The 72,089-nt window shown below is 44.0% G+C and overlaps 1 protein-coding gene across 2 annotated transcripts; it reads right to left on the bottom strand.

The window, feature by feature from the left end:
* Positions 1 to 30,432: 30,432 nt before the first annotated feature.
* Positions 30,433 to 55,879, bottom strand: ZNF865 (zinc finger protein 865). Of its 2 annotated transcripts, XM_073602656.1 has the most exons (3): positions 55,613 to 55,879; positions 52,773 to 52,820; positions 30,433 to 33,590 (listed from the first exon to the last, which is right to left on the bottom strand). In XM_073602656.1, the coding sequence occupies exon 3, from the start codon at positions 33,569 to 33,571 to the stop codon at positions 30,734 to 30,736; it is 2,838 nt and encodes a 945-aa protein (XP_073458757.1). In that variant the 5' UTR covers positions 33,572 to 33,590; positions 52,773 to 52,820; positions 55,613 to 55,879; the 3' UTR covers positions 30,433 to 30,733. The 2 variants fall into 2 exon arrangements, with proteins under 2 accessions (XP_073458757.1, XP_073458756.1); XM_073602655.1 differs by lacking the exon at positions 52,773 to 52,820 and having other exon boundaries at positions 55,613 to 55,878.
* Positions 55,880 to 72,089: the final 16,210 nt, after the last annotated feature.

Genomic DNA, 72,089 nt, shown 5'->3' with positions numbered 1-72,089 from the left:
GCACTTTGTGCGTCGGAACAGGCCACACACGGTCGGAATTGACGCGATCGGATTTTGTTGTCGGAAAATTTTATCTCCTGCTGTCCAACTTTGTGTGTCGGAAAATCCGATGGAAAATGTCCGATGTCGCCCACACACGGTCGGAATTTCCGACAACACGTTCCGATCGGACATTTTCCATCGGAAAATCCGACTGTGTGTACGGGGCATTAGTGTGCCTGCTGAATAGATGTAGCTTTATCAAACCCAGTAGCAGCCACACATGGGGCACACTTCATTAGTGGTACATTATTTTAGGCCTCATGCACACTGGACATTATAAAAATGCCAGTAGTGTTAGCTGTAGAAAGCTGTAGCTGTAGAATGAGTTTTGCATAATTTTTGCAGTAGCGTTTTTCAGTGTTTGTATTTTTTAGCAAAACTATACTCCCAGAAAAGCGTATGGCTGAAAAACACTGATAAACGTAGAATAGCCGTACTCTTAAAACCCACTAGTTCTGGGGTTTTTTTCCAGCCAGAAAAGGCTCCTGCCAAAAAAATGCTGATAACAGCCTATGTGTACAGGATAGCAAGCTGGGGAGTTTACTGGCTGCAGAAAAAATGCCTAAAGCCAAAAACAGCAGCTGTAAGGGCTCATGCACACTGCATCTCAGAGAAGCTGCTCCTATAGGCTTTTGAGCTTTTTTGAGCTCTAATTTTTTTCTGCCTGGAAACTCCCCTCTATGTTAGTGTGTATGAGCCCTAAAAACATCAGTGTACATGAGGCCTTATGGTGCAAATGGAAGAAGCTTATGTTTATTCCCCTTGGTCCTTTTAGAATAATTTCTGCAACAAAGCAACCAATTATCCCACAGTTTTAAGATGGGCATGCGAACATTAATATTCATTACCTGCTTTTGAACAGGTTGCTAACCCAATACATTGTAACTATCTAACAAGGAGTTTAACCTTGACTAACTTCACACAGTTTGTGAGCTGCCCAACTAGAGAGAATAGGATCCTGGATCTGCTGTATGCCAATGTGGAGAATGCATACAGCTCTTCTCTTCTTCCACCTTTGGGCAGATCAGGTCATTGATTTGTTCTACCTCAATCCTAGTTATGTGCTTATGGTTAAGAGACAACCTGTGACCACCAGATCAGTGAAGAGATGGTCTGAGGAGTCCTTTAAGTTATTGCGGGGCTGTTTTAAGAATTGTTCGTTATGATTCAAATAAAAAAACGTGGGTAACTAGGGATATGAAGGATATTCTTAACTCCAAGTAGATGGCTTTTAGAGTGGGTAATAGGGAGGAGTTAAAAATGATTCAGAGGGTCCTGAGGATAAAGATTAGAGAGGCTTAGAAGGTGAAATATAAGAGAAAGCTGGAGTGGAAACTCCAGCAAAACAAAGTGAGAGAGGTCTGGAGTGGCATGAGAATCATTAAAGGTCTTAAGCAGGTTGGTGGAGGGACTAGGGGTGATGTGGAGGGAGCAAATTAACTGAACCATTTTTTAAATAGGTTTGATTTGGAGGCCCTGGCTTTACCTCCCTCAGATTCAACACAAAGCTGTAGGAGAGTAGGGTTGCAGAAAGTACCCTCCTCTCATACTAGATGTCCTTCCTCCTTTAATGTGTTCTGATTCACCCCTATTGGATACTTTTACTGGTTGTTCTTTTTATAAGAACAACTCTACTTCTCCTTTATGGGAAAGTGCATCGATGTCTTTTTACAGTTGATCAGGTGAGCAGACAGATGAGGAGACTTAAGGCAGTAAAATCAGCAGGCCCTGATGGAGTTAGATAAATAAAAAACAAAGGCGCCTCTAAGTGCAGAAGAAAAGCAAATTTTAATGCCCCAACTGGGTTCAAAAACACTTACAGGATGGAAGATATGATCAGGCACATCATTAATATGGCTGCTTTGGAAGGGGTCACAGTGGAAGAGAGCCTTCAGGGAGATGAATGTGATAGTCACTGACAGCAGCGAGGTGAAGCACTGGAAGCCGCTGTGAAGCCGGCGTCGTCAGCGGGGAGTGACGGCGTACCCGGAAGTGATGTCATCCACTGAGCGGCTCCGTAACCAACCTGGACCGCAAACACACAGCCAGAAGGGGGATGTGATGTCATAAAAAAGGGACGCGTTTCGGAACCGTCAATTGTTCCTTTATCAACCTGTGGCTATAATGATGACTAAAACTGATATATATACTGACAGTGGGCTGGCCGGGGGCGGGGGCAGCAATACAGAGTTTAATTAGTGACAATAGAAACATTTAAATACACGTGTAACAGCATTCTTAAAAGACTAAAAAAGGCAGTGTTAGCCTGAGTGATGAAAATAATCAATTTAAGAAAAATGGAAAAAATGAAAAAAATAGAAGTAAAAAGAAATAGTAAGATTAGAACGATTAAAAGTTGAAAAAAAAAAAAAAAAAAAAAACTTTGGGCACAAGCAGGGTGTCTAACAATCAGAAACCCAAAAACATGCATGCACGAATACATAATATGAATAATTAGAACGTGCAGGCATATGTGTATAACAGTTTAAATGTGGTATTAGAATTGACATTAAAATTAGGGCAGAAGGGGCATATATATCAAAGATTTCCTTAGTAAGGACTGTATTTGGCACTAAAACAAACATGAGTAAACACTGGCAGTTATATAAAAAAAAAAAAAAAAGGCATAGGTAAATGTCTATAAAAAGGTAGACGGGGAATATAATATCAGAGTATGGCACTAACTTCAAAATCCTCGTTTAACCCTCCAGGGGCTAAAACGTTTAATAAGAAAATCCAGTACATTTCTCTGTGGCATAATCTTCTATAGCGTTCAGCTGGGGGAAGGTCTCTTGGCATTGCCTCAATAACCCATACTCTAAGGCCATCAGTGGACTTATCATGGACTTGGAGATAGTGTTTAGGAACACTATGGTTATCTAATCCACCTGTAATAAACCGGCGATGTTCGCCGAAACGTTTACGTAATGGCTGAATGGTGCGTCCTACGTAAAATAGACCGCAGGGACATGTAAGGCAATATACAACATGGTCAGACAAACATGTATGAAAACCTTTTATCGGGTATGTTTTACCTTGGCCATGGAAGTCTTTCTGGCCATGCACCACAAAGCTACAGGTTTTGCAGAGGGGCTCGCGGCACTGGTACATCCCAGAAATGGCTAGAAAAGTGGGTATGTGATGACCCGGAGGCGAGGGTATAGCCTTAAGTTTACTGGGCGCTACCTTACTTTTGATATTGGGCATTTCTGGGATGTACCAGTGCCGCAAGCCCCTCTGCAAAACCTGTAGCTTTGTGGTGCATGGCCAGAAAGACTTCCATGTCAAAAGTAAAACATACCCGATAAAAGGCTTTCATACATGTTCATCTGACCATGTTGTATATTGCCTTACATGTCCCTGCGGTCTATTTTACGTAGGACGCACCATTCGGCCATTACGTAAACGTTTCGGCGAACATCACTGGTTTATTACAGGTGGATTAGATAACCATAGTGTTCCTAAACACTATCTCCAAGTCCATGATAAGTCCACTGATGGCCTTAGAGTATGGGTTATTGAGGCAATGCCAAGAGACCTTCCCCCAGCTGAACGCTATAGAAGATTATGCCACAGAGAAATGTACTGGATTTTCTTATTAAACGTTTTAGCCCCTGGAGGGTTAAACGAGGATTTTGAAGTTAGTGCCATACTCTGATATTATATTCCCCGTCTACCTTTTTATAGACATTTACCTATGCCTTTTTTTTTTTTATATAACTGCCAGTGTTTACTCATGTTTGTTTTAGTGCCAAATACAGTCCTTACTAAGGAAATCTTTGATATATATGCCCCTTCTGCCCTAATTTTAATGTCAATTCTAATACCACATTTAAACTGTTATACACATATGCCTGCACGTTCTAATTATTCATATTATGTATTCGTGCATGCATGTTTTTGGGTTTCTGATTGTTAGACACCCTGCTTGTGCCCAAAGTTTTTTTTTTTTTTTTTCTCAACTTTTAATCGTTCTAATCTTACTATTTCTTTTTACTTCTATTTTTTTCATTTTTTCAATTTTTCTTAAATTGATTATTTTCATCACTCAGGCTAACACTGCCTTTTTTAGTCTTTTAAGAATGCTGTTACACGTGTATTTAAATGTTTCTATTGTCACTAATTAAACTATGTATTGCTGCCCCCGCCCCCGGCCAGCCCACTGTCAGTATATATATCAGTTTTAGTCATCATTATAGCCACAGGTTGATAAAGGAACGATTGACGGTTCCGAAACGCGTCCCTTTTTTATGACATCACATCCCCTTCTGGCTGTGTGTTTGCGGTCCAGGCTGGTTACGGAGCCGCTCAGTGGATGACATCACTTCCGGGTACGCCGTCACTCCCCGCTGATGACGCCGGCTTCACAGCGGCTTCCAGTGCTTCACCTCACTGCTGTCAGTGACTATCACATTCATCTCCCTGAAGGCTCTCTTCCACCGTGACCCCTTCCAAAGCAGCCATATTAATGATGTGCCTGATCATATCTTCCATCCTGTAAGTGTTTTTGAACCCAGTTGGGGCATTAAAATTTGCTTTTCTTCTGCACTTAGAGGCGCCTTTGTTTTTTATTTATGTTCCTATAGATCCTGCTTCAGTCTTTAAAGCTACAGCCCTTTGTGCTGAAGATATTACTTCATTACCACATCATCATCATTACCAGCACCTTTTTGGACTACCCCCTCATATAGAGACATTGTTTAGACTACGCTAGTCTTGTGCGCCCTATATATATTTTTTATTTTAATTGTCCTGATGGAGTTAGCCCCAGGGTGTTTAGCATGTGCAGACCAGCTGGGGAGTGTTCTTCAACGGGTCTTTAACTTGAGCCTAAGTCTATGAAAGGTTCCTGTGTTGTGGGAGATATCCTGTCTTGTCCCTGTGCCAAAGACACCAAGTCCTTGTGGCTCCAAGGATTATAGACCAGTGACTTTGACCTCCCACATCATGAAGACCTTGGAGAGACTTGTTTTATATCAATTACGACCCATGGGTAGTAAATGTTTAGACCCTTTGCATACCAGCCAAGACTGGGGGTTGAGGATGATATCATTTTCATGGTAAATCGCATGTATGCACACCTGGATAAGTCAGCAAGCACTTCCGTCACACAAAATTTGAGATCTGGATCTCAAATTTTCCGACAACAAAATCCTTTGTCCTAAATTCCGATCGTGTGTACACAATTCCGACGCATGCATGGAATCAAGCAGAAGAGCCACACTGGCTATTGAACTTCATTTTTCTCGGCTTGTCGTACGTGTTGTACGTCACCACGTTCTTGACGTTCGGAATTTCCGTCAAGATTTATGTGACTGTGTGTATGCAAGACAAGTTTGAGCCAACATCCGTCAGAAAAAATCCATGGATTTTGTTGTTGGAATGTCCGATCGTGTGTGCGGGCGGGGCATTCCAAGTTTCTGGTGGTGCACACAGAGAATAAGCTGGACTGGAGCAAGAACACTGAGGTGTATAGGAAGGGCCAGAGCTGCCTCTACTTTTTGAAAAGACTGAGGTCCTTTAACATCTGCTGGACGATGCTGAAGATGTTTTATGAGTCTGTGGTGGCCAACGCTCTTCTGTATGCAGTGGCCAACAGACTCAACAAACTGATTCGCAAGGCCAGTGATGTTGTTGAATTTAAATTGGAGTCTTTTACAACAGTGTTGGAGAGGAGAATGTTGTTCAAGATACGTTCAATCTTGGACAACTCCTCCCACCCACCCACGCACCCGCTTCACATTACGCTAGTCAGTCTGCGGAGTACCATCAGAGACAGATTGTTACCCCCACGTTGCACCACAGAGCATCACAGGAAATCATTTTTGCCTGTGGAGATCAAGATATATAATTATTTTCTGTGAGGGCTGGAGGTGAAGATTTAATTCTGGTTTATGATCAGGATTTTGTGTTGTTTTTATAGTATGTTGGTATTATGTTGGTTATTATTTGGGGTGGTGTTAGAGAAAGTGGTGTATTATTGTATTTGGATTGTCTGTTTTGCATCTTGTTCAGTTTACTGTTCTTGTGTTGTCTTTGTTAAGTGTGCCTGTGTCGTAACAATTTTCCAATTTCCCTTTGGGATTAATAAAATATTCTGTATTAACACATTTATTTATTTTTTTAATACACTTTAATGCATCTCCCTATATTTTTTTTCCAGCCTCCTTTAGGGCTCAGTTACACTTGCTTCGAAACATGGCTTTGGACACGCTTTTTTAAAGCTCTCTGAAAGCCAGTCAAAGCTTCTGTCACTAAATAAAATTGTTAGCTTACAGTATTGTTCACATGTGTTTGCTTTGCTTCAAAAATGATATCCCATGTCGCTTTACTGGTGCTTCAAAGCGTCTTCAAAGCCTCCATAGAAGTCTGACAAAGCTTGCTTGAAGCACCGACAGCTGTTGAGAGGCTTTAACCAGTTCCTGACCATGCTATAGCCAAATGACAGCTACAGCACCGTGATAGCGCTTCCTGCGTGCTCTGTGATCACCATGTTCTTAGGACACAGCTGATCATAGAATGGGGTAAAGAGCCAATCACGCCAATCTTTACCACATGATCACCTGTGTTCAATCACAGCTGATCACAATGTAAGCACAAGCCGGTTATTGGCATTCCTTTGCCAGCGGGAGGAGAGGAGAGCTGATAACCGGCTTGTGTTAAAGGGACATGTACACTGATAATCAGGCCAGTCCCAACAGTGCTGCCTCATCAGGGCAGCCTAGCAGTGCCCACCAGTGCCGCCTCATTAGTGCACATCAGATCATTAACCGCTTGCCGACCAGCGCATGCCGATGTACGTCGGCAGAATGGCGCTGGTAGGCAAAAGGGCATACAGGTACATCCCCTTTAAGAAACGGTGTCGCGGGCACGTCTCCGTGACCACGGGTCCCATGGACTCGATGTCCACCGGGTGCCTGCGATCGTGTCACAGAGAGGAAGAATGGGGAGATGCTTTTGTAAACAAAGCATTTCCCCGTTCTGCCTAGTGACAGGACAGAGATTACAGCTCTCTGTCATTGAGAGCAGTGATCACTGTCCTGTGTGTTAAAACCCAGCCCCCTAACAGTTAGAATCACTCCCTAGGACACACTTAACCTCTTCACTGCCCCCTAGTGGTTAACCTCTTCATTGCCAGTGTCATTTACACAGTAATCAATGCATTTTTATAGCATTGATCGCTGTATAAATGACATTGGTCCCAAAATAGTGTCAAAAATGACGAATGTGTCCGTCGTAATGTCGCAGTCCCGATAAAAATCGCAGATCGCCGTCATTACTAATAAAAAAGAAAAATGCCATAAAACTATCCCCTATTTTGTAGACGCTATAAATTTTGCGCAAACCAATCAATATACGCTTATTGCGATTTTTTTACCAAAAATATGTAGAAGAATACATACCAGCCTAAACCGAGGAAAAAAATGTTTTATTTTTATATATATTTTGGGGGATATTTATTATAGCAAAAAGTTAAAAATATTGCGTTTTTTTCAAAATTGTCCCTCTTTTTTTGTTTATAGCACAAAAAATATAAACCGTAGAGGCGATCAAATAGCACCAAAAGAAAGCTCTATTTGTGGGGAAAAAAAGGACGTCAATTTTATTTGGGTACAACGTTGCACGACCGCGCAATTGTAAGTCAAAGCTGCGCAGTGCCGAATCGCAAAAAGTGCTCAGGTCAGGAAGGGGGTAAAATCCTCCGGGGGTGAAGTGGTTAAAGGAGAAAGATTACCTGTTTGCAAAAATGTTTAACAAAATATGAAAAATGTTTTTTTTTTGGTTTATTTAACAAAAAATAAAAAACCCAGTGCTGATTAATAGGGATGAGCTGAACACCCCCCGGTTCGGTTTGCAGCAGAACATGCAAAAAATTTGTTCGAACACGCGAACACCGTTAAAGTCTATGTGACACAAACGTGAAAAATCAAAAGTGCTAATTTTAAAGGCTTATATGCAAGTTATTGCCATAAAAAGTGTTTGGGGACCCAGGTCCTGCCCCAGGGAACATGTATCAATGCAAAAAAAAGTTTTAAAAACTGCTGTTTTTTCGGGAGCAGTGATTTTAATATTGCTTAACCGCTTCCCGACCGCCTCACGCCAATATACATTGGCAGAAGGGCACATACAGGCAGAATCATGTATCTGCATGTTGCCCTTTAAGAGGCGGCTTGTGGACGTGCCTGCCGGGAGCATCGTGAGTGCGATTGCGGGTCCCACGGACCCGATGTCCGCGGGGATACCCGCGATTGTCTCACGGAGAGGAAGAGCGAGGAAATGCTGATTGATGTAAACAAGCATTTCCCCATTCTGCCTAGTGACACTATCACTGGTCACAGCTCCCTGTAATCGGGAGATGTGATCAATGTTGTGTCACACACAGCCCCTCCCCCCCACAGATAGAACCACTCCCTAGGACACACTTAACCCCTTCAGCGCCACCTAGTGGTTAACCCCTTCACTGCCAGTCACATTTACACAGTAATCAGTGCATTTTTAATTGCACTGATCGCTGTATAAATGTGAATGGTCCCAAAATCGCGCCAAAAGTGTCCGATCTGTCCACCATAATGTCGCAGTCACGATAAAAATCGCTGATCATCGGCATTACTAATAAAAAAAAAAAATTATTAATAAAAATGCCATAAAACTATCCCCTATTTTGTAATATCCCCTATTTTGTAAATGCTATAACTTTTGTGCAAACCAATCAGCCAATCGCTTATTGCGATTTTTTTCAAAAATATGTAGAAGAACACGTATCGGCCTAAACTGAGGAAAAAAATGTTTTTGTTTATATATTTTTGGGGGATATTTATTATAGCAAAAAGTAAAAAATAATGCGTTTTCTTCAAAATTGACGCTTTTTTTTGTTTATAGCGCAAAAATAAAAACCGCCGAGGTGATCAAATACCACCAAAAGAAAGCTCTATTTGTGGGAAAAAAGAGGATGTCAATTTTGTTTGAGAGCCACGTCACACGACCGCGCAATTGTCAGTTAAAGCAACAGTGCCGAATCGCAAAAAGTGCTCTGCAGGCCAAATGGTCCGGGGTTTAAGTGGTTAAAGTGAAACAAAAAAAATGAAATATTCCTTTAAATATCGTGCCTGGGGGGTGTCTATAGTATGCCTGTAAAGTGGCGCAGTTTTCCCGTGTTTAGAACAATACCACAGCAAAATGACATTTCTGAAGGAAAAAAAGTAATTTAACACCGCGGCTGTAATGTATTGTTGGGTCCTGGCAATATAGATGAAAATCATTGAAAAAAACGGCATGGGTCCCCCCCAGTCCATTACCAGGTCCTTTGGGTCTGGTATAGATATTAAGGGGAACCCCGCACCCAAATTAAAAAACAAAAATGGCGTGGGGGTCCACCAGGCACTATATACTCTGAACAGCAGAATATATATTATAGGGCCTGCCCTATATACTCTGCATGAAATTGAGCCTTAGGTGTTGGTGGTAACAGAACACTGTAAGCCCTCACAGTTACTCTTGGTGAGCGCAGGAACGGGCCCTGCTGTGAACTACTATATCAAAAATTGTAATTACATGCCAGGGGTAGAAAAATTGGGCCTTTGGTGGTGGTGGTACCAGAACACTGTAAGCCCTCACGGTTAATCTTGTTGGGTGCAGGAACGGGTCCTGCTGTGAAATATTATTTCAAGATTTGGAATTACATGCCCCTGTTAAACAGGAGCAGAAAAATTTGGCCTTTGGTGGTGGTGTTGGTGGTACCAGAACACTGTAAGCCCTCACAGTTACTCTTGGTGAGCGCAGGAACGGGCCCTGCTGTGAAATACTATATCAAAAATTGTAATTACATGCCCCTGTTAAACAGGGGCAGAAAAATTGGGCCTTTGGTGGTGGTGGTACCAGAACACTGTAAGCCCTCACAGTTAATCTTGTTGGGCGCAGGAACGGGCCCTGCTGTAAAATATTATATCAAGATTTGGAATTACATGCCCCTGTTAAACAGGCAGAAAAATTGGGCCTTTGGTGGTGTTACCAGAACACTGTAAGCCCTCACAGTTAATCTTGTTGAGCGCAGAAAGGGGCCCTGCTGTGAAATATTATATCAAGATTTGTAATTACATGCCTCAGTTAAACAGGGGCAAAAAAATGTGGCCTTTGGGGGTGGTAGTGGTGGTACCAGAACACTGTAAGCCCTCATAGTTAATCTTGTTGGGCTCAGTAACGGGCCTTGCTGTGAAATATTATATCAAGATTTGAAATTACATGCCCCTGTTAAACAGAGGCAGAAAAATTGGGCCTTTGGTGGTGTTACCAGAACACTGTAAGCCCTCACAGTTAATCTTGTTGAGCGCAGAAAGGGGCCCTGCTGTGAAATATTATATCAAGATTTGTAATTACATGCCTCAGTTAAACAGGGGCAAAAAAATGTGGCCTTTGGGGGTGGTAGTGGTGGTACCAGAACACTGTAAGCCCTCATAGTTAATCTTGTTGGGCTCAGTAACGGGCCTTGCTGTGAAATATTATATCAAGATTTGAAATTACATGCCCCTGTTAAACAGAGGCAGAAAAATTGGGCCTTTGGTGGTGTTACCAGAACACTGTAAGCCCTCACAGTTAATCTTGTTGAGCGCAGAAAGGGGCCCTGCTGTGAAATATTATATCAAGATTTGTAATTACATGCCTCAGTTAAACAGGGGCAAAAAAATGTGGCCTTTGGGGGTGGTAGTGGTGGTACCAGAACACTGTAAGCCCTCATAGTTAATCTTGTTGGGCTCAGTAACGGGCCTTGCTGTGAAATATTATATCAAGATTTGAAATTACATGCCCCTGTTAAACAGAGGCAGAAAAATTGGGCCTTTGGTGGTGGTGGTGCCACAACACTGTAAGCCCTCACAGTTACGCTTGTTGGGCACAGGAACGTGCCCTGCTATGAAATATTATATCAAGAATTGTATGTTAAACAGGGGCAGAAAAATTGAGCCTTGGGTGGTGGTGCCACAAAACTGTAACCCCTCACAGATACTCTTGTTGGGCACAGGAATGTGCCCTGCATTGAAATATATACAAAATTGTAATTACATGCCCTGTTAAACAGGGGCAGAAAAATTGGGCCTCTGGTGGGGATGGTGGTGCTACAAATCTGTAACCCCTCGCAGATACTCTTGTTGGGAGCAGGAACGGACCGAAAATATTGTTGGAAGCTAGCATCATCAAGATTGAGGAGGAATAGGATAGTCAGCATAGGCAGTCTTCAAGGGATCCCATATCCATAGAAAATTCAATCAGTTACAGCAGCATCAGGTGCTTGATAGCTGCTGATCCAAGACTGATTCATTTTTATGAATGTGAGCCTATCAATGGAGTCTGTGGACAGGCACAAACCCTCCAGCAGCACTGAATGTGCATTCAGAAAGAACGCTGGATGCAGGACAGGCCAGTAGCTCAATTGCATATTGAGCAAGTTCTGGCCAGTGGTCCATCCTCAAGACCTAGTAACCCAGTGGATGCTCTGTTGGAAAGGTCTCAAAGTTTGCTCTTGCCCCTAGATATTCCTGCACCATGTAATGCAGACGCTGGCGATGGTTGCTTGAACCGATCAGACCTTGGAGCTGAGGACTGAAAAATTGTTTAAAGGCATCGGTCAGCTGGCCACCTTCTCCAGCACTCTTCCTCTGACTGAACAAAACCTCAGCAACATGTTGTCCAGCACCAGGAAATTGTAACCTCCCAGGGTCTGGAAATGCATTGCAGAAACCTTTCTTCAAGGCCTCCCGAAGATGTTTCATCCTTTGCTCCCTCAGCGAAGGCAGGATGAGTTCTGCAACCTTACCCTAGTAGGGTTGATCAAGAAGGGTTGCCAGCCAGTAATGATCCTTCACCTTGATACCACGAATCCTAGGGTCCTTTCACAGGCTTCGCAGAATCAGGGAGGCCATGCAGCGTAAGTTTGCAGAGGCATTTGATTCTGAGCCCTCTGGGTCACTAAGGATCACATGATCCGTAACAACCTCCTCCCAGCCAAGTACAACTCCTTGGGTTCTGGGGACTGAAAACCATCCCTTGAAGACTGCTGCTGAGTGTTATCCTCCACGTCCATGCTGACACAGTCCTCCTCTTCTTCCTGTTTGTTTGATGGGCCCGCAGGAATGCTATCTGGATAAAGGGGGCCTTGAGAGGTAAGGAAGTCCTCCTCTTCCACCCGTTGTTCTGCCTCAAGTGCCCTGTCCATTATTCTGCGAAGCGTGTGCTCCAGCAGGAAGACTAGAGGGACAGTGTCACTGATGCATGCATTGTCGCTGCTCACCATCCTTGTGGCCTCCTCAAATGGTGACAGGACAGTGCATGCATCCTTGATCAGTAGCCACTGGTGTAGCGAAAAGAAGCCAAGCTCCCCTGACCTTGTTCTGGGGCCATACTCGCACAGGTACTCAATGATGGCCCTCTGTTGCATGTGCAGCCACTGCAGCATTGCCAACGCTGAGTTCCACCTGGTGGGCATGTCACAAATGAGGCGGTTGGTGGGCAGGTTGCATTCCCTTTGAATGTCAGCCAGCCGAGCACTGGCATTGTATGACTGGCGGAAATGACCACAGACTTTTCTGGCCTGCCTCATGAGATCCTGTAAGCCTGGGTACCTGCTCAAGAACCGCTGCACCACCAAATTCAAGACGTGTGCCAAACATGGAACATGGGTCAAGTGTCCCTGTCTGAGGGCGGAGAGAAGATTGGTGCCATTGTCGCATACAACCATTCCTGGCTGAAGCTGGCGTGGCATCAACCACCTCTGAGACTGCCCCTGCAGAGCTGACAGATTCTCTGCCCCAGTGTGGCTCCTGTCCCCTAAGCAGACCAACTCAAGCACCGCATGGCATCTTTTTGCCTGACTGCTTGTGTAGCCCCTTGAACGCTTATGGAGCACCACTGGTTCAGAGGACAAATCTGCAGAAGAGGCCATAGAGGAAGAAGAAAAGGAGGGGTGGAGAGAGCTGTGGCAGAATCCCCACTAGCATTTTTGGAGGTGTGGTGGCAGAACAAGCTCCAACAATACTTAACCCTGTCCTGCATCCTTCCCAGCTGCCAGCAGAGTTACCCAGTGGGTCGTGAAGGAAAGGTAATGTCCCTGCCCATGCCTGCTGGACAGCGGTAATATGCACCTTACTGCTGACCACCCTGTCCGAGGCCAAAACATTGCCTTCCACATGCCGGTAGAGGCCAGAATGGCCTTCCATGAAAAGAAATTGCATTTTGGAACCTGCCACTGAGGTACAGCACATTCCACAAATTCACAAAAGGGGGCAGAGTCTACCAGCTGAAAAGGCAGCAGTTGCAGTGCTAGCAATTTGGCCAAGCTAGCAATCAGATGCTGAGCATGTGGATGGCTGGGACCAAATTTCTTTTTACGGTTCAGCAACTGGGGTAGGGAAATTTGCCTGCTAAAATCAGATGGTGGTGTACTGCTAGCAGATTGGCTGCAACTACTTGGGACACCTATTGCTATACCTTCATTCCTCTCAGTGCAGGTTTTTGAGAGGACTAGATATATTGGGGTTGGATATCCCAGATGAGGAGCAAGGAGAAGTCCGCCTTTTTCTTTGATGTGGGTCTTTCAAGTGCTGTTGCCAACGGACTGCATGGCAGGTCTTCATATGTCCGGTCAAGCATGTGGTGCCCAAACAGCTGTTATTCTGGCCACGCTTGATCCACTTCAGACATAGGTTGCAAACAGCAACGTTGCGATCTGCTGAACACGTGTCAAAAAAGGCCCACACCAAGGAACTTTTAAAAGTCAGTGGGGAGTCAGCAGCACCCTGCACCTGCGGTGTGATGCAATAGGGTGGCTGACCTTAAGCTGCCCCCTAGAGGACATCCTGCCTTGTTGGAGTTGTGCCTCCTCCCTTCTCTCAGGCACCCAAGTAGAGTAAGTGACCTCATCATCCCCTCCCTCTTCATCACTGGAGCAAACTTGGCAGTATGCTGCAGCTGGGGGAACATGACTGCCAGTTTCTTGTCCTTCTTGGGCACCCCCTCTCTCCAGGCTCACGTTATTCCCTTCCTCAACCTGGGAACCAACATCTGAGCCTTCAAATCGCTGCGCATCCTCCAGAAGCATGTACTCAACACTGTGGTCGAATAGTTCTGGGGACTCCTCCGTGCATGATGGTGGGGCTACGGAAGGAGTGACTGTGGACAAGGAGCCAGTGGAATAGGCCACTTTGGCAGCTGCATTGGAAGGCAAACTACTCTGAGCCTGGGTGACAGAGGATGAGGAGGATGAGGACGGCTTTGTTATCCACTCCACAAACTCTTCTGCATGTTCTGGCTCAATAACATGGCCAGCAGCAGATAAAAAGGACAAGCGTGCCCCACGGCCACACGCTTGCCCTCTTTTAGTGGACTGTGAGCGTCTGCCTCTCATTGGTGGCCTTCAGGACATGATGTATATTTTGTTTTGCAACACCACACTGTATTAGATACTGTGTACACCACCAGAAATGTAGTAGAAACTCTACACACTGTATTAGATACTGTGTACACCGCCTACACTGTATTAGCAACTGTACTATGGCTGCACTGTATTTTATACTGTGTACACCACCAGAAGTGCAATAGAAACTATACGCACTGTATTAGATACTGTGTACACCAACAGAAAAGTAGTAGAAACTGTACTACGGCTGCACTGTATTGCGTACTGTGTACACCACCAGAAGTGTAGTAGAAACTGTACACACTGTATTAGATACGGTGTACACTACCAGAAAAGTAGTAGAAACTGTACTATGGCTGCACTGTATTGTGTACTGTGTACACCACCAGATGTGTAGTAGAAACTGTACACACTGTATTAGATACTGTATACACCACCAGAAAAGTAGTAGAAACTGTACTACGGCTGCACTGTATACACCACCAGAAGTGTAGTAGACACTGTACACACTGTATTAGATACTGTGTATACCACCAGAAAAGTAGTAGAAACTGTACTACGGCTGCAATGTATCGTGTACTGTGTACACCACCAGAAGTGTAGTAGAAACTGTACACACTGTATTAGATACTGTGTACACCGCCTGCACTGTATTAGCAACTGTACTACAGATGCACTGTATTTTATACTGTGTGCACCACCAGAAGTGTAGTAGACACTGTATTAGATACTGTGTACACCGCCTGAACTGTATTAACAACTGTACTATGGTTGCACTGTATTGTGTACTGTGTACACCACCAGAAGTGTAGTAGAAAATGTACACACTGTATTAGATACTGTGTACATCACCAGAAAAGTAGTAGAAACTGTACTACGGCTGCAATGTATTGTGTACTGTGTACACCACCAGAAGTGTAGTAGAAACTGTACACACTGTATTAGATACGGTGTACACTACCAGAAAAGTAGTAGAAACTGTACTATGGCTGCACTGTATTGTGTACTGTGTACACCACCAGATGTGTAGTAGAAACTGTACACACTGTATTAGATACTGTATACACCACCAGAAAAGTAGTAGAAACTGTACTACGGCTGCACTGTATACACCACCAGAAGTGTAGTAGACACTGTACACACTGTATTAGATACTGTGTATACCACCAGAAAAGTAGTAGAATCTGTACTACGGCTGCAATGTATCGGACAAATGCGAAACATGTCGGGCTAGTATGCAATAATTACCATCTGTGAACCTGTAGTGTATATCCTTTCTTGTCATCCTTTATTTTTGACCACTTTGTTTTTAATCTCAAAAGGAATTTGCCTGTTATTCCACATAATATATGTGTTTTTTAAATGTAAACAATAAACTGTCTTTTTTTAAAATAAAAAAAGAGAAAAGATATACAGCTTTTCCGTATACTTTAATCTACTTGCACCGTGAAAATCCCTTTCGTTTGTATGTCCATTTAAACTTAATTTTTGCTCAGGGATGTGGTGCCTACCTATGAGGGTGTTTTTCCCATATTCGGAACCAAAACTCCAAACAACCTAAATTTAGTGTTTTAATACACAGCTTATATAGGTTTCTGATATGGGTAACACAACAACTAATTAATATGTGAGATACCCTTGTTGTATCATTTCTCAATTATTTCTTGTCAAATATTATCTACGTTTGTATTTGAGGGATTTTTCCTTTTCCCCCTTTTTTTCCCTTTTTTTCCCCGTTTCTTCCCCTCCCCCTTCCTTCCTTTCCATGGCAGCCTTCAGTGGTGAGGCCTGGCTAGGCCTTATGGATAAGATTCAACAATCCCATAGTTCGGGAGAAATGAGTGACAAAGACTTAGAACACGTCTTCTTAAGACTTCAACGTCTTTTGGAACGTAAAGCCAGAATATTCTGGCATAAAAAATACTTTAACAAATATATTGACAATAAAATTGTTCCTTGGGGACTGAGAATTCAAATCTTCCCCAATGTACGCAAGGCTGACGATTTATTGAAAACTAAATGGGAAGACAACTTGAAAACTTGTTCCTTCGGGATGATGAATCTACTGTGCAATCAATATGAACAAGAACTCATTACTTTAGATGAATCTATCCTACAATGGTATAATGACCATAAACTTATATCAAACAATGCAAAATTTAAGAAAAAAGAAAATGAATTGAAAGTTTATTTGGAGAGATACACTCTAGACATCATCCGAACAAAGGAAAACAAGTTTGCACGTGACACTAATGCCCATTCAAATGGGTCAGCCTACAAATGGGCACAAAATACAAACACGAGATCATATAGACCCACTAGTCAACGCAACACTAGAAATGGTAATGATATGACTAACTTATCACCTTCTTCCTCCCTATCATCTAGCCAATCGACGGTATATCGAGACCTGTCCGGAGACAGATTGCCAAAGAGACGAAAAAGTAACTCAGACACGGCCTCCTTGGAGTCCCTTAAAAACCAAACAGGCACCCCTGCACCTCGTCGGTCACAACCTAATCACCTTAAAGCGGCACCACCTCGCACTTCCAGCATACCTCACTCCTCGTCACAAACGTCACGCGGCCCCCAGACGTTGGCCACCCACACCATCATGTCCACAGCTCCTTCCACGGCGGTCACTGCCCCTCCTCTTCACCTTAACACGGTCACCAAGGTAAGCAATGCTAATACTGTTATTTCCCCCTTAGGCACACCTGTAACAGCTGACATGAAGTTAGCACCAATTTTTTTAAGGAAGGATCAAGAGCTAGCACAAGCCCAGAGTTTGATTTAACCCCATGTACCCCTGATCCAACATCTAACTCATCAGAATTATCCATTATCAATCTTTCTTCGTACACCCTAAATGAACATGAAGAACAGGTCCTCAAACTGGGTCTCACCTTTTGTCCTGATTCCCAGTTTGATAAATTCCATCTTATCAAGGACCTTCACCTTTTTGCCCGCAGACTCCTATATAAAGTTATCTTTGACAAACCGAAACCCGACACATGCCCAAATGACAAAACATCCAACCTCCGGACCAATATGGAGGAACAACAAGCCTACGAGGACCTGGTGGCACTTTGGGAGGAGGGACACACGGACGACGACGTCTCTGGTTGTTTGCACCTGCCGGAGTTGTCAGTCGCCGGTGTGTCTTTCCCCCCTCCACAGTCCTATAAACCGAGGTCAAGGAATTTTCCTCTCTTAAGCACGAACCCCAACATCTGGGCATTTGTCACACAAACTTCTCAAGCAACTGAAGAGTTTAATTTTCGTCCTTTTGTATCTTCTAACCTAAATGCAAATCAAAAAGCTGCCATTAAATCTCTTGAATCTAACCAAAAGATAATAATTAAACCTGCCGACAAAGGCGGGAATCTAGTTATCATGGAAACATCCCAATATATCAATATGTGCAATAAGATTTTATCCAATCGAGACTGGTACCGCCCTATTTCCAGAACTTTAATACAAAACTTTAATACTGAATATTACAACATCATTTTTAAGGCATACCACAAAGGTATCATAGACAAAAATACATGGGATTACCTTAACGTAAGGGACCCACGAATCCCTACTTTTTATGCCTTACCAAAGGTACACAAATCCATCCTGGAACCTCCAGGACGTCCCATAATATCGGGTTGCTCATGTCTGACGGAAAACGCCAGCAGTCTGGTAGACAACTATTTACACCCCCACGTTACCTCTCTCTTTTCCTACATCAAAGATACCATAGACCTACTAAAAACCATCGAAGGTATCTCACTTCCACCAGGCACCTATTTAGTTGCACTGGACATTGAAAGTCTATACAACACTATTCCCCACAGTAAGGGCATCGAAATTGTGAGTAACCATCTTTACGAGAGAGGTCCTCCATTTGAGAAATACAATGGATTTGTCCTGGAACTTCTCAACTATATACTGAGACATAACGTCTTCATGTTTAACTCTTCCCACTACCTCCAGGTGCAGGGGGTTGCGATGGGGACCAAATGTGCCCCATCGTATGCCAACCTGTACCTGGGGGGGTGGGAAAAAGATCTTTTTTCCAGGGACGACCTGACCCATTTACTGGAAAAGGACGTTTCCTGGTATCATTACATAGACGACGTGTTGTTATTTTGGTCTGGGTCAGAGACAGAACTGAAAGAATTCTTTAGATTGATCTCTATTAACAACTTTAATCTTTGTTTCACCATGGAACATAGCACGACTGCAATTAATTTCCTTGATCTCACTATTTCAATTGACACCAACGGAAAATTAGACTCGTCACTTTTTAGAAAACCTTCAGCTGGGAATACTATTTTCCACGCGGATAGTTCACACCCAGGACCCTTGCTGAAGAGCATTCCCTACAGCCAGTACTTGCGCTTGAGACGCAACTGTAGCAAGGATGCAGATTTCCAGACAGCAGCCAAAGATCTGTATAAAAGATTACTATCCCGTGGATATAGTCACTCATGCCTCAAAAGGGCATATAATAGGGTTAGAATACAAAATAGAGACTCGCTACTATTTTCAATCAAACCCCCCACCAAATCCGATACGGTTAGACTGATTACCCGCTACTCTAGTCAACATAGAGAAATCAGGAATATTATAATCAAATTCTGGCCTCTTCTATCTGCTGACTCAGCAGTCAGCAAACATATTAATCCATTTCCCGAAATAACCTATAGACGGGTTCCCTCATTGAAGGACCGTCTAGTCCACGGTCACTTCCAAGACACCTTTAAAAATAAAAAACCTCTTCACACAGATATTTCTCCATGTGGCAAATGTGATATCTGCCGCTATGTAGAAAACACATCACAGTTTCTACTCCCTAATGGACAGTGGTACTCAATCAAATTCAATGCTACCTGCCAGACTCCGGGTATAATCTATCTAGCGCAATGTATCTGTGGTGGCTTTTATGTTGGCAAAACGAAACGACCTCTCTACAAACGAATTAGAGACCACATAAAACCCATCCTGAAAAAACAAATGGATACAGCTATTGCCAGGCATGTGGGTCTGTACCATAACTTTAACCCCAGAACCATCAAGTTCTATGCTCTGGAGCATGTCCCGCTGGACGAAAGAGGGGGCAGCGTCGATCGGACGCTGCTCCAGCTTGAAGCCCGCTGGATTTATACCCTCCAAGCCACCCATTTCCCAGGCTTGAACGAAAGCCTTAGCTACAGGCCCTTCCTCTGAATGTTAGCTGCCCATGCAACATCCCGTGGTGTCACTGTCCACCTGACATCCTACAATCCTGCCTACTTAGTTTTCCCTTCCCCCCCTCCTCCATCCTTTCCCCGTGTCATTTACATTAAATGAAGTGTTTCTATCGCAATTGTATTTATTTTATATAATATACTTTGTAACATATTATGCACGGCTTGATTTAACATGTATTGATGTGTAACCAGGTTTGAGTATGTAACTCTGCTTTAATGCAATTACACCTTGACCTATATGTAAACGTGTTGTCCCTTTGAAGCGCCGATCGAGATCGGAAGGCCTGTGGTCCCTTCCTACCCGATCGGCTACTCTTTTGGCCCATCTTGTCGAACCGCTTTCAGCCCAGTCTTTGCTGTAACAGCGGGTAGGGGGCTGTCGCATCCACACGGACGCCCGGGGCACATCCTTGAGATGTGCCCACATCGCGCCGTGCATCCCCGTCGCACCGGTTCCATCATAGGGCTCTTTCGGAGCCCTTCCCCCGCCCCCTTCGCCCCGTGACGCGGCTCCTGCACGGGAGGAGCAGCCGTGCGCGGCACTGCGCATGTCGGCTCCCTCCGCCGACGCGGTGCCCTGTGGGACTTGAAGTCTGGACGGGGTTCCTGGTCCCTCGGGCATGCGCATTGGCGCCATCACGTCCGCATCGAGCCGGCGACGTCACACGCCGGCTCGATGGGGAGCGGTATTTAAACCGGCAGATCTGACAGCAATGTCTGCCAGCGCCGGAGGATGTAAGCCAAGATCTTGGCAAGGTAAGTGACTGGTGGTGAACACCATACCCTGCCCTATACTTATGCCTATATATTTTATGGTTCCTATTTACCTATTGAACTCTTGTTGAGTCACAACTAAATCTCTGTACCTTGAGCTTACTTTTATCATTATGCCACATGTTATACTTCCACTACCTGTCTATAAACATTTTCTTAACTTAAATTATCTAGCCCATCTTTTCTGTCTAGTGAAAATATCCCTTGTTTTTATTCTTATTCTTATTTTCTAGCTTTAACATATTTACTACTCAAATATTCCTGGCAATCATCATTTCACTTTTTTCGCTGGCTACCTGTATTATTGGTCGCAGTTCTAACTAACCCTCGGCGTAAGTGTCATTTGATTGATTTTGATAATTTTTTTTTTTTTTTTCCTCCTGACACTGAATATCTATTATCTATACAACAGCTTCTCCTTACTGCTCCCTGTGGTTGCAAATAAGCCCCCTTGCCATCATGCTTGGCTGTGTCTGTATATGCCGGTTCTGACGAGATTGTATAGGGTCAACTTCGGGGGTAAGCCTTTATGGACACTTCAGAGTGACAACACGTATTTTTTCTGGATATTTAATGTTGCATTAATGCCGAAAATTATTCATGTGTATATACAAAAACTTCTCTTTTTTCTTTATTTCCGTAGAATCATTAAAAGTATTGGATGACTCACTATACAGTTTCATATCCCTTGAAAAAGCGACAAATGCGAAACATGTCGGGGTAGTATGCAATAATTACCATCTGTGAACCTGTAGTGTATATCCTTTCTTGTCATCCTTTATTTTTGACCACTTTGTTTTTAATCTCAAAAGGAATTTGCCTGTTATTCCACATAATATATGTGTTTTTTAAATGTAAACAATAAACTGTCTTTTTTTAAAATAAAAAAAGAGAAAAGATATACAGCTTTTCCGTATACTTTAATCTACTTGCACCGTGAAAATCCCTTTCGTTTGTATGTCCATTTAATATAGATGCACTGTATTTTATACTGTGTGCACCACCAGAAGTGTAGTAGACACTGTATTAGATACTGTGTACACCGCCTGAACTGTATTAACAACTGTACTATGGTTGCACTGTATTGTGTACTGTGTACACCACCAGAAGTGTAGTAGAAAATGTACACACTGTATTAGATACTGTGTACATCACCAGAAAAGTAGTAGAAACTGTACTACGGCTGCAATGTATTGTGTACTGTGTACACCACCAGAAGTGTAGTAGAACCTGTACACACTGTATTAGATACTGTGTACACCACCAGAAAAGTAGTAGAAACTGTACTACGGCTGCAATGTATTGTGTACTGTGTACACCACCAGAAGTGTAGTAGAAACTGTACACACTGTATTAGATACTGTGTACACCGCCTGCACTGTATTAGCAACTGTACTACGGATGCACTGTATTTTATACTGTGTGCACCACCAGAAGTGTAGTAGACACTGTATTAGATACTGTGTACACCGCCTGAACTATATTAACAACTGTACTATAGCTGCACTGTATTGTGTAGAAGTGTACACCACCAGAAGTGTAGTAGAGTATATATATACACACACACACAAGCACACAAGACGGTGTATATATTTTAATACACGGCCTGAAGTGTATTAGAAACAGTACACCACAGAATGCACTGTAGATATAGGCTACACAAGACATATATATATTATATACACTGCCTGCACTGACTGAATATAGAGTAAACACTGAATTTATAGTCTATGGTACATGCAGAGTATATATATATATATATATATATATATATATATATATATACATACACATATTAAACTGACTCTGTGTGTGTGTGTATATATATATATATATATATATATATATCAAATACACTGCCACTAACTGAATAACTGGCCTGCTTATTCTAAATCAAGCTGTCTCCGCACCAACATTACACACGGCCGCTGTGTAGGCAGCCTTATATAGTGTGGGGCATGGACTTAGTCCCCCTGAGCCATGATTAGCCAAAGGCACCCTGCCTTTGGCCAATTATGGCTCTCTTAGCAGAGGGCGTTGGGATTGGCCAAAGAATGCAGGTCAGGTGCATGCTTTGGCCAATTATCATACAGCAATTCACTGCAATCTCGGGTGAGATCTCTTTGGCGAACACCCGATGTTCGAGTCAAATGTATGTTCGACCCGAACATCAAGCTCATCTCTAGTGATTAAATACCACCAAAAGAAAGCTCTATTTATGTGAAAATGATAAAAATGTCATATGGGTACAGTGTTGCATGACCACACAATTGTCATTCAAAGTGTGAGAGTGCTGAAAGCTGAAAATTGGCCTGGGCAGGAAGGAGGCAAAATTACCCAGTAGGCAAATGATCAATTCAGCTTTAGCTTCGCTTTGTTTTCGAGGTATTGCAGGTATAGAAAATCAACACACACAGGGCATCTGCCAAGCTTCAAAAAAGAATTGCAGAAGCATCAAAAAACATGTTGAAGTGGTAGGTGCTTTAATGTGTGTTGAAGTCGTAGCAAGTGTAAACGAGCCCTAACTGAGTTTTTCCAGTTCTTTTAAATGCCTCATGCAAGATTCTAGGTAGCTGTGGACTTTCAAACATCAGATATTCTCTGAAATTTCTCACAAAATTAAATTTTTACAACAATAGTGCTTTAAAAGATCTTAAAAGAAAATGTGCTGAGATAAATAACAATGGGTTGAGATTGCTGACCTCTGGCTTATAAGGTATCAAAGTAAAACTAAAAGTATATATTTTTTGGGTTTAGAGTAGTGAGGGTTTTGAATTATTGTCAGATTTTTGTTACTGTCTGTGTCCCCATTAGGGAGTTTCTATCGCTCTAATGATTAAAAATATCACCAAAAATGAAAGTGACATTAAATACAGAACAGGAATAGAAGGGAAATTTTCCTGTGGGGCACTTGTTCCCATGACAAATATCTAAGAGGGGATTTCCCTCACTTTTGGAAAATATCCTCTCACTTCTTTTTGCATCTACGGGGCAGGATGTGAAATTTCCCTAATGAGACGCAGACCGAAAAAAAGATAGTGGTTTTAACAATTCCTTACTTTAGAAAAAAAAAAAAAAGGTTCTGGCTTTAGATATATCTTAGGCAAAAGTCTAGACACTTTCATCCCCTTACAGTCAAGACCATTTTTAAGGTTTCAGCACTGTCATACTTAGAATGACAATTACTCATGCAACACTGTACCCAAATTACATTTTTATAATTTTTTAGACATGTAGTGGTATTTAAAAACCACTGGGATTTTTACTTTTTGCTATATAAACGAAAAAAGACTGAAAACTTAACTGCTGACTTTTAATAGAGTCGCGCTGTGCATCCTGAATGGCTGAGCGATCTTCTGGGACCTGTGACATGTCCCAGAAGATTGCAGGGAGGGAGGGGTATAGGAGAACTTCCGCTAGAGTTGCCTAGGTGGCGCGAGCAGAAGTGAGAGCTGGGTACCTGTCAAAACTAGGTACCCACTCCCCCACCAAAAAATGCACATGTTAAATGTGGCATGTCAGGGGGTTGGGAGTCCTTAAAGTGGAAGTTTCACTTTAGGGTGGAACGCCGCTTTAATATTTTGCAAATAAATACTCTTACTTCAATAAACTATATTCTGCTACATTTGTTTGATTAAAATAACCCAAAACTGTGTATATTATTTAGTCTGTGTGAAAATTATAGAGTCTACAAACCATGGAATAATTTTTTGGGAAAAATTCTCATGTACTGACAGCCTATTTCTTTTCTTCAAGCCCTAAAATGTCAAGAGAGTACAAATAACCCCAAGATGACCCCTTTTTGAAAAGTAGACGGTCCAGGGTATTTAGTAAGAGGCATGGTGAGTTTTTTGAAGTTGTAATTTTTTGTCAGAATTTAAAAAAAAAAAGAATTAACACAAAGTTGTTAATAAGATATTTCTAACACACATCATAGGCATACTTACAAATACATCCCAAAAAACATTCTGCTTTTCCTCCTGAGTATGAGAATACCACGTGCATGAGACTTTTTTTCACAACCTAGATGTATAGAGAGGCCCAAAGTCCAAGGAGCACCTCCAAACTTTCTAAGGGGATAAATAACACTTCTAATTTCCTGACTACCTATCACATTTTTGGAAGCCCTGGAGCACCAAGAGAGTGAAAACACCCATAAAATGACCACATTTTGGATAGTAAACACCCCAAGGTATTTTTTAAGAAACATGTTGAAGCTGTTCAAATTCACTGAAACAAGATTTATTTTTTTTGCTAAAAGTTTTTGAAAAATGCAGAAAGAAAATGAAAAGAAATATATTTTTTTTACACAAAATTGGCAATTTAATAAGGGTTTACTTCCTCTTTGTTTCCCTGCAAAGGTAAAGCATAATGGGCTACAATGCATCGCATACTAGCCCATTATGTGTCACTTATCTGACATAGGAGCCTGCGATGTCACCGCTGTCCCCTCTTCCTTCCGGGTATCGCTGTTCCGTCGCTGTAACTGGTGGGAGCAGCGATGACATCACTTCGGCGCATGCGTGCGGGAGCCGTCAGTGATGGCATGATCGCCTTCACTAACGGCACGCTGTAGACATTGGTGCCCGTTTTAAGTAAAATATCGCCTTAACCGTGCAGGTTAAGGAGATATTTCTTGCACCTACAGGTAAGCCTTAACCAAGGCTTACCTGTAGGTTAAAGTGGTCTGTAAGGGTTTACAACCACTTTAACCAATTGTCAAAAACAATGTACTGTAATGGTCACCACTATATGAGTGGTCAGGGAATATAGCTTGGTGTATTGTCAATTATAGTAGTCCCAGTTCCTATAAGCCAAGGAAGCCTAGCCTACTGGTACATGGCTGCCCCCAGGAATGCCATGTTAACTGGCCAGGAAGTACTGGAGGCTGAAGAAAGGAAGAACAGGAGTTCCTGTGCATCCAAGAGTGCAGTTGTCCGCAGGTGATGACTGGGGCTGGTGTCTCACAGGAACATCAGCGGGATGTGCAGATGAGTCAGTAGGCAGAAACCTGGTCAATAAACAGGCCAGGATTGGTACAGGAAGCAGAGGTAACTCTGCATTAGTGTGGCGGTGACCAGGAACACTGTCACTGGTATGGGGGTCATCACGGACACCATAACTGGTAAGGCAGTGATCAAGGACACTGTAACTGGTGTAGCATTGATAAGGGACAACATGAGTGGTGATGTGGAGATCAGGGACACTGTAACTGGTATAGCGGTGATCATGGCCAATATGACTGGTGTGAAGATAATCAGGGACAATATGACTGCTGTGAAGGTAATCACAAACATTGTGAGTGACGTGGTGGTGATTAGGGACAATTTGACCAGTGAGGTGCTGATCACAGACACCGTAACAGATGTGGGAACTGATCACGGACACCGTAACTGGTGTGGGTGCTGATTAGGGACACTTTCAGTGGGTGGTAGTGATTAGGAACACTGACTAGTGACAGCGAGTTAAAAAGAAAAAAAAAATTTAAAAATGTTTTTATTAATTTATTTTACATTTTTTGTTTCCATACTGTCACCATAGTGACACTGTACTACTCGGGGGATGGGGGTAAAGGGGTGATCAGGACTATTATAACTGTAAAACCAATAATTTCTCACTTTCTCCGGCTGCATTCCTGCAGTCATTGAGAAATTCTGATTGATCAAAGCTATCACATGGTACAGGGCTGCTATTAATGGCCCTGTACTATGTGATCACTATGACCACCAGAGATAAACAATGAAGCCAGGAAGTTACATATTGTTTCTTACTGTACATGTGATTGCTGATTGGCTACAGTGATCACGTTACCAGGATTGCTCACAGCAGTCCGGTACAACGATCTTCTGGGCACAGATCCATGTTCTGGGCACAGATCGTGCTGCTTGCCCTCAAAGAAACAATATATTTAAAAGGTGAAAAAATTGCGCTATTAACCATACCACAAAAAGTGATTAAATCATTGCTGAAATTCAGAAACCAGTGAGTTAATATCAGAAAAACATGGTATCAAAAAGTGTAAAAGTAAAACAATAAATGTGAACATGTGTTCATGTGTAAATATTATTCAAAATAAATTTATATATCATTTTCCAAATAAAATGGCATGCACGGCACCGCTCCCAGTAACAAAGATATATCTGTGCTCCACCAGTGTTAAAGTAGTTGTAAACCCTATAAAAAAAAAAAACCTGCAAGACAAAGGTATAATGAGCTAGTATGCAAAGTATACTAGCTCGTTATGAATTATTTACCTGAGATCGAAGCAACCAAAGCGGTCCTCATTCACTGCTCCGGCGACCGACATCGCTCCCATAGGGTAACTTCCGGCACTGTGATTTGCCGAAGCCACGATGACGTCTCTCTCCCGCGCATGCGCGCGGGAGCCGCCGGTAACGGCGCAGTCTAACAGAAGCAATGACACGTACGTGCCATTGCTTCAGTTTGCTTAAGTGCGCATGTGCCGATGACGTTTGCACATGCAAATACAGGGATATCTCCTAAACCGTGCAGATTTGGGAGATATCCAGTGTAGCTACAGGTAAGCCTAATTATAAGCTTGCCTGTAGTAAAAAGTGGTTGTCAAAGTCAGCCATTCAGGAGAGAGAGGGGGCGGGGTCTGAACGGACAGAGGGAGCTGTGACTTTGCCCAGGTGCCCCCATAGCATGCTGCTTGCTGTGGGGGTACTCGACAGGAGGGAGGGGCCAGAAGCAAATGTGTTTTTTGTGACCCGTGTGTGTAGGATGATAATGTTTGGTATTCCACTGTGCTTTTATATCTTTTGAAACAGGTCATGTGATGTATAGCCTTTGTCTCAATCCTTTTCCTGCATTTTGGCACCTTGATATTAACCTCTTAATTTCTCAGTTAATTGCTTCAATCTACCATGCAAATTAACTTTGGGGTGGAGCTTATGAGTATAAATGTATTGCCATTTTTATATTCAACATGCTACCATTAAGGCTGTTGCCGAAATGCATCAGCTGATTCGACCCAATCCCATGCTGAGCGGTCAGCTGCAGCTTCACTGTGGAGGCGGGTGCAGAGGACACATCTGACAACAGAAGCCCCATAGTAAGTCTATGTGTGAAGTCACTCCCCATTAATTTCACAGCCTTTGTTGGCTGTGTCCTCTGCAGAGCTTCCGCCGCTGGAGATCGGCTTCAAAAAAGGTATGTATACTGATCTCTTCCTTACAGAGCTAGATAGGTTAGTATTAGATCGTGGATGTCTGTAGATGCAGGGATTTTTGTTAGGCTGCAAGGATTTTTGTGTTAGGCTGGCCTTGCACTTTAAGGATAAATGTGCCTCTTACCAGATCCTCTGATCAGTCCGAGTGTGAGGTGTATAAGAAGCTGCGGTACACGTGTTTGGAGGCTGGGATGCTAATCATCGGGCTTATGATCCATCTCCCAAGAGTCCAGGTGTGTTAACTAGATGGAGCTATACACAAGATATCTTTTTATCTCAGGCTTTTCACGATCTCTTATAATTTAGAGATTGTGAGGATCTGGTAAGAGGCACATTCATCCTTAACACTGGTGTGGAGTACAGATATATCTTTATTTGTCACTGGGAGCGGTGCCTTTCATGTAATTTTATTTGTAAAACGATATGGACATTTATTTTGAATAATATTTACACATGTTCACATTTATTGTTTTACTTTAAGGACACTTTTTGATACCATGTTTTTCTGATATTAACTCACTGGTTTTGAGTTCACACAATTTCAGCAATGATTTAATCACTTTTTGTGGTATGGTTAATAGATAGCGCAATTTTTTTCACCTATAATATATAGTTGTTTTTTTTCCTGTATGCCGGAATTGTAAAAAGTGCAGCAGTCTTTCTTTTGGATTTAGCGGGAGGTATCCTATATATATATATACATATATATATATATATATATACACACACACACACAGTATCTCACAAAAGTGAGTACACCCCTCACATGTTTGTTAATATTTTATTCTATCTTTTCATGTGACAACACTGAAGAAATGACACTTTGCTACAATGTAAAATAGTGAGTGTACAGCTTGTATAACAGTGTAAATTTGCTGTGCCCTCAAAATAACTTGACACACAGCCATTAATGTCTAAACTCCTGGCAACAAAAGTGAGTACACCCCTAAGTGAAAATGTCCAGATTGGATCCTATTAGCCATTTTACCTCCCCAGTGTCATGTAACTCATTAGTGTTACAAGGTCTCAGGTGTGAATAGGGAGCAGGTGTGTTAAATTTGGTGTTATCACTCTCACTCTCTCATACTGGTCACTGGAAGTTCAGCATGGCACCTCATGGCAAAGAACTCTCTGACGATCTGAAAAAGAAGAATTGCTGCTCTACATAAAGATGGCCTAGGCTATAAGACGATTGCCAAGACCCTGAAACTGAGCTGCAGCACAGTGGGCAAGACCATACAGCGGTTTAACAGGACAGGTTCCACTCAGAACAGCCCTCGCCATGGTCAACCAAAGAAGTTGAGTGTGCACGTGCTCAGCGTCATATCCAGAGATTGTCTTTGGCAAATAGACATATGAGTGCTGCCAGCATTGCTGCAGAGGTTGAAGGGTGGGGGGGTCAGCCTGTCAGTGCTCAGACCATACACCGCACACTGCATCAAATTGGTCTGCATGGCTGTCATCTCAGAAGGAAGCCTCTTCAAAAGATGATGCACAAGAAAGCCCACAGTTTGCTGAAGACAAGCAGCCTAAGGACATGGATTACTGGAACCAGGTCCTGTGGTCTGACGAGACCATGATAAACTTGTTTGGTTTAGATGGTGTCAAGCGTGTGTGGCGGCCACCAGGTGAGGAGTACAAAGACAAGTGTGTCTTGCCTACAGTCAAGCATGGTGGTGGGAGTGTCATGGTCTGGGGATTTACAGTTCATTGAGGGAACCATGAATGCCAACATGTACTGTGACATACTGAAGCAGAGCATGATCCCTTCCGTTCGGAGACTGGGCCAGAGGGCAATATTCCAACATGATAACGACCCCAAGTATGCCTCCAAGACGACCACTGCCTTGCTAAAGAAGCTGAGGGTAAAGGTGATGGACTGGCCAAGCATGTCTCTAGACCTAAACCCTATTGAGAATCTGTGGGACATCCTAAAATGGAAGGTCGAGGAGCGCAAGGTCTCTAACATCCTCCAGCTCCATGATGTCATCATGGAGGAGTGGAAGAGGACTGCAGTGGCAACCTGTGAAGCTCTGGTGAACTCCATGCCAAAGAGGGTTAAGGCAGTGCTGGAAAATAATGGTGGCCACACAAAATATTGACACTTTGGGCCCAATTTGGACATTTTCACTAAGGGGTGTAATCACTTTTGTTGCCAGTGGTTTACACATTAATGGCTGTGTGTTGAGTTATTTTTAGAGGACAGCAAATTTACACTGTTATACAAGCTGTACATTCACTACTTTACATTGTAGCAAAATGTCATTTCTTCAGTGTTGTCACATGAAAAGATATAATAAAATATTTACAAAAATGTGAGGGATGTACTCACTTTTGTGAGATTATATATATATATACACACACACACACACATATACTGTATATCCTTGTTTGTGCTCTCAGAAAAAAAAATCATAAGCAGAGGATGAAAACTCCAATCCCTAGGCCTTGCTGGTATCCAAATAATGACTCAGTCAAGTGCTTGGCCCCATTCCTCTGGTCACTTAGGCTCACTAATGGGCCACCATTGTGAGGGGTAGCCATCATTGCGCAATAATAATGCTGAGGAGACTGGGGCCAGACTTTCTTTCCAGGAAGACACACCAAAATATGTACTTTTTTTTTTGTTTTTTTACACCTGAGATTTGTCAATAAATTACATAATTTTTCTCAGATTATTACATAAAGCAATATTTTTATACATCCCTATGTAACCAATATACCTGTACACCAGCAATGGCCATAACTGTGCTCCATATCAATCAGAGAGAAACAACTCGTATTAGGAATTTAATAAAGCACGTGGAAGATATACGGTAGGTACTTTAAACACTAACAATTAAATATTGTTAAACTGAGTACAGGAAAGCACTGCAATAATTCACAGATAATATATATCTGAATGGCTTCACATACATTGTGTCATCATTGGTGCCCAAAACTTTGAATACCCAGTGTTACAGTTAAATATTAAGTATTCTTTATTAAAACCAAGATAGGACCAACCACGTGGCTGATTAAAGAACACATAAACTTCGTTGATTTTAGAGATAAAAGGAAATGTTTTATAAAATGTACTTAAGTTCCTGTTGGTTGAGAAGTCTTCTGTCCTTCAACAAGCGTTGCCACTGCATTAAGTTTTTCCATTTTATGCACATACCGGTGCTTCTTTAGCCCATACGTATTGCTGAAAGCCTCACCACAGGTTCCACATTTAAAGGGACGCTCACCTTGATGAGCTTGCACATGTTTGCTGAAATACTTTGGATCCTTAAACAGTTTGAGGCAACAGGAACAACGAAGGTCTGGTTTTGCATCATGAGATCTTTGATGACGCAAGATGGATGAAATGTAGAAGAAACTCTTACCACACTGATCGCACCGGTAAACCTTTTCACCAAGATGCACTCTCTGATGTTCCAAGAGATTGGAGCGGTAGCGAAACGTTTTACCACAGGTTGGACAACGCTGAGGGCGTGCCACAATGTGTAGTCTCTGGTGTTCTGCTAAACTGGAGGACTGGGCAAAACGTTTGTTGCACAAGGCACACTTGTATGCTCGCTCACCAGTGTGCACAACTTTGTGCTGACGAAGATACCATGAATGTAAGAAACCACGTCCGCATATAGTGCATCTGTAAGGTCGCTCCTCTGTATGGCAGCGCTGATGGCGCATGAGTAGCGTAGCTTCCCAGAAGCGCTTACCACATAAAGAGCATGTGAAATGTCTCTTTTGCAAGTGGCTGCGACGATGAAGCAGCAAGTCATATGCTCCAGCAAAGCTTTGCCCACAGACATTGCACGCTAGAGTGCGTCTGACTAAGTGTACATATTTATGGGTTACCAAACCCAGGAAGTGCTTGAAACTTTGACCACAAATACTGCATGAAAATCTCTCACCACTAGGTATCATTGGATGCTCGTCAGAAGTGGAATTCACTTGTCCACTGGAAGTAGCTGCTGCTACTGATGCCTGGACTACTTCATTTGTAAGGCTATTCTGCATACAGTTTGCTTGATTGCCTTCAGTTTCTGCTTGACACTGGCTTACACTAGGAAGTAGACGTTCTGTAGCTGTTTGGTGTACAAGTTTGTGCCACATTAGGTTTTCAATGAAGCCAAAACATTTTCCACACGTATCACAAACATAGGGCTTTTCACTCATGTGCAGTTCCTTATGATTCATTAGGTGAAAGGAGTCTGGGAATCTCTCTCCGCAATCTGTGCATCCAAAGCTAAGTCGGTCAGGGGGCAGGGCTCCTGTTGGTACTGTACAAGGCAGCTGAAGCCTATGGATTTGCTTGTGGCGTGTCAAGCTCTGAGGATAGCCAAAAACCTTGCCACACAGTTCACATTTGTAGGGCCGTTCACGGGTGTGTACTACATGATGTTTAGTAAGATGGAAAGATTCTCTGAACCTCTTGCCACAAACTGAACACTGGTGAGGCTTCTCACCAGTATGGATCCGTTCATGACGCTTTAGGGTTTCTCGCCTACCGAAACCACGTCCACATACATTACAGCAGAAATTTTTGCTTACATTATTTGAGAGAGATGATTGTCTACGGGGAGATGGCTGAGCAAAGACAGAACCAATTCTTTCAATAACACTGATAGCTGCTTGGTCAGCTTGGGCAACATCTGTGGTGAGTAGAGTTGCAGTTTCATAGGGGACTGCTGCAACCGCTTCCTTGACATTTACATTAATTGCTTGTTGTTGTGGCACCAATGGCTGTGGCAATGAAAGACTGGCCTCATGCACATGTTTGTGTCTTAAAAGACTCTGTGGAGCAGCGTATGATTTCCCACACACATCACACTTGTAATCTGGTCGTTCACCAGTATGGGTGGCTTGGTGTTTTAATAAATAGGTAGTGTCGCGGAAGGCTTTGCCGCACACCTCACACTGAACCTTCAGTGAGTTGGAGTGTGTCTTTACATGGCGCTTTAAGCTTTCACGGCGATTAAAACTTTTTTCACATATGTTACAGCTAAAAGGCTTTTCCCCAGTATGTATAATCTGGTGCTGGTGAAGATGACTTTGCTTTTTAAAGACTTTCCAGCACAGGTTGCAAGTAAATGGACCATCTTGCTGCAAAATTACATTTTGCTCCGCTCCTGCTACAGGCACTTCCCCAGGCCCCACCTGAGGAGCTGACATTGCAGCTGTAGCAGCCGCCACTACAGCAGCTGCAGCAGCAGTCTCAACATCCGTGTTTGCCAGTGAACTGTTTATGTCCACTCCCGTCTCCTCTCTATGGCAGCGTCTATGCCTTATGAGGCTGGAGATATGATTGTACGTACGCCCACAAACATTGCATTCGTAGGGTCTCTCCCCTGTGTGAACTAGCATGTGTTGCATTAGATGTGATGACTGCTTAAAAGACTTCTGGCACACAGTACAGGGGAAACGACGATCAATTAGATACTTCAGTCGACGGAAGTAATTTTTATCGTCTTTTGTTTCCTCTTCAGCTTGCACCTGCTGTGAAACTGGTAAGGAGCGTTTAAGGTTGTTGAAAAGATGCTGATGGCTAGAAAGATCAACAATTCCCCACTGCTGTGAGTTAAATGTTCCGTCAAAGATAGCTTGTGCGTTGGAGATTGAAGGCTGGATGTTATATTGTTGCAACTGTACAGGTTCTGATTTTTTAATGGGAGACACAGAAGAAGGAAGTTCTACTTTGAATTCTTTCGGTTTAGAAATACCAGCAGGGGCGACCTGAATACTGTTAGTCTGGGACTGGTGGGTGTAATCATACTGTGGTGAAGTGCAAGGGAGAGCAGCTACAGCTTTAGCATGTTCATGGTGGTTGTACAGTTCCATAGGTTCAAAGCGCTGGTGGTTAAGAAATTCTAGAAAATCAAAAGGGTAGCTTTGAAAGTGAATGCCCTCCTCTCCTGCATTAGCTTCCATCTCATACAAGCCCGCTAACCTGAAAAAGAAAGGAGACATTTTTGACTGAAATATTAAAAAACACAGATTCATCTTTCCCATCATTATATTTCCATTGCATTTGTTCACTAAAGAGTAACCCTAATCCATGCACTTTGAGTCACCCAGGGGTTGCAAGTTTAAATATAACTATTATTTGACTCTGATCCCCATTGCATATAATAAAAAATACCCACAGCAAGCACTTTCACATCCAACTTGTTCTGTCTGCAACAAAAGTGTGTCACAATAAAAAAAAAAAATCAAACTAACTAGGCCAAGTTTGTATAAAAGAGGGCCTTTACTAAATCCACTGTACCTAAAAGTGATCATGTTAAGTGAAATAAAAACAACACACACACAGTTTGTTCCTTGTGGTGACTGCAAGCAGGTACAATATATTATTCTGATTTTTTTTTTTTTTTGAGACTTCAATTTCCGTGCCCATGTTGTATACAGATAACACATCTTTTGAATTGGTTAGGTCTACCCATATCTATTTAATGATTCCATGCAACAGCCTTTATTTGGCAGCTAAAACTCTGGCACTGGATGGCTGGTTAGATCTAGAGCAGTGTGTGCTCCCCAGTATTAGAAGAAACTAAGGGATTTAGAGGGGCTACCATTACTGACTGCCTCCTAAAAGAGAAGTTCACCTTTCATAACATGTTACACTCATATTCACAATTACAAGGTCCAGCAACCATTGCTGCTGTTGGCTTGTAGTTTTCAATGAACTGCCACGGCGCTGTGGTAGTTCATTGAGTCTTCCTATCAGAATGTATTGGCTTCCTCGTACGAGGTATGAGCAAGCCAATACACTGACAGATCTGCAGGAGACCTGCATGGCATCGGCGATCTGCTGATCGCTGGTGCAATGCTTTACAGGTTTCTACAACAAAAAATAATAAATGCACATTTTTTACCTGCAAAAAAATGTGCATTTATTATTTTTGTCAAAAGGTGAACTTATCCTTTAAAGTGGTTGTAAAGGTAAAGAAATATTACTGCCAGCCCCTCTGTTCTATCAATCCATCCTACACTGTGTAAATGTTTGTATAAATGATGCCTGTAAATACCTCATCTCATCTTTTCTGGACGGTCACATGACCTCCGACCGCTCTCCTCCCCGATCTAAGGGCTACAGTGAGAGGGGCCGAGATCCCCCTCTGACATCAGCCAGGGAGGTCACGTGACTGTTGTGCTGACCACTCAGCCCCTCCTGCTGTATCCTTTAGATGGGGGAGGAGAGCCCCGCTGTTCTCTATGGGGTGGTCCGATAGAAACAGAGCGCCTGTCCATTTTAATCAGACTGTCATCCAATCTGGACAGATGGGGGAATGGATCCCCCATCCATCTATTTTTGGCGGGCAGGAACGGATGCTGGCGAGTGTCAGCGGACAAATGTCTGCTGGCATTGAGAACAATGGATGTTCCAATCAGGTCCGCCTGAAAAACTGCCAGGCGGACCTAATCGGACCAGCCCTTGTGAAATCAGACTTACAGCCCCAGCTCCCACACACAAATGGCTTAAAAATAAATTTATATAAATAGTATATACAAACAATAACAATACTTACCTCAGTCCAGCATTTGAAGTTGGATGACATTGCCAAGTGCATGGCATTGTAGTATATTGTACAAAGTTTGGTTTATAACGGCTTTTTATAGCTTTTTGTATTTAGAGAGTGGAGGACTGAGGATAAAGTGGAGCTTTTATTTTCATACACTGCTAATGCTCTACAGTGGATTGCTTTTCAGAGTGAAGCTAAGTAGCCACTCTCAGGCATTTAGGAGGCAAATGTGAGCCACACATTTATTTGGCTCTCAGCTGTGGTGTTGCCAAATAGATTTGAATGGCTTCCATGATCTGTGAATGAATAAACTACATGTCCCATCCCAGACCACTGCAGATGGATCTCAACAGACTATGAGCGCAGTAATCAGCACACTCATAGTCCATTGACAATTCCTCCAACTGAAAGCTCATACAGAGGTACAGGCAGATAGCTGGAGGAAGAGTCTGCAGGAGCCTAGTTTTGTAAAAAAAAAAATTTTTTTTGCTAACAACAAAAAAAAATAAAAATGTGTGCATTTATTTTATTAATGAACCTAGCAATTAACGGGGTAACCTGAATCTGTGCTGTGCCCATGTGGGAGCATAGAGAAAAAAAAAACAACAGGTTCCCAATAATGTCCCCTTCCCAGGAATGAGCAATGAAGGAGCCGAGTGTGCCCCAAGACACACCTACCAAAGCCAATGCAGGACTGGGGATGCTCTACTCGCCCCCATGTGACAGTGCTGGGCCAATCACCATTGCTTACATATGACAGGAACAGGAGGGAGTCACATTATCTTTCATATCTGGAAGGTTCTTCCTTTTCTCCTGGTGGCTGAACAGCATGATGGGTGAAGGAATGAGCTGCTGGGGAGGAGGGCATAGGCCAAGGTTATCTTAAAGTGTTAATAAACCCAGTAATATGAAAATAGTTAATCCGCGCTCCCCCCCCCCCAGTGCCCACAGCTTATAAATCTTCTTTTTACAATAAAATACTGTCACTATATACCTTTTTGGATGATCTGTACACCACGGTTATATTATAAACTGCACAGTTTCTCCAGTGCTGAGAGTTCAGGAAGGAGGACATTTTCACTACAGCCTGTATACACGCCCACATGTGTGATGTCACTATCATGTGACCTGGCTAGCTCTGAGAATAAGTAAATGTTCTCTCCAGCATAAAAGACAACTGAGCGTGTGCAGGATGGCTACTTTGCCTGTGTTAGCTGGCCTTCCCCAGATATACAGTGCTGGAGGGGAAGGATCTGTGCATACAGGATAAAACAGCCTTTTTACACAATGCAGAGGATTAACCCCTTAAGTTCCACAGTGAGTATAACAAGCATGTTTTACTGCATATACAGACTGATTTTACTGTTGTGTGTTTAGTACCACTTTAAGTCTTGGTTCATATCTATGCAGTTTGCTTTTGATCCGTTTCTCAGTGCATTTTTGTGTCTTCATGTTTTTTTTTGGCCAATTTGTTGGACAGAATAAAAAACGCAGAACACATTAAAGATGCACTACATGCTTTTCTGCAGCATCTCCATTGAAACCTATTGAACCAAAAAGCACCTTTTGCATTTAAAAAAGTTCCTGACCTTTTCCAAAAAGGCATCTGCTGAAAAAAGCATAGATGTGAACGTGTCCCATACAGTGGGGACGGAAAGTATTCAGACCCCCTTAAATTTTTCACTCTTTGTTATATTGCAGCCATTTGCAAAAATCATTTAAGTTAATTTTTTTCCTCAATAATGTACACACAGTAGAGCTGCACGATTCTGGCTAAAATGAGAATCACTATTTTTTTTGCTTAGAAGATAGATCATGATTCTCTCACGATTCTTGCAGCGTTTTCGTTTTATTCATTGAAGTGTATTTTTTCCCAAAAAATTGCATTGAAAGACCGCTAGGCAAATACAGTGTGGCATAAAATATGCAATTGCCATTTTATTCCCTAGGATCTCTGCTAAAATATATATAATGTTTGGGGGTGCCAAGTAATTTTCTAGCAAAAAATATTGATTTTAACTTAAGAAAGAAGTGTCAGAATTACACTTGTGTAATGCAGTGTCCTGCATTACATTTTGTTGAAAACTTGGCAGACTGCCCGGACTTTTTTTTACAAACAGGGGTATCCCTTTGATCTAAGAAGGAAGGTTAGTTACAATGTTTCATATTCTAAACTTGGCAGACTGCCGGATATTTTCTTTTGACACCTGAGTGAGCAGATAGTCTCCCCACTTGTTATATGAAAGAATCGGCAAACTCAGCAATATAAATCGTGGGGGGGGCGGTGAATCGAGATTGCGATTTTTTAACGATTAATTGTGCAGCTCTAACACACAGCACCCCATATTGACAGAAAAACACAGAATTGTTGACATTTTTGCAGATTTATTAAAAAAGAAAAACTGAAATATCACATGGTCCTAAGTATTCAGACCCTTTGCTCAGTATTTAGTAGAAGCACCCTTTTGATCTAATACAGCCATGAGTCTTTTTGGGAAAGATGCAACAAGTCTTTCACACCTGGATTTGGGGATCCTCTGCCATTCCTCCTTGCAGATCCTCTCCAGTTCTCTCAGGTTGGATGGTGAACGTTGGTGGACAGCCATTTTTAGGTCTCTCCAGAGATGCTCAATTGGGTTTAAGTCAGGGCTCTGGCTGGGCCATTCAAGAACAGTCACGGAGTTGTTGTGAAGCCACTCCTTCGTTATTTTAGCTGTGTGCTTAGGGTCATTGTCTTGTTGGAAGGTAAACCTTCGGCCCAGTCTGAGGTCCTGAGCACTCTGGAAAAGCTTTTTGTCCAGGATATCCCTATACTTAGCCGCATTCATCTTTCCCTTGACTGCAACCAGTCATCCGGTCCCTGAAGCTGAAAAACACCCCCACAGCAGGATGCTGCCACCACCATGCTTCACTGTTGGGACTGTATTGGACAGGTGATGAGCAGTGCCTGGTTTTCTCAACACATACCACTTAGAATTAAGGCCAAAAAGTTCTATCTTGGTCTCATCAGACCATAGAATCTTATTTCTCACCATCTTGGAGTCCTTCAGGTGTTTTTTAGCAAACTCCATGCGGGCTTTCATGTGTCTTTTTTTTCACAATAGAAGGCTTTCATGTGTCTTGCACTGAGGAGAGGCTTCCGTCGGGCCACTCTGCCATAAAGCCCCGACTGGTGGAGGGCTGCAGTGAACGGTTGACTTTCTCCCATCTCCCGACTGCATCTCTGGAGCACAGTGATCTTTGGGTTCTTCTTTACCTCTCTCACCAAGGCTCTTCTCCCAATAGCTCAGTTTGGCTGGACAGCCAGCTTTAGGAAGGGTTCTGTTCGTCCCAAATGTCTGTGCCTTGCAACAATTCTGTCTCTGAGCTCTTCAGGCAGTTCCTTTGACCTCATGATTCTCATTTGCTCTGACATGCACTGTGAGCTGTAAGGTCTTATATAGACAGGTGTGTGGCTTTCCTAATCAAGTCCAATCAGTATAATCAAACACAGCTGGACTCAAATGAAGGTGCAGAACCATCTCAAAGATGATCAGAAGAAATGGACAGCACCTGAGTTAAATATAGGAGTGTCACAGCAAAGGGTCTGAATACTTGGGACCATGTGATTTCAGTTTTTCTTTTTTAATAAATCTGCAAAAATGTCAACAATTCTGTGTTTTTCTGTCAATATTGGGTGCTGTGTGTACATTAACCACTTGACAACTGGGCACTTAAACCCCCTTCCTAACCAGACCAATTTTCAGCTTTTGGTGCTCTCACATTTTGAATGACAATTACTCAGTCATGCAACACTGTACCCATATGAAATTTTCGTCCTTTTTTTCACACAAATAGAGCTTTCTTTTGGTGGTATTTGATCAACTCTGGGTTTTTTATTTTCTGTGCTATAAATGAAAAAAGACCGAAAATTTTCTAAAAAAATGCATTTTTCTTCATTTGTATTATAAAATTTTGCAAATAAGTAATTTTTCTTCATAAATTTGGGCTAAAATTTATACTGCTACATATCTTTGGTAAAAATAACCCAAAATAGTGGATATTATTTAGTCTGTGTGAAAGTTATAGAGAGTCTACAATCTATGGTGCCAATCACTGAAAATTGATCACATCTGATCACACCTGATGTACTGAGGCCTATCTCATTTCTTGAGACCCTAACAAGCTAGGAAAGTACAAATACCCACAAAATGACCCCTTTTTGGAAAGTAGACATTCCAAGGTATTTAGTAAGAGGCATGGTGAGTTTTTTGAAGTTGTTATTTTTTCCCACAATTCTTTGCAAAATGAAGATTTTTTTTATTTTTATTTTTTTCACACCAAATTGTCATCATAACAGGTTATTTCTCTCACATGGCATGTACATTACACAAATGACACCCCAAAATATATTCTGCTACTCCTCCTGAGTATGGGGATACCACATGTGTGAGACTTTTACACAACCTGGCCACATAAAGAGGCGCAACATTGAAGTAGCACATTCAGGCGTTCTAGGAGCATAAATTACACATCTAATCTCTCAACCACCTATTACAAGTTTGAAGGCCCTGGAGCACCAGGACAATGGAAACGCCCACAAAGTGACCCCATTTTGGAAAGCAAACACCCCAACGTATAATCTATGAGGCATAATGAGTCTTTTGAATGGTTCATTTTTTTCCAGAAGTTTTTGGAAAATGTGGAAAAAAAATGAAAACGCATTTTTTTTTACACAAAGTTGTCCATTTCTAAGATATTTCCGACACATAGCATGTACATAGCAAAAATGACACCCCAAAATATATTCTGCTACTCCTTCCGAGTATGGCGATACCACATGTGTGAGACTTTTACACAACCTGGCCACATACAGAGGCGCAACATTGAAGTAGCACATTTAGGCGTTCTAGGAGCATAAATTACACATCTAATTTCCTTACAATCTATCACATTTTTGAAGGCCCTTCATATTTCTAACACATAGCATGAACATACCAAGAATTACATCCTAAAATACATTCTGCTGAGCAAAGGGTAAACAAAAGATTACCTGTGGTTTTAGTAGTGCAGTTGTCCACAGGAGGAGAGCCCTGATCCGGGCAGCAGGCAGGGATATGGTCAGCCACAGTGAATGGAATAGTCCAGGCAGCAGGCAAGAATATTGTCCATAGTACAGGCAGGGATCCTGTCCTTATACAGTCCAGGGTCAGTGCAAGTAGAGACATTGCCAGCAGTGCCAAAATATTGGTCCTGGTAGTAAGCAGGAACATGGTCCAAGTAGCAGACCAGGAAAGAATGGGGACAGGGGTAGAGGCTTCTCCCACCCAAATCTCTTTGAAGCCTCCGAGTCAACAGACCCTAAATCTGGGAATGAGAAAACTAAAAAATTAGATTTCTTCATCCAGAAAAACATTTCTGGAGCCCCTCACATATGTGAGACCCCTGTGTTCCCACTAGCATAGCAGGGTAAATGATCAGTCCAAGAGGCAGGCAAAAAACGTGGTCAAACAGTCCAGGGTCAGTTCCAGAGCAGGCAGAGGTAGGTACAATTCAGCGTTAGGCATAAGCTTGGTCGTATAACAGGCCAGGGTCAGTTCCGGAGAAGGCAGAGGTATGTTTATCGTTAGGCAGAAGCTTGGTTGTATAACAGGCCAGGGTCAGTTCCGGAGAAGGCAGAGGTAGGTACAGTTTTAGTGTTAGGCAGAAGCTTGGTCGTATAACAGGCCAGGGTCGGTTCCAGACAAGGCAGAGGTAAGTCAGGTTCAGTGCAGTGGCATAAGGGGTGTGGAGGAAAATTACGGGAAATGAGAATTACGTTTACCATACTTCCCTAATAATGTAGAGAAGTATGGTAACGGCGGAAACATTCACTTATACAGAGGCCTGGTTGGGAAGGACAATAATACCTGGTGTCTCTTCTAATTCCTCTTCTGGAGCACACCCGGCATTTCTTCTGACGTCTGTGACCTGTTTCACGGGGGGGATTTTGTCAGGAAAGTGGCGTTCGTGGAGTCTGCTCACGGAATCAGAGCGAATATTTTCTGGTGGGCTTTCAGGGTACAAAAGGGAGGAGATTACTTGTTCCTGGTATTGCAGATAGGATACGGGGGTCTCAGTAGATTTTTGGTAAATTACGTAAGTGTTATACATGGCCAAACTGAAAAAATAAATGGACACTTTTTTATACCAATGATGGGATTTTCTTGTGGGAAGGTAGGGTTCAATCATCTGATCGTTGAAGTCCACTCCCCCCATAAATAAATTGTAATCATAAATACAAGCAGGTTTCTGGACTGGGCCGTTTCTTCTTGGGACATCCACGTAGGTGTCATTATGGATTGTCGTGAGCAAGTGGACGTTTCGTCTGTCCCTCCACTTGACAGCCAATAGCTCCTGGTTCCGCAAAGCCACTGTATCCCCTCGGCGTAGCCTTTCATTGACCAGTTTTTGCGGGAAGCCTTTTCTATTGGTTCTTACAGTACCACATGCTGGGGTGTCCCTCCGGTGAAGATTGCGGAAGAGAGGCAAGCTAGTATAAAAATTATCCACATAAAAGGTGGTATCCCTTTCCAAAAAGAGTGGATAAACGAGCTCCCAGACAACTTTGCCGCTGGTTCCAATATATTCTGGACATTCAGGGGGATGCAGTTGGGTGTCCTTCCCTTCGTACACCCGGAAGGTGTAAATGTACCCCGTGGCTCGGTCGCAAAGTTTATACATTTTAACCCCATATCAGGCCCTTTTGCTGGGGATAAACTGTCTGATGCCAAGTCTGCCTGTAAATTTTACAAGGGACTCATCAACAGAAATATTCTGGTCGGGGGTATATAGCTGGGGAAATTTTTCAGAGAAATAATTTAGGAGTGGCCGAAGTTTGAATAATTTGTCAAATGCTGGGTCATTTCGGGGAGGGCACTGGGTGTTGTCATTGTAGTGAAGGAAGCGCAAAATCATAAGGTATCTTGATCTTGGCATTATTGAAGAGAAGAGTGGCATGTGGTGGACGGGGTTAGTTGACCAATATGAGTACAATTCGTTTTTTTTTGTGAGACCCATTGTAAAAGTTAGGCCTAAGAAAATTTTAAATTCCGCTATGGTAAGCTCTCTCCACTCAAAGGGATGGGCATAACTAAAGCCAGGGTTGCTTACGATGTACTGCTGTGCGTAAAGGTTGCACTGGGCCACAATGGACGATAGAAAGTCTTCGGTGAAAATCAAATAAAAAAAATCAAGCATGACAAAATTATCGGTGTTCACCTGGACACCTGGCTGGGCGGTAAAAGGGGGGATATTTGCTGCTCTGGAATTAGGGGGAAGCCACAGGGGTTTTGAAGGGCATAGGGTAGGCTGGCATGGCCTCTATCCCTTTGGGGCTGAGATGACACCCTACTGGTGCCTGGCCTTTGTTGCAGTGGCTCTTCGCTTGAGGTGGACGGCACTGCTCTTGAGGTGGACGGCACTGCCCTGGAGGTGGACGGCACTGCCCTGGAGGTGGACGGCACTGCCCTGGAGGTGGACGGCACTGCCCTGGAGGTGGTAGTAGGCTGCTGCTCCACGCCAGAACGCCTTCTTTTCACGGGCACACGTTCCTCTTCTGATTCTGTATCGGACCCGCTGCTTGTCACGGGTTCATAGGCCGAATCCGAATCGGACAGAGACTCAGAGAGCTCCCAGCTGCTTTAATCGGTCATGCTGAGACGCTGGTAGGCCTCCTCGGCCGTAAATAATTTTTTTGCCATACTGGTAGCTGGTGAGGTTGATGTGGCACAGATGAGCACTGATGGGCACAGGTGGGCACTGGTGTGGCTCTGGCTGCACTGGTGTGGCTCTGGTGGGCACAGAGGTGGCTCTGGTGGGCACAGAGGTGGCACTGGTGGGCACAGAGGTGGCACTGGTGGGCACAGGCGGCACTGGTGGGCACAGGCGGCACTGGTGTGGCTCTGGTGGCAGAGAGGTGGCACAGGTGGCACAGTTGGGGCACTGGTAATAGAAAAAAACTCACTGTTTGGCACTACGAAGCTCTCCTCTCCTCTCACGCTGCATCGGTGAGAGGAGAGCGATGAACTTGTGCTGACCCTGCAGCACAGCCTTTGTTGACATTTGTGATCACTCCGTCATTGGACGGAGCGATCACATGGTAAAGCGCCGCTGTCATTGGCCCTTTACCGCGATCCGTGTTGCGCCGGGTCCATGGATGTTCCCGTGTGCGCGCCCGGGGGGGCGCGCGGGACCGTTTCTCCGGGAGGACGTCATATTACACCCTCCCAGAGTTATCCAACCGCTCTGGAGCCGTCATTCGGCTATGGGTCGGTTGGTAAGTGGTTAATGAGGAAAAAAATGAATTTAAATGATTTTAGCAAATGGCTGCAATATAACACAGAGTGAAAAATTTAAGGGGGTCTGAATACTTTCCGTCCCCACTGTAGGAAACCATGTTAAATGGACTGTAGTGCATTTCTGCACCAAAAAATGCATAGGTGTGAACCCGGCCCAAGGATAACCACACAATCTGATAGTACAATCTTTTCTGGTCTACCGGCAACTTTGTAGTGCAAGTACCTACCTGCCTGGATACAGATCGTATGGCCAGATTAAAGTTGTGCAAAACATTATTAAACTGAGAACTGTTACCTTATAATAACTCTGGGTTTCTTTTTCTGTAAAAATGTGGCTATAGTATAATCCCCAGCATCTGAATTGCAAGTCACATGATCACCGTAGCTCACTGAGCGATCCGCGGATCTGCTGGTGGACGTGTTAAGAGAGGGGCGTGACAGAAATGACAATGCCGCCGGGTCTCACTGCATTTCGATGGTGATGAAACACAGTGAGACCCAGTGGCATAACGTCACTTCCCCACACTAGTGCAGAGAGAGGAGGAGCTGGAGGAGGCGTGGCTTGCTGCAGATTATGGAGGGATACAGGCACACTGTGCTCTTAGCTTGGTAACACAAAACGTAAACTGACCATGCTAGCATAGATCGGCAGCCATGCTAGCATTGTCAGTTTACTCTTAGGAGGCAGGAATGAACAAAAAAAAAAGCCACATTACAATGGATATTACATCGCTTTTAGGAGACCGCAACATTAAAAAAAAGTTAAAGTTTGCAAACACTTTAAATCAGTAGTAAACTGCATTTTTTTAACCCTTTAAGACAATTGCATATTGTGCTTGTATGCATTGCATACTAGCACATTCTGAAATACTTTAGAATAGAGCGCTGACGGCGCTTTTTAATCTTCACCCGGTCTTCCTTCCGGGTTCGAGCCCTTCAGCCATCTGATTGGGCACGCCACGATGACAACACTCCCGCACACGTGCGCAGGAGTCATGGGGCATGGAGCTCTGAAGGGACAGCACGGGTATGTCATCCCTTCAGAGCGCCGTGCACCAGTGACTTCACCGGTTGCATGCAGTGTGAATGCCAGGTTATGAGATATTCACTGTACCTACAGGTAAGCCTTATAGTAGACTTACGCTAGGTACAAGCTCAAAAAAAGGGTTTACTTCCACTTTAAGTAGGTCCTCATATTACATAGTTTTAGTAAATTGTAAAGTTGGATGTACAAAAACTGTATGGCCAGATTGTAATGTGTATGGCGACTCCTAAAAGTGTACTTGTGGTGTCTTTACTGGCTTCTGGACTACAATTCTGGCACACATCCGATCATGTACAGGGTGCCCTGAGAGCCCCAAAAACTTGGGTGGGGGGTACTCTACAGGGCAGATTCTGAACTTCTGTCTCTAATGTGTATCTGTTGGACACAGGGGAAGATTGAGTGGCCCATTAAAAGAGAACCTGTCACCACGAGAACTTACTGTAAAACAGGAGGAAAATTTGACTATTGCGACAATAATAAGAAATGTAATTAAAATGTAGGGAAAGCAGTACAATAATAAAAGGCCCATTCAAATAGGTAAGCGCACTAGAGCTGCACAATTAATCGTCAAGAATCGTTATCGCGATCTTGACTAAAGTGTTTCACTATTCTTTCTATGCAAAGAATTCTCTCTGCTCTTCTGAAGCCACAGCCATCAAAAGAAAGGAAGAGAAAAACTGGGCAGTCTGCCAAGAATCAAAACATACTTTATCAGTTGAAGTTAAAGTGGAGTTCCACCCACTTTTACAACTCTTCAGCATCCCTCACTAAACTGTGCACTGTAAATGAATTGGATATTTTATTTTTTCTCAGCACCTACTATATATCTGCTGTATTCATTTTTCACTTCCTCCTCCCTGGCTGTGGCCCATCGCATCATTTCCTGTTTGCAATGCCTTTTGGGAAGGGGCGGCAACTTCCTCTGACACTGCTGTTGCTATGGAGACCTGACCTGAAACCAATTACACTGCTTGTGCTGCACTGAGCATGTGCAAGATCTGCAAGGATGAGATCCAGGAAGAAATACAGTCTGGCTTCAGAAGCTCACACTTAAGATGGCCACGGCCTGCTGCAAGTTTATAAAATAACAAACTACTGCTATAAACTAACAAACCAGACTTTACTAGAATACATTAACCGCTTAACAACCGGCCCATAGCCAAATGACGGCTAGAGGGCGGTTGTTTAACTCTGGGAGGACGTCCTAGGGCGCACACTCGAGAGCATCCGTGACCGCCGGGTCCAGAGGACCCGGCGCATCACAGATCCTGGTAAATGGCCGCTGATCGCGGCCGTTTACCATGTGATCGCTGCATCAAATGACGGAGCGATCACATGTAAACAAACCGGCGTCATCTGATGACGCCGCTTCCTCTCCTCCCCTCTGTGTACCGATCGGTACACAGTGAGCGGAGAGGCGGATGGATGGATGGCTGCAGCGTTGTGGGCTGGATGTGTAGTGCCCACAGCGCTGCACAGAGACATCCAGCCATCCATCCATCCATGCTCAGCCATCCCCACTACTATGCATGCCCTCTGCAATGCCCCACAGTACTCTGGTATGCCCCACAATACCCCTGCAATACTCTGCCATACCCTGCAATACCCCTGCAATACTCTGCCATACCCTGCAATACCCCGCAATACTCTGCCATACCCTGCAATACCCCTGCAATACTCTGCCATACCCTGCAATACCCCGCCATACCCTGCCATACCCCGCCATACCCTGCCATACCCCGCCATACTCCGCAATACCCCGCCATACTCCGCAATACCCCGCCATACTCCGCAATACCCCGCCATACTCCGCCATACTCCGCCATACCCTGGAATACCCCGCAATACTCTGCCATACCCTAAAATACCCCGCAATACCCTGGAATACCCCGTAATACTCTGCCATACCCTGCAATACCCCGCAATACACTGCCATACCCTGCAATACCCCGCAATACTCAGTGATACCCAGCCATACTCTGCAATACTCAGTGATACCCAGCCATACTCTGCAATACTCAGTGATACCCAGCCATACTCTGCAATACTCAGTGATACCCAGCCATACTCTGCAATACTCAGTGATACCCAGCCATACTCTGCAATACTCAGTGATACCCAGCCATACTCTGCAATACTCAGTGATACCCAGCCATACTCTGCAATACTCAGTGATACCCAGCCATACTCTGCAATACTCAGTGATACCCAGCCATACTCTGCAATACTCAGTGATACCCAGCCATACTCTGCAATACTCAGTGATACCCAGCCATACTCTGCAATACTCAGTGATACCCAGCCATACTCTGCAATACTCAGTGATACCCAGCCATACTCTGCAATACTCAGTGATACCCAGCCATACTCTGCAATACTCAGTGATACCCAGCCATACTCTGCAATACTCAGTGATACCCAGCCATACTCTGCAATACTCAGTGATACCCAGCCATACTCTGCAATACTCAGTGATACCCAGCCATACTCTGCAATACTCAGTGATACCCAGCCATACTCTGCAATACTCAGTGATACCCAGCCATACTCTGCAATACTCAGTGATACCCAGCCATACTCTGCAATACTCAGTGATACCCAGCCATACTCTGCAATACTCAGTGATACCCAGCCATACTCTGCAATACTCAGTGATACCCAGCCATACTCTGCAATACTCAGTGATACCCAGCCATACTCTGCAATACTCAGTGATACCCAGCCATACTCTGCAATACTCAGTGATACCCAGCCATACTCTGCAATACTCAGTGATACCCAGCCATACTCTGCAATACTCAGTGATACCCAGCCATACTCTGCAATACTCAGTGATACCCAGCCATACTCTGCAATACTCAGTGATACCCAGCCATACTCTGCAATACTCAGTGATACCCAGCCATACTCTGCAATACTCAGTGATACCCAGCCATACTCTGCAATACTCAGTGATACCCAGCCATACTCTGCAATACTCAGTGATACCCAGCCATACTCTGCAATACTCAGTGATACCCAGCCATACTCTGCAATACTCAGTGATACCCAGCCATACTCTGCAATACTCAGTGATACCCAGCCATACTCTGCAATACTCAGTGATACCCAGCCATACTCTGCAATACTCAGTGATACCCAGCCATACTCTGCAATACTCAGTGATACCCAGCCATACTCTGCAATACTCAGTGATACCCAGCCATACTCTGCAATACTCAGTGATACCCAGCCATACTCTGCAATACTCAGTGATACCCAGCCATACTCTGCAATACTCAGTGATACCCAGCCATACTCTGCAATACTCAGTGATACCCAGCCATACTCTGCAATACTCAGTGATACCCAGCCATACTCTGCAATACTCAGTGATACCCAGCCATACTCTGCAATACTCAGTGATACCCAGCCATACTCTGCAATACTCAGTGATACCCAGCCATACTCTGCAATACTCAGTGATACCCAGCCATACTCTGCAATACTCAGTGATACCCAGCCATACTCTGCAATACTCAGTGATACCCAGCCATACTCTGCAATACTCAGTGATACCCAGCCATACTCTGCAATACTCAGTGATACCCAGCCATACTCTGCAATACTCAGTGATACCCAGCCATACTCTGCAATACTCAGTGATACCCAGCCATACTCTGCAATACTCAGTGATACCCAGCCATACTCTGCAATACTCAGTGATACCCAGCCATACTCTGCAATACTCAGTGATACCCAGCCATACTCTGCAATACTCAGTGATACCCAGCCATACTCTGCAATACTCAGTGATACCCAGCCATACTCTGCAATACTCAGTGATACCCAGCCATACTCTGCAATACTCAGTGATACCCAGCCATACTCTGCAATACTCAGTGATACCCAGCCATACTCTGCAATACTCAGTGATACCCAGCCATACTCTGCAATACTCAGTGATACCCAGCCATACTCTGCAATACTCAGTGATACCCAGCCATACTCTGCAATACTCAGTGATACCCAGCCATACTCTGCAATACTCAGTGATACCCAGCCATACTCTGCAATACTCAGTGATACCCAGCCATACTCTGCAATACTCAGTGATACCCAGCCATACTCTGCAATACTCAGTGATACCCAGCCATACTCTGCAATACTCAGTGATACCCAGCCATACTCTGCAATACTCAGTGATACCCAGCCATACTCTGCAATACTCAGTGATACCCAGCCATACTCTGCAATACTCAGTGATACCCAGCCATACTCTGCAATACTCAGTGATACCCAGCCATACTCTGCAATACTCAGTGATACCCAGCCATACTCTGCAATACTCAGTGATACCCAGCCATACTCTGCAATACTCAGTGATACCCAGCCATACTCTGCAATACTCAGTGATACCCAGCCATACTCTGCAATACTCAGTGATACCCAGCCATACTCTGCAATACTCAGTGATACCCAGCCATACTCTGCAATACTCAGTGATACCCAGCCATACTCTGCAATACTCAGTGATACCCAGCCATACTCTGCAATACTCAGTGATACCCAGCCATACTCTGCAATACTCAGTGATACCCAGCCATACTCTGCAATACTCAGTGATACCCAGCCATACTCTGCAATACTCAGTGATACCCAGCCATACTCTGCCATACCCAGCAAAAATCTGCAATACGCTGCCATAACCTGCAATACTCTGCAATACCCCGCAATACCCAGCCATACTCTGCAATACTCTGCCATACCCAGTCATACTCGGCGATACCCAGTCATACTCGGCGATACTCTGCAATACCCAGCCATGCTCAGCCATACTCGGCCATGCTCAGCCATACCCGGCCATGCTCAGCCATACCCAGCCTCTGTATGTGGCCAGGCTGTGGAAGTCTCACACATGTGGTATCGCCATACTCAGGAGGAGTAGGAGAATCTATTTTGGGGTGTCATTTTTGGTATGTACATGCTATGTGTTATAAATATTGTATAAATGGACAACTTTGTGTTAAAAAAAAAAAAAAAAAGCGTTTTAACCACTTCCGGCCTTCCGTCATACGACGTCCTTGACTTTGTGCGGGGATATCTGAATGATGGGTGCAGCTACAGGCATCATTCAGATATCATCTTTTTCAGCCAGCGATTCCCTACACCATAAGAACGATCATAGCGGCTGTTACACTGCTTGATCGTTCTTACGGGAGGCGAGAGGAGACGTCCCCCCCTCCCGCCGCCCTCCGGTGCTTCTACCGACTCACCGCTACGATCGAAGCCAGGATCTTTTTTTTTTTTTTTTAATTTCAGGCACAGCCTAGAGGTGAGATTTGGGGTCTTATTGACCCCATATCTCACTGTAAAGAGGACCTGTCATGCCATATTCCTATTACAAGGGATGGTTACATTCCTTGTAATAGGAATAAAAGTGATCAAAACATTTTTTTGGGGGAAAAAAGTGTCAAACTAAAATAAATAAAGTAAAATGAACAATAAAAAAAAATAAAATTTTTTTTAAAGCGCCCCTGTCCGTGTGCTCGCATGCAGAAGCGAACGCATACGTAAGTCCCGCCCACATATGAAAACGGTGTTAAACCACACATGTGAGGTATCGCTGCGATCGGTAGAGCGAGAGCAATAATTTTGGCCCTAGACCTCCTCTGTAACTCAAAATTTGTAACCAGTAAAAAATGGGGATTTTTAAGTGGCGAAGTTTGGCGCCATTCCACAAGCGTGTGCAATTTTGAAAGGTGACATGTTAGGTATCTATTTACTCGGCGTAACTTCATCTTTCATATTATGCAAAAACATTGGGCTAACCTTACTGTTTTGTTTTTTTTTAAAGCAAAAAACATTTTTTTTTCCAAAAAAAAAAACGCGTTCGAAAAATTGCTGCGCAAATATCGTGCGAGATAAAAAGTTGCAATGACCGCTATTGTATTCTCTAGGGTCTTTGCTAAAAAAACATATATAATGTTTTGGGGTTCTATGTAATTTTCTAGCAAATAAATGATGATTTTTACATGTAGGAGAGAAATGTCAGAATTGGCATGGGTGCTCCAGAATGCCTGAAGGTGCTCCCCTGCATGTTGGGCCTCTGTATGTGGCCACGCTGTGTAAAAGTCTCACACATGTGGTATCGCCATACTCAGGAGTAATAGCAGAATGTGTTTTGGGGTGTAATTTGTGGTATGCATATGCTGTGTGTGAGAAATAACCTGCTAATATGACAATTTTGTGAAAAAAAAAAAAAAGAAAAAAAAACTTGATTTTGCAAAGAATTGTGGGAAAAAATGACAACTTCAAAAAACTCACCATGCATCTTTCTAAATACCTTGGAATGTCTTCTTTCCAAAAAGGGGTCATTTGGGGGGTATTTGTACTTTTCTGGCATGTTAGGGTCTCAAGAAATGAGATAGGCCGTCAGTACTTCAGGTGTGATCAATTTTCAGATATTGGCACCATAGCTTGTGGACGCTATAACTTTCACAAAGACCAAATAATATACACTAATTTGGGTTATTTTTACCAAAGATATGTAGCGGTATAAATTTTGGCCAAAATATATGAAGAAAAATTACTAATTTTCAAAATTTTATAACAGAAACGAAGAAAAATTATTTTTTTTTTTACAGATTTTTCGGTCTTTTTTCTTTTATAGCGCAAAAAATAAAGAACCCAGCGGTGATTAAATACCACCAAAAGAAAGCTCTATTTGTGTGAAAAAAAGGACAAAAAATTCATATAGATACAGTGTTGCATGACTGAGTAATTGTCATTCAAAATGTGAGAGCACCAAAAGCTGAAAATTGGTCTGGTTATTAAGGGGGTTTAAGCGCCCAGTGGTCAAGTGGTTAAGCTTGTGTATTATAGGGGTATTTTTATTTAAAAAGTATAATTTCGGCCGGAACACCACTTTAAGTATAAACATTGTAACAATTTGTCAACGGAAGAAACTTTGTGTGCAAGTGAAAAAAGTTTAAACACTAAACCTTTTTCTGACATTTGTTGGTTTCAAGTTAAAATCTTTTTTTTTTTTTTGCTAGAAAATTACTTAGAACCCCCAAACATTATATGTTTTTTTATTAGACACCTTAGAGAATAAAATTGTGGTTGTTGCAATATTTTATGCCACACTGTATTTGCGCAGCGGTCTTCCAAATGCAATTTTTTTGGGAAAAAATGACTTTAATGAATAAAAAAAAAAAAAAAAAAAAAAAAAAAAAACAGTAACGTTAGCCCTTTTTTTTTTTTGTATAATGTAAAAGATTTTACGTTGCGGGAATCGTGAGAGAATCGTGATCTTTTTATTCTAAGCAAAAAAATTGTGATTCTCATTTTGGCCAGAATCGTGGAGCTCTAATGTGCACACACACAACATACAAGCAGGTGGGTAGGTGCAGGCTGGCAATGAAGTAAAGAAAATGGAAACCAAGCAAAAAAACAATAACTGGCCCTTTATACAATCGCAATAGGGAGAGGAGTGCATGGAGAACAATGACTCTAGGAGTGAAGGTCCCCAGGTGTCATTTAGTGTGACACTAGATAGAATCTCACTGCAGTGTTGTAGTGTCACATGTAACAGAAATGGAAACTGAAGCATCACAACACTGCTAAGAGGAGCAGATTAAACTATATTCCACTAAAGTTGGAGGGGGACAATCCAAAAAGTGGCCGTGTTTTGGGGCTCCAAAAGCGTCCCTTTCATCAGGGCTTAATGAAAAACAATATGAACTGACTAGAAGTGAACTTGCCCTGATGAAGGGGGTGTTTTTGGACCCCCAAAATGCGTTAGATACTCTGTGAATTGTCCCCCTGACTTTTATTGGAACAAAGTTGTTTTGGTAGTGGTGTGGTGCTTCAATTTCCATTTTTGTTACGTTACACTGCAAGCCAAGAGGCAGTTTAGATCCTTGTTGGGTGTAGAAGCCACCTGTCTGGACATCAATACAGATACTCCTCGTTTAACGACTTACCTGTTTACCGACCGTTCGGAATTACGACCAGCTCTCCCCACCAGAACGACGCGCTATACATCATTGTATTGTACAGTACATAATTTTTGTTTGTGTTCTGTACTTATGCAAATTAAAACAACGTTATTGAGCTGGAGTTTTGTGTGTTAGACTTTTTTTTCACAATACAGTACAGTAGTTAAGAATGCTTAAGATATTACTTGTGGCTCCTCGTTTAATGACCAATTCATTTAATGACCTGGTCGTTGGAACGGAACCTGGTCGTTAAGTGGGGAGTACCTGTATTTTCAAGCGGAAATTTTTTTCTTTTTGGTCCTCCTCCTCCCTCTAAAAAAAAAAAATGAAATAAAAAATTATTAAAAATGTGTACTTTCGGGTGTTTTTTGTTCTTTTTCGACTACAAGGTGGTTCTTCCTAGTCCTCGGCCTAGACCGATCCCCAAGACCTCCAGGGATTGCTAACTCCAGGAGGCAGTATACTGCAGATCTGCACATGTGCACAAAGCATCACTGACAAGGAGTGTCCATATTCTAGAAGTGGTGGCGCACTTGCACAGAAACCCCCTTCTAACCCATGTGTGCAGATGTGTTTGCTGGTCTCAGCCAGGTATTTTAGATCTGGCAAAGTCCTGCACCACAGGTGCATACATTCTGGAACTTTCAAAATGGAGGCAAGGAAGAGGGATGGGGAGAGGGGATGGATATGGCGGTGACGTTCTGCTTTAAAGTAGATCTAAACAACAAAAACCTTTTTTTTTTTTTTTTTACCTTGGTGGTTGGTTGTAAAGGCTGAAGGTTTTTTACCTTCTGTGTGCAGCAGCCCCCTAATACTCACCTGAGCCCCATCTCAATCCAGTGATGTGCACAAAAGCCTCGGCTCTCTGGGGACTCTCCTTCCTCATTGGCTGAGACAGCAGTGGGAGACATTGGCTCCCGGAGCTATGAATCACACCAAGCGAGAAGAGAAAGAAGGTGGGACCGAGCCACGGCTCTGTGTGTGAATGAACATGCAGACTAGCGACCCCGAGAAAGTCTGCTTGGGTGCCCTCATTGCAAGCTGCCTGCTCTGGGGGCAGGTGGGAAGGGCCTAGAGTGCCATCAGGGGACTTGAGAAGAGGAGGATCCGGGCTGCTCTGTGCAAAACCACTACACACAGCAGGTAAGCCTTTACTATAACTTTAAAGTGGATCTTAACCCTTTATGTGAAGTCCCCCCCCTCTTGACTTCTCCTCTACATGAATAGGGCAGTGTTTGTTTTTTTTTTTTCTTTAATTTCCCCTTTTTTAACAAATCTGTGCATATTATTCACCTAGGCAAATGACACGCACATCGCTCACTGGACCTCCTGGGATATCCACGTTACATATCCCAGGGGGCCTTTCATTAAGTAGGTGTGTGGGTGAGACTAGTGGCATGTCCTTGCTGGCTGAACCCAGAAGAGCTGGTGAGCCTCTCAATGATGCTACAAGTAAGATGGTGGCGTGGGATAGAGCAGTGCCTGTTGACAGAAGGATGTCAGCAGGACTACATTTGATCCGGTGGCTGGAGGAGTATCTGTACTATGCCTACAACACCACTGGGTAAGTGGGGGTAAAGAAAAAAAATGTGGGGGCTGAAGGTCCTCTTAATTGCATTCTCTGCATTGAGGTAAAATATCTTCCAATACCAACCCCACCCAAACACCTCACTCCTGACGGATTCAGTACTGTCCCATCTGCAGTGCCGCTCTTCTCTCTTTTTACAGGTCTGAGGGCAGTGGGAGCCATTGTCTGCTGCTGTTGTCAGTCAAATCCTGTGAGGAGGGAGTAGGGATGTGGCCGAGCTGTGTGTGCCTATGGATGCACACAGCCCAGCTCAGGAGTGTGATCGCACGGGTGCCCCCTCGGCCCATGACTGGCTATAGAGGCACATGGAAGCAGACAGTGCCAGCGGGACCACCACAGAAAAAGTACAGAGAAGGGAAATCTAACATCTAACTGCTCTCGGCGGGTGGGCGGGCTTTGGCCTTGAGTGGCTGTATACTTGCATGCACTAGTGCAAATAGAGCTGTGCCAAGAGTGCGTTCCTGGCACTTACCGTTTACGGCGACTAACGGAAAGCACCTGATCGCTGCTTGCGACTGGAAACTTTCAGATCATGTTGCAGCCAATCACGATGGTAACATGACTTTAAGCCCTGTCCCGCCTCCCAGCAATCTAAACCCCTTAAAGAGCCTGTAGGCGGCAGTGATTAAGCTTTTAAATCACTTTAGGATATCAATACTAATAAAATAACCTTCTGGGTCCAGCGATACTTTTTCACTTTGCTGTGGTATGTGATGTGTTTCTGCTCTCACGGCACCCCACTGTATGACACTCCAATGGATTATGGAACCGCTCACCACCGTCTGCACTCTTTGGTGTGCATTGTGTGTAGGGGCGTCACGTCACATTTAGCTACCCATCACATTTTGCTACCCGCTGGAGTGCGCGTGCGTGAAGCCGCCATATGCGTTCCAACACTATTGTAAGACCACTTTGCCACAGGGCCGCTCGCCACACTTTGGGCACGGCCTCGCTCAGCATAATTATAATCTAACTCTATGTCCACTTGGATGGTGGGGCTTGAACCTGGGCTCAGGGGTGTGGCCACAAAATTCTGCGCGAGCACAGGTTGTCACAGTGTTGGAATGCATATGGCAGCGTCGCGCATGCGCAGTCCAGCGGGTAGCCAAATATGATGGGTCGCCATATGTGACACTACACCAGCTGTGAAATGCAATGTTTTCTTTTTAACTTTATTAGGGTATCACAAAATGACACTCCATCAAATCTTCCCTGGTTGTGATGTTGTAATGCAGACCTGAATGTCAGCGCAGTGTCATGGGGAGAACACAAGGCTCATCTATGGGCCGTCATGCTGATCAATGGTACCAGAAATGAAGTCACACACAATGAAGGGAGGTGCACAATGATGGATGATAAGAAGGGTCCGCTGTGCAGTCCCCTGTCCTCCATCCCTCTCTATGGTGTATACAGGATGACACCTCCTCCTCCTCCTCCTCCCCTGTGTACAGGAAGTCAGGGGGGAGGGGGCTCTGTGTCTGCTCCCCATCTATCCCCGCACACCTGCCAGCCTCACCTGTGAGCAGGAATCCGGGGCTGTCACTCTATTCTCCGGCTCTCACATGACACGCCGGCCTGGCCACTCCATAGAGCCCGGGAGAGGAGGAGCTCCGCCGTACTTCCGTCATTTCCGCTCACCCCCCGTACACCGGGCCGGGACAGGCCGAGCTTCTCATCGTCAGCCCGAACACCGAGCGACAGAGGAGCGGAATCACAGCGGCCAGTTCCCGTCCTGCGGAAGGAACCGGAAGTGATGTCGGAAAGAGGAAATGGGCGGAGCGTACAGAGTGTAGACTGAGTAGGAAGAGGAAGCTGAGAGATGCATGCTGGTTTCCTCTTCCAGGAGACAGTCCAGTACTGGATGGAGGGAGCTCTGCACACTGCTAGGGGGAGTCTAAGTCCAGTACTGGATGGAGGGAGCTCTGCACACTGCTAGGAGGAGTCTGAGTCCAGTACTGGATGGAGGGGGCTCTGCACACTGCTAGGGGGAGTCTGAGTCCAGTACTGGATGGAGGGGGCTCTGCACACTGCTAGGAGGAGTCTGAGTCCAGTACTGGATGGAGGGAGCTCTGCACACTGCTAGAAGGAGTCTGAGCCCAGTACTGGATGGAGGGAGCACTGCACACTGCTAGGGGGAGTCTAAGTCCAGTACTGGATGGAGGGAGCTCTGCACACTGCTAGGAGGAGTCTGAGTCCAGTACTGGATGGAGGGGGCTCTGCACACTGCTAGGGGGAGTCTGAGTCCAGTACTGGATGGAGGGGGCTCTGCACACTGCTAGGAGGAGTCTGAGTCCAGTACTGGATGGAGGGAGCTCTGCACACTGCTAGAAGGAGTCTGAGCCCAGTACTGGATGGAGGGAGCTCTGCACACTGCTAGGAGGAGTCTGAGTCCAGTACTGGATGGAGGGGGCTCTGCACACTGCTAGGAGGAGTCTGAGTCCAGTACTGGATGGAGGGAGCTCTGCACACTGCTAGGAGGAGTCTGAGTCCAGTACTGGATGGAGGGGGCTCTGCACACTGCTAGGAGTCTGAGTCCAGTACTGGATGGAGGGGGCTCTGCACACTGCTAGGAGTCTGAGTCCAGTACTGGATGGAGGGAGCTCTGCACACTGCTAGGGGGAGTCTGAGTCCAGTATTGGATGGAGGGGGCTCTGCACACTGCTAGGAGGAGTCTGAGTCCAGTACTGGATGGAGGGGGCTCTGCACACTGCTAGGAGTCTGAGTCCAGTACTGGATGGAGGGAGCTCTGCACACTGCTAGGAGGAGTCTGAGTCCAGTACTGGATGGAGGGAGCTCTGCACACTGCTAGGAGGAGTCTGAGTCCAGTACTGGATGGAGGGGGCTCTGCACACTGCTAGGAGGAGTCTGAGTCCAGTACTGGATGGAGGGAGCTCTGCACACTGCTAGGAGGAGTCTGAGTCCAGTACTGGATGGAGGGGGCTCTGCACACTGCTAGGAGGAGTCTGAGTCCAGTACTGGATGGAGGGAGCTCTGCACACTGCTAGGAGGAGTCTGAGTCCAGTACTGGATGGAGGGGGCTCTGCACACTGCTAGGGGGAGTCTGAGTCCAGTACTGGATGGAGGGGGCTCTGCACACTGCTAGGGGGAGTCTGAGCCCAGTACTGGATGGAGGGGGCTCTGCACACTGCTAGGGGGAGTCTGAGCCCAGTACTGGATGGAGGGAGCTCTGCACACTGCTAGGAGTCTGAGTCCAGTACTGGATGGAGGGAGCTCTGCACACTGCTAGGAGGAGTCTGAGTCCAGTACTGGATGGAGGGAGCACTGCACACTGCTAGGGGGAGTCTGAGTCCAGTACTGGATGGAGGGAGCACTGCACACTGCTAGGGGGAGTCTGAGCCCAGTACTGGATGGAGGGAGCTCTGCACACTCCTAGGGGGAGTCTGAGTCCAGTACTGGATGGAGGGAGCTCTGCACACTGCTAGGGGGAGTCTGAGCCCAGTACTGGATGGAGGGAGCTCTGCACACTGCTAGGAGTCTGAGTCCAGTACTGGATGGAGGGAGCACTGCACACTGCTAGGGGGAGTCTGAGTCCAGTACTGGATGGAGGGAGCACTGCACACTGCTAGGGGGAGTCTGAGCCCAGTACTGGATGGAGGGAGCTCTGCACACTGCTAGGAGTCTGAGTCCAGTACTGGATGGAGGGGGCTCTGCACACTGCTAGGAGGAGTCTGAGCCCAGTACTGGATGGAGGGAGCACTGCACACTGCTAGGGGGAGTCTAAGTCCAGTACTGGATGGAGGGAGCTCTGCACACTGCTAGGAGGAGTCTGAGTCCAGTACTGGATGGAGGGGGCTCTGCACACTGCTAGGGGGAGTCTGAGTCCAGTACTGGATGGAGGGGGCTCTGCACACTGCTAGGAGGAGTCTGAGTCCAGTACTGGATGGAGGGAGCTCTGCACACTGCTAGGAGTCTGAGTCCAGTACTGGATGGAGGGAGCTCTGCACACTGCTAGGAGGAGTCTGAGTCCAGTACTGGATGGAGGGGGCTCTGCACACTGCTAGGAGGAGTCTGAGTCCAGTATTGGATGGAGGGGGCTCTGCACACTGCTAGGGGGAGTCTGAGTCCAGTACTGGATGGAGGGGGCTCTGCACACTGCTAGGAGGAGTCTGAGTCCAGTACTGGATGGAGGGAGCTCTGCACACTGCTAGGAGGAGTCTGAGTCCAGTACTGGATGGAGGGGGCTCTGCACACTGCTAGGAGGAGTCTGAGTCCAGTACTGGATGGAGGGGGCTCTGCACACTGCTAGGGGGAGTCTGAGTCCAGTACTGGATGGAGGGGGCTCTGCACACTGCTAGGGGGAGTCTGAGTCCAGTACTGGATGGAGGGAGCTCTGCACACTGCTAGGGGGAGTCTGAGTCCAGTATTGGATGGAGGGGGCTCTGCACACTGCTAGGAGGAGTCTGAGTCCAGTACTGGATGGAGGGGGCTCTGCACACTGCTAGGAGTCTGAGTCCAGTACTGGATGGAGGGAGCTCTGCACACTGCTAGGAGGAGTCTGAGTCCAGTACTGGATGGAGGGAGCTCTGCACACTGCTAGGAGGAGTCTGAGTCCAGTACTGGATGGAGGGAGCTCTGCACACTGCTAGGAGGAGTCTGAGTCCAGTACTGGATGGAGGGAGCTCTGCACACTGCTAGGAGGAGTCTGAGTCCAGTACTGGATGGAGGGGGCTCTGCACACTGCTAGGAGGAGTCTGAGTCCAGTACTGGATGGAGGGGGCTCTGCACACTGCTAGGGGGAGTCTGAGTCTAGTACTGGATGGAGGGGGCTCTGCACACTGCTAGGGGGAGTCTGAGTCCAGTACTGGATGGAGGGAGCTCTGCACACTGCTAGGGGGAGTCTGAGTCCAGTACTGGATGGAGGGAGCTCTGCACACTGCTAGGAGGAGTCTGAGTCCAGTACTGGATGGAGGGAGCTCTGCACACTGCTAGGAGGAGTCTGAGTCCAGTACTGGATGGAGGGAGCTCTGCACACTGCTAGGAGGAGTCTGAGTCCAGTACTGGATGGAGGGAGCTCTGCACACTGCTAGGAGGAGTCTGAGTCCAGTACTGGATGGAGGGGGCTCTGCACACTGCTAGGGGGAGTCTGAGTCTAGTACTGGATGGAGGGGGCTCTGCACACTGCTAGGGGGAGTCTGAGTCCAGTACTGGATGGAGGGAGCTCTGCACACTGCTAGGGGGAGTCTGAGTCCAGTACTGGATGGAGGGAGCTCTGCACACTGCTAGGGGGAGTCTGAGCCCAGTACTGGATGGAGGGAGCTCTGCACACTGCTAGGAGGAGTCTGAGTCCAGTACTGGATGGAGGGAGCACTGCACACTGCTAGGGGGAGTCTGAGCCCAGTACTGGATGGAGGGAGCTCTGCACACTGCTAGGAGTCTGAGTCCAGTACTGGATGGAGGGAGCTCTGCACACTGCTAGGGGGAGTCTGAGTCCAGTACTGGATGGAGGGAGCACTGCACACTGCTAGGGGGAGTCTGAGCCCAGTACTGGATGGAGGGAGCACTGCACACTGCTAGGAGGAGTCTGAGCCCAGTACTGGATGGAGGGAGCACTGCACACTGCTAGGGGGAGTCTGAGCCCAGTACTGGATGGAGGGAGCTCTGCACACTGCTAGGAGGAGTCTGAGTCCAGTACTGGATGGAGGGAGCACTGCACACTGCTAGGGGGAGTCTGAGCCCAGTACTGGATGGAGGGAGCTCTGCACACTGCTAGGAGTCTGAGTCCAGTACTGGATGGAGGGAGCACTGCACACTGCTAGGGGGAGTCTAAGTCCAGTACTGGATGGAGTGAACTCATTGCACTGCTTAAAAGAGGAAGGCTATAGTGTCTTCATCCCTAAGTAGACAAGCTTTAATTGTTTAGTTTTTTTTTACTTTATTTTCAGAGTCAATATAGTGTGAAAAGTAAAATGCACATTATTGTTTCATGGCTTTACTATGGGTACGAACAACAAGTAATGCACAAATACGTGGTATCGCCACAAACGTCAGGAGTAGAACTTGTTTTTTGGTGGTGGGTGATGGTATTGGCAAGAAATATAACAGTAAAGTTTAAAAACTTTTTTTTTTTTTTTTTACACTATTTTGCCCCAGTTTCCCTTTGAAAAAAATCAGGAGGCACCTGTTAAGATACGCTATCAAACGAAGGCTCAATTTGTTCTGAACTAAGTAATTACAAACATGTTTTTGGATGTTAAAGAAACTGAGGGAGGCTGCAGTTTCTTTATACGTGATATGGTCACTTTACAAGGCAGTAATAATAAAAAGCCTATGCTAACCTCTGTAGTTGCAGACACTGGAATAATTCATCCTCACACTCTTCAAGAGAAGCACAGAATTGTTTAAAGCAGACCTTCAGTCATTTTTTCATCTTCCCATCTATTAAATCTTCTGCCCTTGTTGTTTTAACTTTGGGTAGTAAAACATTTTTTTTTCTGCCAGTAAATGCCTTATACAGCCCACTTCCTGTTTCTTGTCTGGTAAAAATCCTAGGGTTATGACATCATGCACAGCTCTCTCTCTCTCTCTCTCTCTCCTGAGAGTTTGTCAGGAACGGAGGGGGGATGAGTCCTAAGAGGGCCATTGAGAGCTGGAGGTGTGCCTCTTCTGTGTCTTTGTAAATCCAGGAAGTGAATAGGCAGCAGCTTCAGCTGCCCACAGTTAAAATGGCTGCAGCCAGACTCAGTGGAGGGAGATATCTAGAGCATATTTGACAAGTACGGAATCACAGTATATATGTAAAAAAAAAAGCAAAGTGGTTGGAGGGAAGCTTCAGAATGGCAAAGATGCTTTTATTACAAATTATGTGAGCAGACTGCAGTTCCTCTTTAAGTATGGTCTAGGCACCCTTCTCTCTGGGCACCTGTTATGTGTACATTAGAGGCATGACAGGGAGGAGCGGCTGAAAGAACTATTATGGGAATAATTTTACAGTAATATTTGGGGTAAAATACACCACATCTCACCTTTGAGGATATGTAGGCTGGTAATGGAATGTAAAAGGGCTGCACACTGCCTGCTCCCTTTAGAAGTCTGAGAGTATACAATATATGTTGTGTTTGGTGTACAATACAAATTTCTCTGCTCTGATCTAGAAACGGATTTTATAGCTGGTGTTTCTATGTAGCTAAGCATTTTTGGCTTGCCTGTTATCTGTCTTGTGTCTAAATTTCCAGGTTTAAAAAGGTAGTGTTCCTATAAATAGTATTCATTCTATTGGAAGTATTCCAAGGCTCCCAAACACAGCCCGAGGCTCCCCAAACACAGCACTGAGGCTGTTTACAGAAGAGCATCTGCCAAACACCACCGCAGCACTGTTTATATATTCGGAGGCCCTGGGATCATGAGCTGCTGTCGGTGACATAGCAAGTGTGACAACTGTCAGACTATTCTTATTTTCTTCCTGCCTAACTAGTAATTATCAAAACAATTGCCCAGAAGGTCCAATAGTATGTACAAGTAAAGCACTATTATATTTGCAAATAAAAATGTTTGTTATGAAAACATGGACAATTTAAAGTGGTTCTAAAGGCAGAATGTTTTTTTTTTTTTTTTTTTTTTATCTTAAAGCATTCAATGCATTAGGATACAAATCCTTCTGTGTGCAGCAGCCCGCCTAATACTTACCTGAGGCCCATCTCAATCCAGCAATGTTGCACAAGAGTCTCGTCTGGCCGGGACTCTCTCTACTCATTGGTTGAGACAGCAACGTAGCGCCATTGGCTCCTGCTGCTGTCAATCAAAGTCAGTCAGCCAACGAAGAGGGGGTGGGGCCGAGCGGCAGTTCTGTGTCTGAATAGACCCACAGAGCAGTGGCTCGGCCCTGGTGCCCCCATAGCAAGCTGCTTGCTGTGGGGGCCAGGAATGCCAGCAGGAGACCCGAGAAGAGGAGGATCTGAGCTGCTCTGTGCAAAACCACTTCACAGAGCAGGTAAGTATAACATGTTTGTAATTTCTAAATAAAAAAACAAGACATTAGTATCGCTTTAATATAACATGTAAATCGCTGATGAAGCCAATTCTTTTTTATTGTCACTGTAGATCAGTTATATGTAGTCAAGGGATTTCAAATTATAACATAAATTCACAATTTTCTGGAAGGTCCAACTTCTAGGATTCTAAAGCTGGGTACACATGATCAGATTATCGGATGAATTTTCATCCGTTTTTTGTATGCTGCTAGTCTGACATCGAAAGTGAAGTGGTTACTCAACATATGGAAATACTCGTACGACGGAATTCAACTTCCGCAGTGATGTAATGTGTTGAATTGTTTTGTCTGTATTCTTTTGTTTCTGAGCATGCATAGTCTTGCTCTTATGATTTTTATTTCAGACGAAAACTACTGATTGAACGAAAATTGGACTTGTTGACGTACGACAACATTTTTAGAGCATGTACATCCAGTTTTTGTCATCTGAAAATTCAGAATTGGCTGGCGAAAGCACCATACTAACGATCAGAAATCGACGGATCATTCATCGGACAAAATTTTACTTTCGATTGTCTGATCATGTGTATGGGCCTTAAGTCACTGACTGTCCCTAGGACTCCAGGTAAATCAGTCACTAATGACAACCTGTCAACAGATTGTCCACTTCAAGACTGCAATACATACAAATAAGTTGCGGCTTTGAAGTGAGTTACCGGGATGATGGATGGATATCAGCCATAGCCCCGGTATTGTTTTTTTCAGCCGGAAGCTGGCTTTCTCATGGCTAATGAGCCCCCCCCCCCCGCTCACCGATGTTCCTCGGGCGTACCGTTTCTGCCGGCTCTGTAGAGAAACAATCTGACAGCGTGGCCGGCTAGTCCCAGAGGCGATCAGAGCAACATAATGACGTCAAGTCTGGTCCAGGCTGGAAGTGAACAATAAAAAAAAAAAAAAAAGAAATAGATAAAAAAAAAATGTTTTTGATCTGTTGCTTTTAAAGGTAAAGGAGAGATTTGGGGTCTTTTTGACCCCAGATCTCTCCATAAAGAGGACCTATCATGCTTATTTCTATTACAAGGGGTGTTTATATACGCATATGTAAATAGTATTCACACCACACATGTGAGGTATTATTATTATTATACAGGATTTATATAGCGCCAACAGTTTGTGCAGCGCTTTACAACATCGGGGAAGACAGTACAATTACAATATAATTTAATACAGGAGGGATCAGAGGGCCCTGCTCCTTAGAGCTTACAATCTAGAACAATACTTCTATATTATTTAAACAGAATGCTAGTCTCTTGCAAGAAATTAGCACAAATAAATAATAATAAAAAAAAACTGTATATATGAAATCACTCACACCGGTATTTGTTACTGTAAATAAAACGGAGAGGTGGCAATTTGAAAGCAACAAAAAGGTCTAGTCTCACAGCTTCTGGGGTTGAGAGCGCAATCTGAGCGAGGGATCTACCAGCTCTAGCAGAGCGACATCCAGGCTAGACGGAATGTGGCTAGGATCAGAGGTGTACTCTTGCCACACCGCCCAGATAACAATGGAAGCCTTCACATGTACCCTTGCAGGTCGCTACCCAGTCCTCAGCATCCTTGATCTCATTCACCTTTCCCATTCACTCCTCGCGGCTAGGGATGTGAGCTAGTTTCCAGTAGATTGGAAGTAATCGTTCATCTAGCCGCATTTAATAAGTGTGGCAGGACACTTCTCTTATACTGATTGAGCGGTAGGGATGGTACATGCAGAATGAAGTGGACCGAGGAGAAGGGGATATCTAAGTCAAGTATTTCCTTTATCTGAGCGTTGATATAAGACCAATAGGGTCTAATCACGGGGCACTCCCACCACAAGTTTTTCATTTATTTTAAAATGATCCATCAATTCAACCAGGCAGATATTGATATTATTGAGGTTTGTTTCCAGTGTTTTGAAATGATTAGTTTTACTGCTGATATCAGAAAAACTAGTAAGCAATCAATCTCAATATTAGCTTTTTCAATGCACAATGTTTAACAGGACCAGTTTAGGGGTGATGGCCACATCAATATGCGTAATCGTTTAACAAAAAGATCAATCTTACACAGTATGGGTACTTTTTGAACAACAATACCACATGTGTAGGTTGCTAAGTCATCACTACATTTTAGTATGGATATTTATTCTGTATATATAACAATTTTGGAAAAATAAGAAAAAATGAGTTTGGGAGAGAAAACAATAACAATTGTGTTGAATATTTGATGAAGGGACACAGATTGCGCACTGTTATCCAGATTACGATGGACCCCAAAGGAAAGGGGTGATATGACCATTTTGCTTGTACTTAGAGTACAATTAGGCTGATTGACTGACTAACCCTAAGGATACTTTATCAAAATGCATATCTGTAAACTAATAAATACAATTTTAATATGTACTCAAGTCAACATCTAATAAAGGTCTTTGGAAATGCACGTTAAAATGTTTATAAGACTATTTACAACTACTGTGTTTTTCAACCTCTCTCAACCTCTTTACTTTGGAGGAACCTTTGAAAGGAAATAAAAAAAAAAACAAATCATTAAGTTGCGGATACTGATCACAAAATAATTTTCAGTAATAATCAAAAAAATTAAATAACAATGGGCAGAAATGAAACACAGGCAGTGGAAATTGTAGTGTCTGATTACATTGGTGGCCAGTCAATAAATGCCACCTACGTTGCTGGTCAGTGAAGAAATGCCACCTACAATGGTTGTCAGTGGAGAAATACCACCTACATTGGAGGTCAGCGGAGAAAGACCCTCTTACAGAGGTGGTCAATGAAGAAGGACCCCCTTATATTAGTGGCCAGTGGAGAAGGATCTACTATGCTTCTGCTTAATCCCAATCTGCAACCATTCATTACTGACCTTTTGGCTTGTTTCCTGACTATGCTTCTGCTTGATCCCTACCTGCTATATCATCTGCTACTGGATCCCCGGCTTGCTCACCTCCTGTTACGGCAATCCTGAGGACCGCAACCTGGTACTAACATGCAGAAAAACCCATCTCAACCATCAGGAGCTCTGGTAAATACCGGTTAGTACTTAGACCCCACACCCCAGGAGAACCCATGTCATCAGCCAGGGTGACCTGCTTGTATACCTGTCCTGCTTGTCGGTGGGTGCTGCTCCACTGCTATAGCCACTGACTTCCGAGCCTGATTTCAGCCTGTGACAGCAGAAGTATTCCATCCAATAATACCATGTGGTTAGAAATTTTGAGTGTGTGCTCTTTAAGGAGCTGGTAAGGCTTTCCATCAGAGCGTGTGACCAAATGACACAATATATTTTTTTCTTTTATAGGATGCTACCGAAATGGAAGTATGATGTAGAAAAAAAACTTTGAAATCTTCTACTCTGTAATTTTTGAGAGATCTCATGTACTCAAGACCAAAAGTTATCGAGAGCTCACTTACATTTTTGGTCAGTGGAGAAGTTCCCCTTACAGTAGTGGTCAGTGGAGGTGTGTCTACTTACATTTGTAGTTAGTATAGTGTACAGCGGCATATCATGAAATCAGTGGGCCGGTGTGCAAGATAAAAAGTGGGCTCTTGGCACAAAAAAAATGAGGTTTCGCAGGGACCTGTGGGGGATTGGACAGTGTTAGTAGGGCAATGGACGGTGTCAGTAGTTTTTTTTTTATTTTATTATCTATTATTTTTTACAATATAGTTGTTTCTTTTTTTTAGATATTTCTTGTAATTTTTTTTTTCACAGTGCTTCTGGGGAAGGGGGGGGGGGGTTATGAGGTAGTGGACGGTGTCAGTAGGGCAGAGGTTGGTGTCAGTAGCTTTTTATTTTTAATGTATTTATTTTTTTACAATTTAATTTGTTTTTCATTTTTTTCACAATCCTTTTTTTTTTTTTTTTTTTTGGAGGTGGGGGGGGGGGGGGGGGAGGGGTGGACAATGTTGGCAGGGCTGGGGTTGTCAGTAGTTTTTTTTTTTTTTTTTTTTTTTACAATTTTATTTTTTATAATTTTTTTACAATTTTATTTTTTAATACTTTTTGTAATTTTATCAGCCCTGTTGGTGGGCTTTGGTGAGATATCAGGGGTCTAAAGAGACCCCTGACATCTCCCCTTTGAGACAAGGAAAGGGACTGAGGACACAGATTCCCTTTCTCTGCAGTCTCAGCATTGAAAATTAATGAAAAGGACACAGAGGCCTGAGTGTGGGCGGGAGGCCTGAGTGTGGGCAGTGGGCCTGAGGAGGGCGGAGGAGAGTAGGGGTGGAGAACTCCAAGAACAGCTGGGGATGTTCAGTGTGGTGGGAGGGACAGCTGTAAGCACCGATAGCCGTGGCACAGAGAGGAGAAGAAGCAGCTGTCAGCCATGCTGGGAGATCGGAGCTTACAGCTGTTCCTCCCGCCGCACTGATCATCTCCGGCTGTAAACCAGAGGACCATCCATGTGTGCGGTGTGGGTCACAGTGGGCCCCAGCCCCCCCTTGGGGGCCCATGTGCAGTGAACTCCCTGCACAAATGGATGATATGCCACTGATAGTGTTGCCTGCCTTGGTGGGCTGAAGGAGAATAACTCCCTTACATTGGTGATCAGTGAGAAAAATGCATGTTACATTGGAGGTGGAAGGAAAAAATGCTCTGGTACATTGGTGGTCAGTGGGAAGAGGAGAGGCTCACTTTAGTCTATGTCACTTGCTCTACCAAGTTACATTGGTGTTTGAACTTTGCAGTTATATATAGTTAATTCACAAAAGCATAACACACACAGTATTTTTTATAACTGTTATCTGCTATTTTTTTTATATCTTTTTATTTGGTTATCTGCTAATTTTACCTATGTAATTTTTTAGATTTAAAAAAATTTGTCTTCAATGAACCAACTGAAATTTCTACATGCACCTTATAACGTTAAATCTTGCAGGATTTTGTTTAAAAAAGTCAGTGTATAAAGATTGCCACAATCTTTAATTGCTGCCTGTCCTCTCCCTTTACTGATATACCACTTATAATAATCAGTATACAGTATATACAGTCAGGTCCATAAATATTGGGACATCGACACAATTCTAATCTTTTTGGCTCTATACACCAACACAATGGATTTGAAATGAAACAAATGTGCTTTAACTGCACACTTTCAGCTTTAATTTGAGGGTATTTACATCCAAATCAGGTGAACGGTGTAGGAATTACAACAGTTTGTATATGTGCCTCCCACTTTTTAAGGGACCAAAAGTAATGGGACAATTGGCTGCTCAGCTGTTCCATGGCCAGTTGTGTGTTATTCCCTCAATATTCCATTTACAAGGTGCAGATAAAAGGTCCAGAGTTCATTTCAAGTGTGCTATTTGCATTTGGAATCTGTTGCTGTCAATTCTCAATATGAGATCCAAAGAGCTGTCACTATCGGTGAAGCAAACCATCATTAGGCTGAAAAAACAAAGCAAACCCATCAGAGAGATAGCAAAAACATTAGGTATGGCCAAATCAACTGTTTGGAACATCCTTAAAAGAAAGAACGCACCGGTGAGCTCAGCAACACCAAAAGACCCGGAAGACCACGGAAAACAACTGTGGTGGATGACCGAAGAATTCTTTCCCTGGTGAAGAAAACACCCTTCACAACAGTTGGCCAGATCAAGAACACTCTCCAGAAGGTAGGTGTATGTGTGTGAAAGTCAACAATCAAGAGAAGACTTCACCAGAGTGAATACAGGGGGTTCACCACAAGATGTAAACCATTGGTAAGCCTCAAAAACAAGAAGGCCAGATTAGAGTTTGCCAAACAACATCTAAAAAAGCCTGCACAGTTCGGGAACAACATCCTATGGACATCAAATCACAAGTGGGGATGGTGCTGCGCTAATCCTAGTGCAAAGGTGTCATAATTAAAAAGTGTAAGTAACTGGGTTGCAACTCGCCTATGCTTAGTAGACTAGTGATAATACACAAATATTCCTGGTATAACGTGCTGTGCTAATTCAGAAAAATACACTAAAGTGCAGATAAAAACTACACATGAATAAATAGTAATAACATATGTGTATAAATTATGCGGTATAAATACTTCACCTATAGTGTAAAAAAAACCAATAAGAATATGTTTGAAGCATAAAACACATAAAAACAAAATCAACCGCACAACCCACAATTAAACGGTATAAATACTTCACCTGTAGTGAAAGAAATCAAATAAAAATAGGTTTGAAGCATAAAACACATGGGAACAAAATCAACCGCACAAAGGTGCAAGGTTACAATGGATGTCCGGAGAGATCTCAATGTGAGTGACAAATGTAATAAAGTGTCCAGTGTCGACAATAGGTGCTCACATTTTGTAAAAACAATATTCAAATACAAGGAAAAAGTGACTTGTGCAGCAGCAAACAGTTCCAATACTTCTTCAAACGTGCCAGATAGTGAAATAGTGAAGGTAGCAGCTAGATTCTAGCATCGCTTTTACTGGAATAAGTGAAGAATGTGAAGTGTAAACACTAATCCTCTTCATGCAGCAATCCTACACTGGAAGGTAATGGCCCCTTACCTCACTACACTGAGGTTACAGCATGAATCAATCAGCGCTTGTGATGTCTCCTGTGGGGGTCAGTCTTGGGTCCCAGGCTGTCATTCAGTATACTTCAGAACATACAGGAGGCATCGCAACCAAAGGAGAGACAAGGGTGCCACATAGTGTAGTATTTTTAAAAGGTATAAGGCTTTATTCATAGATAACATCAGGGTACTCACATAGTAATAGAACAGAGGATGAATTGTATCCAAACGAGCAGCGAGCTCGTACACTACTACAGTGGGGGGTGCCTGTCCCAACACTATCTATGAATAAAGAGTATGGAGAAGGAAAGGAACTGCTCATGATCCAAAGCATACCACCTCATCAGTGAAGCATGGTGGTGGTGGTGTCATGGCGTGGGCATGTATGGCTGCCAATGGAACTGGTTCTCTTGTATTTATTGATGATGTGACTGCTGACAAAAGCAGAAGGATGAATTCTGAAATGTTTCGGGCAATATTATCTGCTCATATTCAACAAAATGCTTCAGAACTCATTGGACGGCGCTTGGACAATGACCTGAAGCATACTGTGAAAGCAACCAAAGAGTTTTTTAAGGGAAAGAAGTGGAATGTTATGCAATAGCCAAGTCAATCACCTGACCTGAATCCGATTGAGCATGCATTTCACTTGCTGAAGACAAAACTGAAGGGAAAATGCCCCAAGAACAAGCAGGAACTGAAGACAGTTGCAGTAGAGGCCTGGCAGAGCATCACCAGGGATGAAACCCAGCGTCTGGTGATGTCTATGCATTCCAGACTTCAGGCTGTAATTGACTGCAAAGGATTTGCAACCAAGCATTAAAAAGTGAAAGTTTTATGGATGATTGTTAATCTGCCCCATTACTTTTGGTCCCTTAAAAAAGTGGGAGGCACATATACAAACTGTTGTAATTCCTACACCGTTCACCTGATTTGGAAGTAAATACCCTCAAATTAAAGCTTAAAGTCTGCAGTTAAAGCACATCTTGTTCGTTTCATTTCAAATCCATTGTGGTGGTGTATAGAGCCAAAGAGATTAGAATTGTGTCGATATCCCAATATTTATGGACCTGACTGTACCTTTTGTTTAATAGTGATCACATGACCACACAGCTCCAGGTCCTAGACACATCCTGTGAGAGCCGGTAACGGTAAGGATTTCTCCAAGCAGGGATGTCACCTCACCAACACAAATGCACTGGGTGTTGCCGAGGATTCCGCCCACCAGACACTTAGGACCTGGTCAAGTAATCGCTAGTAAACAGTTTAATAGTTGTAGTCTTGGGCATGCTACTCACGGCCAAAAAAAACCATCATCATTGTACACAGGGCATATGTAGTGTGTCCAGTCTCTTCGCCCTGCTTTTCAGACTCCCCTCCAAAAATACAGTGATTGTCGGCTATGATTATTCATACCTGGCATCAGGGACACCACTTGGGGGGTACCACTGGTCCTCTTGTAGGAGGCCTTGGCATATAGGGGGGCCCAAACAACAGGAGGATTGTTGGAGCAGAGAACTAACAATGACAGAACAATGTCCTGTGTGGATCTCTGCAGCAATTGAAAGCTGGTTTCTCCCCCTCTTCCTCCCGTCGGGTTTCAGCTGCTGGGTGAGAGGCCGAATTTAGGGTGGTGCTGAGGTGGGCTCTGCCCACCCAGATTTCAGTTCTGCCCCCCAGACTGGCCCTCCTTTGGATATTGTGCCTAACCGGCGGCCGCTGAGCTATTTTCCCCGCCCACATTTCCTGCTGCTGGGAGATGAGCAGCCCTTGGAGGAGATAGGGGGCGGTGTGTGTGTGTGCAGTCCAATGCAATCTAAGAGCAATCCTGTCTCATGTGCTGTATAGACAAAGGGTCTTCTGACAGCAGGGGAGAGAATTACACAGCGCACCTCCACCTGGCCTTGTAGTGGCTTTCCCTGTAGATTGGAGGAGGGCAAGGGGCGGCTATCTGTGCTGGGAAGTGTAATGGGGAGGGGGATGTGCCAGGAAGAAGGTTTGGGGAGGATTGAGCCAGGAGGGGGAATGTTTGTGCTAGGAGGTGGGTGGGGGAATTGGGTAGGGAGGAAGAATTTGTGCTGGGAAGGGTCATTTACAGGGGGTTGTGCTAGGAGGAGGGATTTGTGGGGATTTGTCCTAGGAGGGGGATTGGAGAAAGAAGATTTGTGCAGGGAGGGGGGGTGGGAGGGATTTTGTGCCATGAGGGGGTGGGGAAATTTGGGCTAATAGGAGTGATTGGGGGGAGACTTGGAGGAGAAGATTTGTGCTAGGATAGAAAGCTTGAGAAGAAAGAGGATGTGTGCTAGACAGGAGATTTTTTGGGGTGAAGGAGATTTGTGCTGGGAGGGGAATTAGGGTGGGATTTGAGCTGGGGTGGGATTGAGGGGGGTAAAGATTTATGCTAGGAGGGGGGTTTGAACTGGGAGTTGGGGGAATATGTGTATTATTGTTTAAATTCATGTTTCTTATGTATGACAGAATGTTTGCGTCCACTGATAATGATTTTCATATATTATTAATGAAAATATAGTTTTGATATTTTCGCAGGGGGGTTGGGGGTTGTCAGGTAGGCTGTACTGGGTCAGTGCCCCTGTCAGATAGGCTGTATGTGGCCCCGTGATTTCTAACAGCAGTCCTGCCTGACATTACAGTATACTCAGAGGAGAAGTCGGCAGCTCTAGCTGTAAAAAAAAACAGTCTGACTCAGTGTTCCTGATCAACACTGCTCAGACCACGATTATACAAAGATTCAACTATCATAGTGTTACATTTGTATCTTTCTGTTCATTCATCTGAAAATCAAAGGGATGAACTGCAGATGATGTCAGTTAAAGCAACCTGACAAGTAAAAAAAGTTTTTGTTTAATAAAATGTTCTTCTGTTTAATTACTCTAATCTACCCTAATTAACTCCTTAGTCTCCTTCTCTCTTCAACTAATATTTTCCTGCTGATTTTTTTTGTTGCTTTTTTTATTAACTATTAATATTCCAACTTTTTTTGTTTTGGTTTTGTTTAATATTTTTATATGTTTAACCACTTCCATACCGCGCAAATTCTGACACTTCTCTCCTACATGTAAAAATCATAATATTTTGCTAGAAAAATACTCAGAACCCCCAAGCATTATATATATTTTTTAGCAGACACCATAGGGAATGAAATGGTGGTCATTGCAACTTTTTATGTCACACGGTATTTGCGTGGTAATTTTTCAAATGCTTTTTTTGGGGGGAAAAAAAAATGTTCATGAAAAAAAAAAAAAGTAAAGTTAGCCCATTTTTTGTATAATGTGACAGATGATATTACGCCGAGTACATAGATACCTCACATGTCACGCTTTAAAATTGCACACACTTGTGGTATGGCGCCAAACTTCGGTACTTAAAAATCTCCATAGGCGATGGTTTATTTTTTTTTACAGGTTACCTGTTTAGAGTTACAGAGGAGGTCTAGTGCTACAATTATTGCTCTCGCTCTATA

This window comes from Aquarana catesbeiana, linkage group LG10 (assembly GCF_042186555.1).
Source record: "Aquarana catesbeiana isolate 2022-GZ linkage group LG10, ASM4218655v1, whole genome shotgun sequence".
NCBI lineage: Eukaryota > Metazoa > Chordata > Amphibia > Anura > Ranidae > Aquarana > Aquarana catesbeiana.
Note: the sequence above shows the minus strand (reverse complement) of the source record. Positions and strands in the feature narration are given on the sequence as shown.

Bases quoted from the DNA above. Each gene is read 5' to 3' on its own strand.
- ZNF865 (XM_073602656.1), bottom strand. From the start codon at position 33,571: ATGGAAGCTAATGCAGGAGAGGAGGGCATTCACTTTCAAAGCTACCCT.